The sequence below is a fragment of the Hordeum vulgare genome, chromosome 3H (assembly GCF_904849725.1).
Source record: "Hordeum vulgare subsp. vulgare chromosome 3H, MorexV3_pseudomolecules_assembly, whole genome shotgun sequence".
NCBI lineage: Eukaryota > Viridiplantae > Streptophyta > Magnoliopsida > Poales > Poaceae > Hordeum > Hordeum vulgare.
In genome coordinates, this window is record NC_058520.1 from 412,920,547 (window position 1) to 412,992,635 (window position 72,089).

The window sequence follows — 72,089 nt, forward strand, 5'->3', positions numbered from 1 at the left end:
TTCGCCCATCTTGCTGGATCAAGAACATGTAGACGTCATCAAGCCGTACATGTGCTGAACGCGATGGTGCCATCCGTTCGGCGCTAGATCAGTACGGATCACGATTGGATCGTGAAGATGTACGACTACATCAACCGCGTTATATACACTTCCGCTTAGCGATCTACAAGGGTACATAGATGCACTCCTCCTCTCGTAGATGTTAGTCTCCATAGATCGATCTTGGTGAGCATGGGAAACTTTTTGTTTACCATGCGACATTATCCAATAGTGGCATCATGAACTAGATCTATGCGTAGATGACATCATGAGTAGAACACAAAGGAGTTTGTGGGCCTTGATATTCAGATTTCTTCCCTGCTTAATCTTTCCTTGATTCAACAATATTGTGGGATGAAGGAGCCCGTACCAACTTTACTCGTCCACGTACGAGAGACCAGTTCCATCGACTGACATGTAACTTTGTTGCATAAGATGTCTTGCGGGTGTCTGTCTCTCCCACCTTAATTGAATCGGATTCGACAAAGGCAGTACTTGTAGAAGGTTAAATAGCAACTTGCGTATCATCGGTGTGGCTTTGCTTAGTTAAGAAGCATTCTTTATGGATACCCATAGCAACTTGCGTAAAAATTAGAGGACGTCTAACTTGTTTTTGGAGGGCATGTTGTGATATGATATGGCCAAATGACATGATAATATATATTTGATGTCTGAGACGATCCTGTTGTAATAGTTAATATCGATTTGCATATCGATGCTACGACAACCGACAGTAGCCATAGGGTTGTGTTTAATTATTGTGTGACATGCGTGTCAATCATTAAGCGCTATGTAATGCTTTACTTTATTGCTAAACGGTAGACATTTTAGTAGAAGCATGCTTGGCGCGACAACCTTGATGGCAACCCAATGATGAGATCATGATGATGGAGATCATGGTGTTGTGCCGATGACGATGGAGATCATGACGGTGCATTGGAGATGGAAATCAAAAACACAAGATCATGGCCATATCATGTAACTTATGATTTGCATGTGATGTTAATACTTTTATGCATCTTGTTTTGCTTAGGACGATGGTAGCATTATAAGGTGATCCCTCACTAAAATTTCAAGATAAAATTGTGTTCTCCCCGAGTGTGCACTGTTGCGAAAGTTCGTCATTTCGAAGCACCACGTGATGATCGGGTGTGATAGACTCTACGTTCACATACAACGGGTGCAAGACAGTTTTGCACATGTGGAACACTCGCCTTAAAATTGACGAGCCTAACATGTACATACATGGCCTCGGAACACAAGAGACCGAAAGATCGAACATGAGTCATATAGTAGATATGATCAACATGAAGAAGTTCACCATTGAAACCACCTCATCTCACGTGATGATCGAACTTGGGTTGGTGAATTTGGATCATGTATCACTCGAATGACTAGAGGTATGTCAATTTGAATGCAAGGTTTTTTAGTAACATGATTAACTAAACTCATTATCTTGAACAATAGTCTAAGTAATCTTTGCAAATGTATGTTGTAGATCAATAGGCACAGTAGCACCCCTCAATTTTAATGCGTTCCTAGAGAAAGCCAAGTTGAAAGATGATGGAAGTAACTTTGTAGACTGGGCCTGTAATCTGAGGATTGTCCTCACGGTTTACCAAAAAGATTATGTCCTTGATGCACCGCTTGGTGATGCACCTATTCTCGAGGCGACTGAAGATGTTATGAATGTCTGGTAGGCGCATTGTGATGACTACTCAATAGTTGAGTGTGCAATCTTGTATGGCTTAGAACCGGGACTTCAAAGGCGTTTTGAACCTCTTGGAGCATATGAGATATTCCAAGAGTTGAACTTTATCTTTGAAAAGAATGCCCAGATCAAGAGGCATGAGACTTCTGATAAGTTCTATTCTTGCAAGATGGAGGAGAACGGGTTTGTCACTCAACACATACTCAAAATGTGTGGGTATTCCAACCGTCTGGCTGAGTTGGAAATTGGTCTCGCGCCAGAGACAATCATTGACAGAGTTCTTCAGTCACTGCCACCTATCTACAAAGGCTTTGTGTTGAACTATAAAATGCAAGGGATGAACAAATCAGTTGTCGAGCTATTTGCGATGCTGAAATTTGCTGAGTGAGAAATTCAGAAGGAGCATCAAGTGTTGATGGTCACTAAAACCACTAGTTTCAATAAAAATGGCAACGACAAGAAGGGTAACTCCAAGAAGAGTGACAAAGCAGTTGCCCCACCCGTGAAGAAACCCAAAGCTGGACCCAAGCCAGAAACCGAATGCTTTCAATGCAAGAGATGCGTCACTGGAAGCGGAACCGCCCTAAGTATCTGGCCGACAAGGAGGCGGCCAACACCAAACAAGGTATATATGATATACCTTTTAATTGTGTGTACCTCACCAATCTTGTTGTAGTACCTGGGTATTTGATACCAGTTCGGTTGCTCACATTTGCAATTCAAAGCACGAACTATGGAATAGAAATTGGTTGGCGAAGGACGAAGTGACGATTCGCGTGGGAAATGGTTCCAGGGTTGATGCGATCGCAGTCGACACGCTCGCTCTTCAATTACCATCAGGATTACCGGTGAACCTGAATAATTGTTATTTTGTGCGTGCGTTGACCAAGAACATTATATTTGGATCTTGTTTATTGCGAGATGGTTACTCATTTAAATCAGAGAACAATGGTTGTTCTATTTATATGAGTAATATCTTTTATGGTCATGCACCCAATGTGAGGGGTTTATTCTTATTGAATCTCGATTGTGATAGCACACATGTTCATAACATTGATGCCAAAAGATGTAAAGTTAATAATGATAGTACCACTTTCCTATGGCACTACCACTTAGGTCATATTGGTGTAAAAGGCATGAAGAAGCTCCATGATGATGGACTTTTGGAGTCACTCCATTCTAAATCACTTGACACGTGTGAACCATGCATCATGGGCAAGATGACTAAAATCCCAATTTCCGGAATAATGGAGCGGGCGAGGGACTTGTTGGAAATCATACATACCGATGTGTGCGGTCCGATGAGCATTGAGGCACATGGTGGATATCATTATTTTCTCACCTTCACTCATGACTTAAGTAGATATGGGTATATTTACTTAATGAAACACAAGTCTGAAATGTTTGAAAAGTTCAAGCAATTTCAGAGTGAAATTGAGAATCATCGTAACAAGAAGATTAAATTCCCACAATTTGATCGAGGAGGAGAATATGTGAGTTATGAGTTTGGCACTCACCTAAGACAATGTGGAATTGTTTCACAGTTGACACCGCCTGGAACACCACACCGTAATGGTGTGTCCGAACGTTCTAATCGTACTTTATTGGATACGGTGCATTCTATGATGTCTCTTGCCAATTTGTCGTTATCATTTTGGGGGTATGCATTAGAGACAACTGCATTCACTTTAAATAGGTCACCATCTAAATCTGTTGAGATGACGTTGTATGAAGTGTGGTTTGTAAAGAAACCAAAGTTGTCGTTTCTTAAAGTTTGGGGATGCGACACTTATGTCAAAAAGCTTCAACCAGAAAAACTGGAACCCAAATCGGAGAAATGTGTCTTCATAGGATACCCAAAAGAAATAGTTGGGTATACCTTCTATCTCAGAGCCAAAGGCAAAGTGTTTGTCGCTAAGAACAGAACATTTCTTGAGAAAGAGTTTCTCTCGAAAGAATTGAGTGGGAGGAAGATAGGACTTGATGAGGTTGTTAAACCTTTACTTCAACGAGAGAGCAGCGCAATGCAGAAAGATGTTTCTGTGGAGCCTACATCAATTGAAGAGGAAGCTAATGATGATGATCATGGAGCTTCAGATCATGTTGCTATCGAACCTCGTAGGTCTACAATGGCACGCACTGCTGCTCAGTGGTACGGTAACCCTGTCTTAATATTCATGTTGTTGGACAACAATGAACCTATGAGCTATGGAGAAGCGATGGTGGGCTCGGATTCCAAGAAATAGTTAGAGTACTTAAAATCCGGGATAGGATCCATGTATGAAAACAAAGTATGGACTTTGGAAGTATTACCTGAAGGGCGAAATGCCATTCAGAATAAATGGATCTTTAAGAAGAAGACGGACGCGAACGGTAATGTCACCATCTATAAAGCTCGACTTGTGGCAAAGGGCTTTTCACAAGTTTAAGGAGTTAACTATGATGAGAATTTCTCACCTGTAGCGATGCTTAAGTCCGTTAGAATCATGTTAGCAATAGCTGCATTTTTTTATTATGAAATTTGGTAGATGTATGTCAAAACAACGTTTATGAACTGTTTCCTTGAGGAAGAGTTGTATATGATGCAATCGGAAGTTTATATCGATCCAGAAAATGCTGACAAGGTGTGCAAGCTCCAGCGAGCAATTATGGGATGGTGCAAGCATCTCGGAGTTGGAACCGACACTTTGATGAGGTGATCAAGGTGTTTGGGTTTATACAAGTTTATGGAGAAGGTTGTATTTACAAGAAAGTGAGTGGTAGCTCTATTGCATTTCTAATATTATATGTGGATGACATATTGCCGATTGGAAACAATATATAATTTTTGGGGAGTGTAAAATAATAATTGAGTAAGAGTTTTTCAATGAAGGACCTAGGAGAAGTTGCTTTCATATTAGGCATCAAGATCTATAGAGATAGATCGAGACGCTTAACAGTACTTTCACAAAGCACATACCTTGACAAAGTTTTGAAGAATTTTAAAATGGATCAGTCCAAGAAAGGGTTCTTTCCTATATTGTAAGGTGTGAAGTTGAGTAAGACTGAATGCCGGGTGAGTGCAGAAGATAGAGAAAAGATCAGTGTCGCCCCTTATGCTTCAGCCATAGGCTCTATCATGTATGCAATGATGTGCACAAGAGGTGATGTGAGCCTTGCCATAAGTATGGCGGGAAGGTTTCAAAGTGATCCAGGAATGGAACACTGTACAACAGTCAAGAATATTCAGAAGTACCTGAAAAGGACGAAGGAAATGTTTCTCGTGTACGGACGTGATCAAGAGGTCGTCGTAAAGGGTTACCCGATGCAAGTTTTGACACTCACCCGGATGACTCTAAGTCTCAAACCGGATACATATTTATTCTCAATGGGGGAGCGGTAAGCTGGTGCAGTTCCAAGCAAAGCATGGTAGCTGATTCTAGATGCGAAGCAGAGTACATAGCTGCCTCGGAGGCGGCTAACGAAGGTGTCTGGATGAAAGAGTTCATGACAGATCTTGGAGTTGTGCCTAGTGCACTGGATCCAATGACTCTGTTTTGTGACAACACTGGTGCCATTGCTCTAGCCAAGGAACCAAGGTTTCACAAGAGGACCAGACACACAAAGCGACGCTTCAATTCCATCCGCGATTACATCAAGGAGGAGGACATAAGTATTTGCAAAGTTCAAACGGAGTTGAATGTTGCAGACCCATTGACTAAGCCTCTTCCACGAGCGAAACATGATCAACACCAGAACTGTATGGGTGTTAGATTCATTATAATGTAAATCACATAGTGATGTGAGCTACATTATTGACTCTAGTGCAAGTGGGAGATTGTTGGAAATATGCCCTAGAGGCAATAATAAAGTGGTTATTATTATATTTCCTTGTTCATAATAATCGTTTATTATCCATGCTAGAATTGTATTGATTGGAAACGCAAATACACGTGTTGATACATAGACAACAAACTTTCCCTAGTGAGCCTCTAAAGGACTAGCTCGTTGATCAAAGATGGTCAAGGTTTCCTGGCTATAGACACGAGTTGTCATTTGATAACGGGATCACATCATTAGGAGAATGATGTGATGAACAATACCTAAACTATGAACGTAGCATATGATTGTGTTAGTTTCTTGCTATTGTTTTCTGCATGTCAAGTATTTGTTCCTATGACCATGAGATCGTGCAAATCACTGACACCGGAGGAGTACCTTGTGTGTATCAAACGTCACAACGTAACTAGGTGACTATAAAGGTGCTCTACAGGTATCTCCGAGGGTGTCTGTTGGGTTGGTGTGGATCGAGACTGGGATTTCTCACTCTGTATGACAAAAAGGTATCTCTGGGCCCACTCGGTAATAACAACATCACAAGAAGATTTCAAGCAATGTGACTAATGATTTATTCATGGGATTTTGTATTACGAAATGAGTAAAGAGACTTGCCACTAACGAGATTGAACTAGGTATGGAGATACCGACGATCGAATCTCGGGCAAGTTACGTACCGATGGACAAAGGGAACTGTATACGGGATTGATTGAATCCTTCACATCATGGTTTGACCAATAAAGATCTTCGTAGAATATGTAGGAACCAATATGGGCATCCAGGTCCCGCTATTGGTTATTGACCGTAGAGTTGTCTTGGTCATGTCTGCATAGTTCTTGAACCCGCACGGTCTGCACACTTAACGTCCGTTGACGATATAGTATTATATGAGTTATGTATGTTGGTGACCGAATATTGATTCAGAGTACCTCATGAGATCATGAACATAAGTTCCAGAATTCACCGGAAGAGTTTCACATGTTTCCAGAAATGTTATGGTGTGAGGATACTTTGGTTGGGCCAAGGGGTAAGGCCCATGGGGCTTTAGGTCCATGCAAAAGGAAGTTTTGCGGAGGTCGGGGACCAGACGCCAGGGACACTCGCGTCTGGCCGTGGACGCCGAAGACCGTGGCGTGTGGTGCGGGAATCCGGGAAGGACTCTTCTGAAAAGGACGTGGATGTCGCCTAGAGGGGGGGTGAATAGGCGCTTTAAAATAGTTAAGGTTTAGTCTTGAACAAATGCGGAATAAAACTAACGTTTAATATGTCAAGCACAAAACCTACAAACAACTAGGCTCACCTATGTGCACCAACAACTTATGCTAAGCAAGATAAACAACTAAGTGATAGCAAGATATATTACAATAAACAATATGTCTATCACAAAGTAAAGTGCATAAGTAAAGGGTTCGGGTAAGAGATAACCGAGGCACGGGGAGACGATGATGTATCCCGAAGTTCACACCCTTGCGGATGCTAATCTCCGTTAGAGCGGTGTGGAGGCACAATGCTCCCCAAGATGCCACTAAGGCCACCGTAATCTCCTCACGCCCTCGCACAATGCAAGATGCCGTGATTCCACTAAGGGACCCTTGAGGGCGGTCACCGAACCCGTACAAATGGCAACCCTTGGGGGCGGTCACCGAACCCGTACAAATAGCAACCCTTGGGGGCGGTCACCGAACCCGTACAAATGGCAACCCTTGGGGGCGGTCACCGAACCCGTACACGTGGCAACCCTTGGGGGCGGTTACCGGTACCCGTACAAATTGCTCGGGGCAATCTCCACAACCTTATTGGAGACCCCGACGCTTCTCGGAGCTTCACACCACAATGATTGAGCTCCGAGACACCACCAAGCTTCTAGGACGCCAAAGCATCCACGAAGAACAATATCAAGGGTACTAAGTACCGAAGGTAGTAAGCTTCTCAACTTCTCACTTCCACGTATCACCGTGGAGAACTCAAACCGATGCAACTAATGCAATGGCAAGAACACACGAAGTGGTCAAGTCCCTCACACTCAAATCCCTCCACAACAACAAAAGCTATGGAGAAATAAGAGAGGAAGAACAAGGAGCTCACAAAGAACTCCAAGATCAAGATCCAAGGGGTTCCCCTCACATAGAGGAGAAAGTGATTGGTGGAGATGTGGATCTAGATCTCCTCTCTCTTTTCCCTCAAGAACAAGCAAGAATCATTGGAGGGATTGAGAGTAATCAAGCTCTAAGAATGTCAACAATGGAGATAGAACAAGAGCTCAACAGATGGATAAGGCAAGGGGGAAGAAGACCCCCTTTATATAGTGGGGGGAAGAATCAGACCGTTACCCCCACTCTCTCCCCGAGCTCCAGCGGTACTACCGCTGGCTGCAGCGGTACTACCGCTGTCACTCCAGCGGTACTACCGCCAGCTAGCGGTACTACCGCTAGCTGCAGCGGTACTACCGCTGGCACTCCAACGGTACTACCGCTGGCCCCAGCGGTACTACCGCTGGCCCCAGCGGTACTACCGCTGGGCCCCTGGTAGTGCAAAGGCACTACCACCGCCAAGAAAGTCTTCACAAAAAGGTCCGTCCACGAACAACCGCTAGGCAGGCGGTACTAAGCTCCTGAGGCGGTACTACCGTTGACCAGGGGCGGTACTACCGCGAGCCAGCGGTACTACCGCTAGGTCCAGCGGTACTACCGCTCGCCACTGAAACAGCCATAACTTTCGCATACGAGCTCCGAATCGAGCAAACCCAAGCTTGTTGGATTCAGGACGACAAGGGCTACCGTTGGAAATCTTAAGACCATGCGGTTATGAATATGCCAAAGATATAGAGATGTGAGATCTCTATGAATGAAGAACCGGCAAAAACTCCAACATCGAAAACATCATAGTAGATGCATATGGACTCCGTTTTCGATGAACTCGAGCTTGTCATGAAGATGACCATAAGCTCTAAAACTCACAAAGAGAAACACCAACTAAGAACCAAGAAGTATGATGCAAGGATGCAAATGGTTTGAGCTCTCAACGAACGATACGATCAAGCTACTCACTTGAGAGCCCCCCTTGATAGAACAACAATCTATCCTAACCAGAAAACCTATCAAGGGCAAACCTATACCTTGCACCTCATCCTCTTGAGCTAGATGATGATGATCTTGGCTTCCTCAAGATGGACCACCTTTCTTGATTGTGTTGGCTTGATGAAGACTCGTTGATTGCTCCCCCATACTCACTATGGGTGAGCCACTCTTCAGCATATCTTCACAAGTCCATTGCCACCACAATGGACGGAAAGCTTCAAGCATGCTATCTTCGTGCTGATCCACTTGAACTTGCACATCGCAATCTTGATGACGATCACAACTTGACGTCATACTCCATGGGTTGTATGAGATCTTCCCTTTGACGCAAGCCCATGGAAACACACCTAACCCCCACATAGAACTCTCACGAAGACCATGGGTTAGTACACAAACACGTAATGGACAATGCTTACCATACCATGGGATCACTTGATCCCTCTCGGTACATCTTGTACGCTTTGTGTGTTGATCATCTTGGTTTACTCTTTGTCTGAGATCTTGATCAACCATTGATGATGATCACAACTTGATGTCATACTCCATGGGTTGTATGAGATCTTCCCTTTGACGCAAGCCCATGTAAACACACCTAACCCCCACATAGAACTCTCACGAAGACCATGGGTTAGTACACAAATACGTAATGGACAATGCTTACCATACCATGGGATCACTTGATCCCTCTCGGTACATCTTGTACGCTTTGTGTGTTGATCATCTTGATTTACTCTTTGTCTGAGATCTTGATCAACCATGTCTCTCTATGACCATTCTTTGGATAATACCTTGGATACCATCTTGGTCATCATATAAACTCCTTGAACCCAACAGATGGACTTCAAGAAGTGCCTATGGACAAATCCATACCATGGGATCACTTGATCCCTCTCGGTACATCTTGTAGGCTTTGTGTGTTGATCATCTTGATTTACTCTTTGTCTGAGATCTTGATCAACCATGCGTCTCTATGACCATTCTTTGGATAATACCTTGAATACCATCTTGGTCATCATATAAACTCCTTGAACCCAACAGATGGACTTCAAGAAGTGCCTATGGACAAATCCTATAAATGTAACTTAAGGCAACCATTAGTCCATAGGAATTGTCATCAAGTACCAAAACCACATATGGAGATATATGCTCAATATATGCTCCAACATCTTCCTTACGTTCCAAACCGACTTTGGGGAGGCCTTCTCCCCAAGTTATCACCCAGGGCTCAACATATAAATAGAGGAGGAGGGCTATCCCCTAGAACACAAGTTTAGCGCCTCCTCTAGTTGATCTAGTTCTAATTGGTCCTAGTTGACTAATTATAGCTAGCCCTAGATACCTCTAATCCTATAATTAGAAGCCAATTTGGTTCTAATCTCCTTCCTCCAGTTCAGCCTCCACTCTAATTCTGTTGTGCTTGGCGAAGCCCTGCGGAAATAGTTTCACCACCACCGACACCAGGCCGTCGTGCTGCCGGAACTCATCTACTACTTTGCCCGTCTTGCTGGATCAAGAAGGCGAAGACGTCATCAAACCGTGCGTGTGCTCAACACGGAGGTGCCGTTCGTTTGACGCTAGATCGGAACGGATCACGATTGGATCGTGAAAACGTACGACTACATCAACCATGTTATATACGCTTCCTCTTAGCGATCTACAAGGGTATGTAGATGCGCTCCCCCACTCGTAAATGCTAGTCTCCATAGATTGATCTTGATGAGCGTAGGAATTTTTTTGTTTCCCACGAGACGTCCCAATAGGAGGTAGGCGAGGATCGATGGTGCGTAGCAGCCCATGGACATCACCAAGTACCCAACATTAATTCCATAAGATTCAAGAGGACCCTTGACAAACGTTCGTGCACGTGCCATAAAAACAGAGGTGAATTATCTCCTAGTTGAGATCCTTGTACATTTGGATGATACTTGGTAGGTACCTCGAAATTGAACCATGAGTATAATTATGTACAACGACAACCACCATGATGAAGCAACGGAGGAACGTCGGATCCATGAAGAGGATCGAGAAGGAAGCATGGAAGAAGGTGTCAAGAGAATGAAAACATGCACATGCTCTCTACACACACGCTATACCCACGGGATCTAGGACCCTCGTATGCATGGGTTACCGAGGGTCGTCTTCAGTGGGACCCTGGTGCGAAATGCAACATATATATATATATATATATCTATACACGTCTATTCATCACCCAGGATGTAGAATAAGTTATTCTTCACCCGAAGTAATCTTACGATCGTTTCATAAATAAATTACATCTGAAATGCAAATAGTTACATTTATATTGATGCACTACATAAAGTTTGACATAAGAAAACAAAAATATAGGTCATAAGACTAGAAAAATGTCGTTTTATGTATATTTTACACTATGTTTTTGTGTTTGTAATTTTATGTGACATAAAATATTTTTTACGGTGACTATATATTTTTACGGTCTCTTTTTATGTAGGAAATAAGACAAAATTTACGGAACGTAAAATGATGATGCATTGATATGAAAATAGATGGGGGTGAAGAATAAATTTTGTATGTTGTGTGTAGTATCTATTATATCGGAGAATATGTACACATATTATGTAGTATATAAAAATGTTTAGAGAATGTATATACTGCTTTTTTGATAGTATGGATCATAATTTGTGTACGCTCCATTTTACGTACAAATATATACGTATTTGATAAATATAATTAAAACAATGGGCCAACTTACTATTTTTCCATGTAACTCATTTTAAAGTATCCTATATATATTGTATCAACATACTTATTATATAAAATAAAATTGACGGCACGTAAAATTAAGGTGCATTTATATTATACTATGTTTCTACGTTTGTAATTTTACATAATAAAAATATTTTTATGGTAATTATATATTTTCTTACGATATCTTTTTACTCTTTTTATGTATAAAATAAGAGCAAATTTACAAAACATAAAATTATATATTTTTACGGTGCGTCGAATTTAAAATAAAGGAAGAGGAGGGGGTTGGGGAAGAATAGTTATTCTTCACACAGGGTGACGAATAGCGTGACCCTATGTGTGTGTGTGTGTGTGTGTGTGTATATATATATATATATATATATATATATGGTCGCTCTATTCGTCACCCTGGGTGAGGAATAGTTATTTTTCAACCCCTTTGTTTTAACATCAATGCACCATAAATTTATGTTTCGTAAATTTTGTTTTATTTTATACGTGAAATAAGACTGTAAAAATATAATCAAAGTAAAAATATTTTATGTCATGTAAAATTACGAGCATACAAAAATAGTGCAAAAAATACAATAAATTCAATTTTTTCTGGTCTTGTGACCTATATTTTCGTTTTTCTTTTGTCAAATTTTACATAGTGATTCAACATAAATGTAACTATTTGTATTTTAATTGTAACTTATTTGTAAATTGATTGTAAGATTATCCCGGGTGAAGAATAAACTATTCTGCACCCTGGGTGATGAATATATATATATATATATATATATATATATATATATATATATATATATATATATATATATATATATATGTGTATATATATATAAACTATATTCATCACCCAGGGTGCAGATTAAATTATTCCTCACCCGAGGTAATTTTACGACCATTTTATAAATAAATTAAATTTAAAATGCAATTAGATACGTTTATATTGATTCATTACGAAAAATTTGACATAAGAAAACAAAAATATAGGTCATAAGACCAGAAAAATCATATTTTATGTATAATTTGCACTACGTTTTATGTTTGTAATTTTACGTGAAAAAAAATAGTTTTTACCGTGACTATGTATTTTTTACGGTCTCTTTTTACGTATGAGATAAGATTAAAATTTCAGAAACGTAAAATTACGATGTATTGATGTAAAAATAGAGGGGGTGAAGAATAACTATTCCTCACCCAGGGTGACGAATAGCGCGATCCTATATATGTGTGTGTGTGTGTGTGTGTGTGTTACAGCTTAATCAATATATATCATTTCTGAACAATCCAATTGATGAAAACTGGTGCATATGCACACAACAAACTCACTATTATAGTTAGGAATAGAACAAAATAATTGAAATTAAACTGAAATTTAGTTTGAGCAAACCAGATGGACAAATCCGTGATGCCATCACCTTGGCCTTGGCCACCCATTGCTTTTACTTGTGCATTATGATTTGTGACTTGTAAAGTCCCCAGCGGCCAACAGGACCATGGATGCAATTTTCCATGTGGGCAAAGCTGTGTGATGCATCTCTGGACGAGAAACGCAGGAATCAAGTGATGCAACCCTGTCCTAGTTAACTTTGGCCTCCCAACGACCTCACGCTCTCAGCTCGTGTCCATGAGTGTCCTTTCACGAGAATACCTAGTGGGGTTAGATCGACCGATCGATCAATCGACATGCTGTTGTGTTGATTGGGACTCGAAAAGGGCCTAGTTCGCCAGATCGAGGACCAGACTCGGTTCGTGGGAGCGTCACCGAGCTATCCGAGCTTAATTTTGTGGCGTCCCTATGTCTCGCTTTCAAGAAGAGCGGTGAAACCCTCGCTGAACAGAGACCGAGATGGGCCGGTCCAAGAGCATGGGAGGCCACAACCTCCTTTTTGTTCTTTTTACAATTTATGTTTCATTTTGTGCTTTATTTTTCAAACGTTGTTTATACTTTATATACACTCTATAAAAACAATTGGAAAATGTTGACCAAACATTTGAAAAGTGTCAAATGCCTACAGAAAAAATGTTTATTACATATACAAAAAATGTATAACAAATTTTTGGATGTTAAATGTGTATAGAAAATAAGTCGACCATGTATTAAAAAAATGATGTACTTTTTATCATGTAGATAAAAATTTTAATCAAGGATTTGAAAAAATGTTGAATAATTATTTAAAAAATTGTGATCAAGCATTTGGAAAATTTTAAATGTGTATAAAAAATTATTATACATGTATTAAAAATGATGATTTATTTTATCATATATATAAAAATGTTAATCAAGAATTTGAAAGATTGTTGAACAAGTGTCTACTATTAAAGGAGAATCTGCCGTCGTCGTGATGGTTCAACCTCATCATTCCCACGATCGATAAGCCCACTTCTTCCTCATTTCCGTTCAAAAAGAAAAAAAACCAGAAACATAAAAAACACTCTCCCCACGAACCAACCGCCCACGAACTGACGTCCCACACGCCCCCATTTCCGATCCCCCGTGTGTAGCCCTCGGCCTCGATCCCATCTCTCCCCTCGCCCGAAAAAGTTCTCCACCACTATACCCCACACGCCACCTCGCCGACCCAGATCTCGATCGACCAGCGCCGCTCCCCTCCTTGTCAGCCTCGACGTCGTGCTGGCCGACGCCCTGGCCGCCGCCGCTCACCTCCTCGTCAGCCTTGTGGTCACGGTGGCCGCAGCCACCTTCCCTGCACTCTCATCTTCACGATGCCCCTCGTGCCACCATCATGTTGGTCGCCGTCGCGCCGCCTCTGTACACCGACACCCCACTAGCAATTTCATGGGCCCTAATTGTTTGTTAAATTTCAGATGAAGATTACTGGGCATGCGAACCATCATGAGATTGTTGATCCACCTCGCTATAGCTCGTGTCCGTCGAGGTAGTTGACTCCTCCATTCGTAAATTGTTAAGCTTTGATGCGGCAGACTTCGTTAGGAGTTTCAGTTCCAATCGCATAACCCTAGGCTATAGGCAGTGTAAGTATAATGTCACGAGCTTAATGATGTGACTACTTTTTGTTGTTGTTTCTACATACATCCTTTACTATATCACAATTCTGCTCTTTTGGTATGCACTTAATTTATGGGAGAGCACCAAGCTATTATTACAAAACTTACCAGTCCTGAACCTTTAGTATTCAGACTGTTTGAGTATCTATCATTTTGACGCAATTGGTAGTGAAGACAACTTTACATATTTGACTTGTCACATATATGTCATAAACCTAGAACATATAATTGGTTGGATATGTGACAATGTAGTTGAGTCATCATTGGTAAAGTGAATAAAGTGAGAACATACTATCGGTTTTAGGCAATTGGTCGTGAACCAGCTATAATGGTTTAGTATAGAGGTGGAGCGGATAGTTGACACCGTGCAGTTCAACGATCCATATGTCGATCCATCAAACGTGAGCAGGGCAGCAGGCCACCTTTGGAGCTACTCGAAGAAAGACAAGAAGCATGGCATGCTCAAGCTCAAGGCATCATGATGCCTCGTCTACTTTAAATGGATATTGCGCTCAAGTGATGTGTTGTGCGGTCAAGTCGTCGAAGCAGATTAAGAAAGGTTGTCCATAGTGTAGTCTTGATGGTTGTAGTCTTACATACTTAGCTCAGCAAAGCAAAGAAAGTGGAGGAAGCAAAGGAAGAAATGAATGACTAATAAGTTATCAACTATGTAGTAGTGTCATCTCACAAGTGTGTATGAGTATTCCGTTGGCATGTTTCTTAGTAGTGCCAGTTAGATTTTTAATTTGGCCATTAATTAGACTAAATTATGATCACCATTGATCAATTATTGTAAGGGATTCGTTTTATGTGAAAGCATTATATTGGATATGATGTATGCAAGCATCTACCCGTGGATCTCTTTCTATGTTTTCATCTGTTGTATGTTCCATCCTAATAAGATCTTTTCATTAATAATAGCAGGCACATGATCCCACAAAAAAGATTACTTCTCTGCTTGAACTATTCCAAACGACTCCTATTTTTCAAGAGAAGAACAGGTATGTGTGCCCTGTCTAGAAAAGTTTAGACCTCAACAATGCAGAATTTATTTGCCGCATGAGGAAGGCGCCAAAAAACATGTTTCATGAACTTCTGGTTATCTGACTTGTAGCAGCTCTAGATCATCCAAAGATGATTGGTTCATCGATCAATGCTTGATAACAATGTGTTTTTTGTTCCTCCAATGGTTACTTTGAAAGTTGATTATGCAATTTAAAAACTAGTCTTGACATTTTCTGGCCTCTTCTCCATATTGTGGTTTTCACTTAGACTATGTGGCTATATATCTGAGGACAGTTTTTGGTTATGACCAATACGAAGAAGAGAACATGATCATGTGTGTTTGCAAATTTGGTGCGCTTCTAGTTCCCAATATGTGTTCGTGCTTGATCAATTGTTTGCCTCATGGTATTTTGTTGTATTTTCCCCATTACTATTCACATCTGTGTATGAATGCTTGCAGGAGTGCGAAGAGCATGACTAGGTTGTCGTCAAAGTTGCTCCACACCTTTGACATTGTTGCATCTAGACCATCGCTCGTCTCCCACATCTGTATATCTCCTCTAAGCACTTTAATTTTTTTATATGGTGCATATGCATTTGCTACAGTTTTGTTCAGGCATATCTATTTTAAGGTCAATCTATTCTTTGTACCAATAGGATTAAAGGAATGCAATAAGCAGAGCTGCTAACATACTTCCGTACATATTTTGGTCTAACTAAAATGATGTTTTATTCATACGGAAGTGCAGAAGTAATAGATGTCAATCGATGCTAAATCTTACATATAAACACACAAAAAGCACTCGGCACATGACATTTTTTAATATTGTTACCCTAATAGTTATTACAACTGTTTTCGTACATGTTTTTTATTTCACATGTCATGACAACGAAAGGCACATTGCTATTATTGTTTTGCACATGAAATGTTTTTTTTCAAGAATGACTAATAGGTAGTTTTACTAGGCTCTCTCGGATTCCTTCTTTTTAGGTCTGCTAAAATTTATTACCCTTGGTTCTTTACATTATTCGATCTTGAACCATTTTTTTCTGTGCATGTTTTAGCCGAAGTGAACTTACGTTTTTTAAAGAGATATTTCTTTTGACATGAGCAATGGTGCTTGCTTCTTATGGCCCAGTTGAGTTGTGTGCTCATGATACAAATGTAGATGATTATTTTGATTGAGACATGCCTATTAATTACAAACCAAACTTCAACTCCATTGGTGTACACATATTACTTTGACGATTGATAAATCATTTTCTCAAAATATTGGTTTTCCATTGTCCTACAAATATGGCGTATCGTCATGATCTCCCTGTACTATTTTTAAATTGCCGCAAAATATTGGAGCCAAGGGGACACGTACTCACACTCGTAGCTTCACCACCAATGCAAGTTTGTTGGAAAGACAAAGACATGCCAGATTAAGTTGAGAACTCAAGAACGCGGCAACAAAGGTGTTGTACAAGGGTTGCATTGAGGTCATTGGTGGAAACCTCATGAGTAACAAGCTTGATGCGAGGAAAAAGTGAGAGAGATCAATATTTTGCCACTATATGAATAGAAATGATATGCTTTTACAACACACATTTCCAAATTTAGAACAATTGTTTGATCAATGTTGTTATATATTTTATATTTATTTTGTGGCAATGCATGAGCATTCAGTCCTAATGGTTTTTCTCATTCACTTTGTCGTGACATTGTTCTTCATTCCTTTTTTTTTCATTTTCAAGTCTATGTTGTTGTCCTTGTATTATATGTCTCTGTTTTTCCCATAGGTTGTTTGGATAACACACATTTGATGTTGGAGTTTGTCACTTGCTGCTAGAGGCTGAGGTTGTGCGGTTTTGTGTTCAGTTCTACGTGGAAAATGAAGGGACTATGCATATGTCTTTAAAAAATAGGTCAATTAGCGCACCCTATTCCACATGCAACTTCTGTTTTAGTTATTCTTTGTATTTTTCACGGGTGGGCAGAAGAAGGTTTTCCCTGGGTCTGATTTTACATAGGTAGAATGGCCTTATCGGATTTCATTTGTGTGATAGGAGGAACCATGCTTCATGAGTATTTGATGCTTTAGATGGGATGCGTGGGAGGTGGCTTCAAAATTTATGTCCATCTATTTTTATCCAAGCCAATGTGTAGTTCTCGATATGTGATATGCAACTGTATGTTGGGTTTTCCCATGTGTATTTTCCACTTATGGGGTGAACAACATAATAATGGCTATGTATTGTACACAGGAGTCAACCTCTTCGTAATATGCCTTTTTCTATCACATGAAGAAAAAACTTGCTCCTCTTTCTCTAAGTAGCACAAGAAAACTACTAATAAAATACTTAAAAGAATGTTCAATAGACCAGTGCTAAGACATGGAACTAAAACAATATTTTGAGACAATAAAAAAGTCTGTAGAAATATGTATTTCAAAAAGAAGGCTGAAACGGTGGCGAAAATGAAGATAGATGTAAGAAGGGGTGAGGATGAACGTAAATGCAATTCAGATGCTCTCGGGGCCAAAAAAAGTTTGAAATAAGAAAATCAAGAAATTTTTTATTTGTGTACTTAGTCACATCCAAATGCTACCACTACTTGAAAACATGGCAACACACGAGTATCTGAAATAATCATCCACTCCTTGAAAGAAAATATTTAATATTTTTTCACGTTACTGTTCATCCGAGAGCATATGCTCCGGAAGTCAAAACACCGCTAGGATGAATGTTTTCTTTCAAGAGTGGATGATTATGGAGACAACTATTGCCGAGGAGAAGGGGCATGAGAGAGAATCATGCCATATGTTCGATAAACATTTCTTAATTAAAGCAATTGTTTTATAGCTCTATTTTGTTATCCCATGGAAACACACGAGCATTTAACTAGTATTTGTAAAATGTTGATCAAGCATTTGATAAATGTTAAGTCTGTATAAAAATGTTGACCATGCATTAAGAAATGATGAGATTTTTTGCTTATGTATATAAACAATGTTAATCATGCATTGAAAAATATTGAACAAGTATTCTCATTTTGAAAAATATTAAACATGTTTAGAACAAATGTTGATTATGTGTAAAAAATATGTTAGTATTGCATTTGGAAAAAAATGTAAATCAAGCATTTAAAAAATATTTAAAACGTGCATAGAATTTTTTAACCATGCATTAAAAATGTTAAATTTGTATTGATTTTTTTGAAATGTATATTAGAAAGTTGTTTTTGACATATACAAAAAATGCAGAAATGAAAAACAAAAAAAGGAAAGAAAACCAAAGAAAAAACAAAATAAAAACCGAAGAAACAAATGAAAAAGAATAAAAAAACTCTCAGAAGAAAACATATATTTTTAATAAAAAAAACAAAGAAAATTAAAAATATCCGAAGAAAACACGCTCAACTTGCTTCAAGTAGGTTGCACCCGCATTACTTACCACGAACAATTAGCGGGCACGCCGACTAGCAGTGTTGGCTGCCTTCTTGGAGATCGAGTGTTTGATCCCTTGATCTTCCCCTTTTCATCTTTTTTTTCTTAAAAACACGAACTAACCTGGCCCAACTACTGTAGTCGCTTCGAGAGACCATCTTAAGACGAGATATAATCATTGTGTTAGTTTTGTGCTGGATGTAATAAAAGAGGCCAATACGAAAAATATACAATATACATGATATTGGCTCAAAATCGAGGGCCTTCGAATTTGGGACCCCTATGCGGTCACACAGCCCGCACAGGTCCAATGATGACCCTAAGGTATCTCATAAATTATTTTGACAACCTGTATGCATGGAAACAATTGTATAGTCTCTCGATACCACGTCCCACAAGTCCCGTGCGCATGAGCCTTTTAATCCATGCAAAGTGCCCTGTCTACGAGTAGTGAGGGGAAATGTCCCTTATATCCTTACCCACATCACATACCTCCAACAACTATATAATGCACACCCTATTAAGTTTTTAGGATTAGCAAAGCATTAAAGTAGATTTTGAGAGAGCTTTGTTCGGCTTATCTCCTCCTAGAGGATCAGTAATTCCTTCTAACCGAAAAATCCCCCATCTGGATTCCGAAGACCTCCATATCCTTTGGATTGAGGGAGAATTACCTCTCAAGACTCATCTCTCCAAGAGATTTGGAAAGAACCCTACCTATTTACTTTCACCTTTGTTGTTTGTTAGATTTGAGTTGTATCTCTCCTTGCTTGTGAGTTGAGCAAACTTGTAGTGTGAAACTTGTTCTCATGAGTGTCCTCTTGTGTCCCTCGTGTTATTTGAGATTGCCCTCAACTCCACATTGAAATTTTGAAAAACGGGCAACAACCAGGACTTGGTTCTACATCAGTAAGGAAAAGCATGTGTGCAAATGTAAACATCCGAGTGTTGAACCAGCTGATAGACAAGACATGTATATGGTACCAAGCACATGTTCATAAACATTACAAATAAGTACAGGAGATTTACATTACTGATGTTTACTCCGGAACTTATTGGGGAAGACTTAAAACTACATGCTATTGTCTGCAAGAGCAACCGCACTTGATTTGCTTACAAACTTAAAACCACAACATACACACACGCACGCACGCGCGCGCGTACACACACAGACATACACACACACACATGTTTTCTTCTTTTTATTCCAGGTAAACGCTAGATTATCAACCGGTTCTCCTCATTGCAGGAACTTCAGAATTCAGATGCTTCGCTCCTGAAAAAACAAAAAGAAAGATGTGTTGTGTAAGTCAACTCATCCCAAGCTCTGAAATTAAGAACCGGCAACCGATCTTTGCATTTCAAAAGGAGAAACATGCACCCATTTCTTTGGGTAGTTTTGCGTGCAGGCTTGGCAAAACGGATTTCATTGGTTACTTATCTTTGCTCTCTAATTGGGACATGCAGAGCTGCTTGCCACTTCAAGGGGTTAACTATAGTTATGCCCCTAAGGAGTGCAAATGACAAAGAGCAGATTGGCGCATCCATGCAGGCAAAGGTTCTGTGTTCTGGGCACCTGGTTCAGGCTCAAATTATGTGTCGCATGCTCGGATCCGCTTTGCTTGTGTGATGGACTAATGGTGCAAGGAGAGGAATGTTTGCAGTGCATCCGGAGCAGAAACAACGAAAATATCGACACCACTCACAAGTGGCATGCCTTTGATGTTTCATTGTCAATTGACAACGTTATCCTAGCTAGGACATGATTTACCTTATTATGACAAGTGCTTGAGATCAGCATATAGCTTTGAGCTAGGATCTGACACTTCACACTCGTATATACTCTGTATTTGTAAACATGAGACAAGAATCAGGTTGAGTTTTGGTTACCGCGATGAATCAGTTCCTGTACTTGTACTTGGGGAACGGGACCCTGCCAGACTCGATGAGCTTGATGTCTTCCTCGAGGATCTCATAGTGGTTGCGCACCTCGTCGGCCGTCTTGGTCCCGCCCATGGCGCGCGACACCTTGTGCCAGCGGTCGGGCGTGCCCTCGCCGTAGTTGGCGAGTGCCTCCTCGAACAGCTTGTTCTCCCTGACGCTCCACACCGCGTTGGCGCCGCCACGGGATGAGCTCGTAGACCCAGAAGACATCTCGACCTGGATGGGAATGAGGAGTAGAGTAGTATGTTTCTCGCACTTCAGAGCTACGATGGTTATGGTTTTCGTTTGATGATCGTTGTGGTGCTTCGTCGCCCGCTATTTATAGGCGCTTGGGGACTCGCCGCTCGTATGGTACTACTATCAGGATTGCCATCCACTTTGAGGCTAATTAATTCTAAACTTTTTGGATGAAGGTGCTTAATTTGGAATGTAGATTTATTTAAAAGCTTTAAAAATATCAATCTTTTTGGACGAAGGTGAGCCCGGTATATTAAAATAAATAAATCAGTATATACTTAAAAGCTTTAAAAAATATCAATCTTTTTTATACAAATACATATACATGGTAGTCAAATATGTAAAAAGGTTCATCAGATAATTCGGCTGTTTGCATGCTACACGAAAAAGATAAATATTTATCCCAAACACAACAAAGATAAAACACATTTAATATATGTATTTATCTTTTTTTATACGTTACATGAGAACATAAATGCTAGAGAAAATTTATACGCATGTATTACGAATATGTATCTATATATACTAAGGCTGGTCGTAATGAGAGTATCATAAGTAGTATCATGCATGTCAACTAGGCATATTTTATGAGATGACATAAAATTAAATGAAGAAAGAGAGGGTTGAGTATCATATTATGATACCGTATCATATTAAATGTTGTGCTACTATGTGTCATGCATGACAATAAATGGACTGTTATATGATACTAGCACATGATACTATGCATTACGGATGTAGTATCATATAGCAGTATCATTTGCATGATACTAATATATGATACTCCCCATTACAACCAGCCTAATAGAAAATGGCTCATTTGTCCCGGTTCAAGAGACCCATTAGCCACGGTTCTTGAACCGAGACTAAATGGTCGGGACTAAAGCCCAAAACCTTTAGTCCCGGTTCGCTTATGAACCGGGACCGAATGGTCTCCACGTGGCCGCTGCGGCGAGCCTGGGCAGGAGGTTCTTTCGTCCCGGTTGGTCACAACAACCGGGACAACATGACCTCCACGCATCAGCATCTACCCAGAGCTGGGGTTTTTGTTATTTTTGATCGGGGGAGGGGGGTTGGAGGGTTAATTTACTGGTTTCATATTGTCTTAGCTAGCTAATAGAGAGAAATGTTCTCTCTTTATCCGTACTTGGTCGACGCTAGCTACTATATATATAAAGAGAACATGACGCTAGCTAATAAGAAAATGAAGGGAACCATTTAAAATATTGAACATCTTTTACAATATAACATATTTTACAATGCCTAACATCATCTACCTAAGATCCAATCACAAATAGCTCACATGGTATTCTCCGTCACTAGATATGACGTGGTCAAGAAGGAATCCCGCCAATTACTCTTTAATTGCTCGTATGCCATCATCCGATAGGGGTTCATCCCGCTTCTTCCAGATCTAATTTAAAGAAGGGGGTCAATACATGCATATATATGAATAAAACTCAACACAATTGATGGTAATATATAAAATAAAATTAGGAATATTATTTACGTACTTCAAATTGTTCGTCAGAGATGCCCCGCCTAGAGGGCAAGAGGCGAATGAACTCGCATACGTAGACTGCACATTTGTCAGTCCCACCTACCCGGTACAAGCACTTTACGAGAATATATAGAGTTCAATCAAACTGATAAGCAATCATGATAATGATATATTGATGAAAATTTGAATTAATTAAAGATGTGCGTAACTAGCTAACTAGTACTACTTACTGGGGGGGTGCGTAAATTGCAATTCTTTGGGTATACCGTGAACCTTATTCGTGAACTTCTTTCAAATCCTGCCAGGCAAAGAAAATGATTACTTGATATCAGGAAATTAACGAAAGCTGCATGTCGGTATGGTCCCGGTATTGAGTGAACTTGCTTCTTGAGCATTGCAGTCATGTCCGCATAATACTCGGGATCTTTACATATCGAGTCTAAGACACTTACTTTTGCCGCGTCAAGCTTAATGGATAGAAGAATCCAGTGATAACTGCGCACACATATATAACTCATCAATTACATTTACTAATTAACCTCAAGTAAGCGAAACCGAGTATACAGAGAAGACAACAATACTCACCTGAAGTTGTAAGGAAAGAGTATTTCCCTTTTGTTTTGATTTACAAGCAACGAATTTAGCAACTTAACCTTGGTCTCTTTGGTTTCATTTCGTATCGACAATACAATTACCGATTCTGGGCTAATGAACCCAATGTCGAATATTCCTGCTTTTTTTAATTCGACGATCTTCAATCTGCATAATATATATAGTGAGGATAATTATAGATACATGCAATGAACGAGATGAGCTAGAGACTTAACTATAGAAGTAATACTTACAAACAGTAGGAAGTCAGGAGTTGTTTGTCGAGGGCCAGGTCATTGTATAACTGAAATAACTACTCAAATTCAACAAGCACCACTAAAGCTCTAATGAATTCGTGATCTTTTTTCACTCTCATATACAAAGCCGTTTTCTTCATGAAGATGTTCATGTACCACTCATGCAATTCGTGCATCCTCGGTGTTAGAGTAGGATGACCAGGTTTGACGAGAGGCTTACCGAGCATGAATTTATATTTTTCTTCATTTGTTACCTCAGCCATCTTAAAAATTACTGAATCGCTGACGTAATCACCAGGATTGGTACCGGGCAGCAACCCCGAGTGCGAATTTATAGGAGCATACCACATCACCTTGGCAGGAACCATCTTCCCGGTGCGCTGGCCCTCAATATCACCAGGGTCATCTCTTCTGATCTTATACCGCATTGCGCCGCATACCGGGCATGCGTTCAAATCTTCGTACGCATCGCGGTAGAGGATGCAGTCATTAGGGCATGCATGTATCTTCTGCACCTCAAATCCTGTAGGGCATAGAACCTTCTTCGCTTCGTACGTACTGTCGGGCAATCCGTTATCCTTTGGAAGCTTCTTCTTCATTAATTTTAGTAGCGAACTAAATGCCTTGTCAGATACACCATTGTCTGCCTTCCATTGCAACAATTCCAGTGTGGTACCGAGCTTTGTGTTGTCATCTTCGCAATTTGGATACAACCATTTTTTGTGATCCTCTAACATGCGATCGAACTTCAACTTCTCCCTTTAACTTTCGCATTCTTTATGTGCATCGACAATGACCCGACGAAGATCATCATCGGGCACATCGTCTGGTTCCTCTTGATCTTCAGCTTCCCCCCATTGCAGCATCACCGTATTCGGGGGGAGGGTAGTTGTCATCATCATCTTCTTCTACGTTGTCTTCCATCATAACCCCTCTTTCTCCGTGCTTGCTCCAAACATTATAGTGTGGCATAAAATCCTTCTAAAGCAGGTGGAAGTGAAGGGTTTTATAGTCGAAGAATTCCTTCGTATTCCGACAGACACTACATGGACAATGCATAAAACCATTATGCTTGTTTGCCTTAGATGCTTCGAGAAAATTATGCAGGCCATTAATATACTCGGAGGTGCGTCGGTCACCGTACATCCATTGACGGTTCATCTGTGTGCGTTATATGATAAAGTGTATTAAAAACTACACAAATCTTGATGAAAATGGAGCTTGGACAAGGAGCTTCTAAAGGAGAAAGCTTAAGTGTGGCTCGGGCATTTCATCGAACACCTCATGTGCATAGGAGGTGAGCTAGAGCACCACAAAGCTCTCCCACGGCCGGCCGAAAAAAACAGAGCAGTGCACTGCTCTGCTCGCGGGGGTATATATAGGCCAACCGTTGGTCCCGGTTTGTGGCTAGAACCGAGACCAAATGACAACCTGAGGTCCCGGTTCCAGCCACAAACCGGGACTACTGGTTGTGGGCCAGGAGCGAGGCACATTGGTCCCGGTTCGTGTCTGGAACCGGGATCGAAGGTGACAAACGAACCGGGACAAATGGCCCACGAGGCCTGGCCGACGCCCTGGCCTCACGATTCGGGACCTATGCCCACATGGGTCCCGGTTCGTGAGTGAACCGGAACTAATGGGATTTCATCAAGTGGACCAAAGCCCTCTTTTCTACTAGTGGTATACACTTTTGTTCAGATTTTATTAGTGTGTGGAAATAGTATTTTGATAAAAAAAATAACAGCCTCATTGGAGCCCGGGTGCTGCTATGCTTTTTCGCACGATCGATCCGTGTCAACGTCTCCGGTGCATGGCACTGCAGTTTGCAGAGGGATATTGCATAAGTATTAGTGTACTGTGTGGTGTTTGTGTGCTCGGGCTACATGGAACCTTTTTTTCAAAACAATCAAAAATAACATTTCAAAGTTTTAATTTTTTTGAAAAGAATTCCACATTGACATGTGGATGTATACTACACGAGTGTAAAATTCCAGGAGAAAATACATTGATTTGTTAGCTACACAAAAAAGTGAAAATTGTTGGTTTTTTATAGTGAACAATGCATATATTGTCACTGTTTCCCATGTGAGCGATTGTCTTTTTTGTGTAGTTCTCATGTCAATGTATTTCGTCATGAAAATTTATGAGTATGAAGTATACATCCATGTGATACTGTGATTTTTTTTCTAAGAATTTTGAAGCCTTGAAACTTTTGTTTGGATTTTGTTTTATAAAAACGAGCTCCAAAAGGAATTTCTAAATACTACGTTCTCAGTCGGGTATTTTAGTGGGCCGAACCAACTCGCTGCGACCAAAATGCACATTAACAATGGCAAGCGTCGCTAACGTTCGGCATGCAACAAATAATTAGCGAATAATAAGTGGCTATAATGGCTACGCAAAACTTAACATGATATCCGTGGTTGGTCAGATGAAGATGGAAGTTTTTTTTGAGAGAGATGAAGATGGAAGTTGAGGCCCCCTTTGTGCTGGTTGTGCTAGCGCTGTTATTCTTCATTCTTTTCTCTTCGCCTGCCCTTTGGGTGACATCCGTGCTTGCTCAAGACGCTACCATGGTTGTCATTGTGATGCGTGAGCTTTGGGCTCTTGGTGTGGTCTTGGTTCACCTTTGCTCAATGACGAAGCAATGATGCCTCCCAAACCTGTTAATCGTTTCGACCGCCCATGGCGGATCTACCAGTCAAGAATCATGTTTAGTTTGGCAGTCGTTGGTTATGGTTGATCCTGTGTTGTGCCATAGGGCTCCATACACATGTCGGTGGAGTGCGTTAGGTTGTTTGCACAGTCTTGGTATTGTGATTCTTCGACAATACCCCACATCTACTTGTGTCTCTCGTAGTGTTGGTCTTTCTGCATGCTAGCTAGGTCATGGCTTCTCCTGGGTGGCAATTGTTTTTCTCATCTTTTGTAACCTTGTTACCTGTATGGTTTTCGGCCCGGTTTCCCTCATAAACGAGGTCAACTTGTTTAGATTTTTGATCTGGTTTTCCTTATAAACTGGATCAACCAAAGCTCAAGCTATTACTCTTAGCTTTGGAAGCTTTTGAGAAATATATTCAGGTCGGGATCCTCCCCCCCGGTGATTGTTCAAACAAATAAATTAACATGATATGTCGGCTCAACCTTTCGAAGATGTCCATAAGGGTAAAGTATGCATGTATGTTTTCATAGGGATGAATGTATACATGTGTATACAAGCGTCTACGTTTGTATTATGTTTAAAAAAATGCCTATGGGTACATTGCTGCATGTAAGCGTCCATCGCTAGCCATGTCCAAAACACGACAATCAATATGAGTATGCATTTTTTTGAAGGGAAAAACCTCTTGGCACTTTATTGCAAAACCGACATAGTTACATCATTCAGTACATGGTTAATCAAGAACGTAGGTGGATCATTATCCCACAAATACATTGTATTATTGTCATACGCATGTCTGGCTAAAAAGTGTGCCAAACCATCGGCTTCCTTCGGACAGTACTGAAATTGAATCGATGATAGTCCATGAGCAATTTGGAAGCCATCTGCCATGATACTTGAGTATGGTGCCACTAAAATCACTGACTCCATTGCATGCATTGATGATCTCCAAACCGTCAGCTTCCACGATAACTCTGGAGCACACAATTTCCTGTAATAATTGGAGGCCCCGCTGAGTCGCCATAGCCTCCGCCGCTACAAGGTTAAATGTGTAATCAAACACTTTGGCTACCCCTGCCAAAGCTTCTCCCTTGATGTTCCGAACAACAGTCGTAATAGCCCCGGTGCCATCTTCAAAGAACGCTACATGTGTGTTCATCTTGTAAGTGTCTACATGAGGTTTCTCCCAATGGAATTTGCACTCCTGATGGTGAGTGGTCTTCATAGCGGAATTTACCGTTATCGCACTGATTGCAAAAGTTGTGCTTGATGGAGGTTGGACCCTAACTCCCTTCTTTATCTCTTCTCTCTCACCAAATATACCATACAACGACTGCCACAGTTTCTTGTAGCCCCAACTGCCCCAGCACCAGCAATTTCTGTCTAGGCCATCATAGGATCTCTTCTTGGACAACTGACCCTCACCGATCAACTACCAAGGCTTTCTCTATTTCATGTTCTAGTCCTAGTGCTTTCCAAACACTTCTTGCTCTGTCACATGTAAACAATAAGTGACACATATCTTCAGGCCCAGAATTATAGACCAGACAGTTTGAAGACACCTTGATGTGTCTATTACCTAGTACACACATACCACGAACAACCCCCCGTAGTGCACGCCACACACATATCTTGATCTTACTTGTCACCTCGAGCTTCCATAGTGCAGACCAAACAGGGTTTATATTAGATGTTCGTTCCTCTGCAATAATCCTCGAACCAAATTCATGTTCCTATTCAGAAAAAATAAGTTGACCAGACTAAGGACGCATATGTTTTTTTATGCCACGCCACGAAATCCTCAGTAAGATGTTTAGAGAGGGGTACTGCCAGAATCCTTTACACATCGATAGGAAGGAAGATACTGCGCGGGAGCTCCTCATCCCAAGAACTAGTCAATGGGTCAATTAACTCATCAAAAATGCGTAACAAAGTATTTCCTTTCCTTGTCAAAATCATTCTGTTTTGGCTTAAAGGGATCCATTGGTCCTCCCATATATTAATTTTCTATCATGTGTCCTGTCCCAACTCTCCAAATATGCCCCCTTCCGAATGACTGGATGCCAGCGACTATACTTTGCCAAGAATATGAAGATCCTTCCTTGAGTCCAGCTGTCAACAAATTACCATCCAGAGAATATTTTTCACAGAGTACTCTCGCACAAAGGGTCTCCGGGTGTGTCAAAAACCTCCAACTTTGCTTAGCTAACATGGCAAGGTTGAAAGCATGAAGGTCTCTAAACCCTATTCCCCCTCTATCCTTAGGAAGGCATAATTTCCACCATGCGAGCCAATGCATTTTTTGATCATCTTCACTATCGCCCCACCAATACCCTGCAAAGGCATCTGTAATTTCCTTACAAATCTTTTTTGGGATTTAAAAACAGCCATTGAAAATAGAGGGATAGATTTAATAATTGCCTTTAGTAAGATCTCTTTGCCCCCAAGAGACAATAATTTTACCTTCCAACCCTTCAGTCTATTCACGTTTATTTGCACAAGATGTGAGGAACTGACACTCCTGTCTAGACCCACCATAGATAGTAGTCCGAGATAAGTATTTGAAATAGCTTCAGTCATGATGTTTAATTGTGCACACACTTGGGCTTTGACTTGCACTTCTACATTAGGGCTGAAAAAGATACTGCATTTAGCTTCACTCACTAGTTGGCCAAAACTAGCACATTATTCATCCAATACTTGTTTAAGTGAGGTTGCATTAATCATATCTGCCTTCATAAGGATTAGCGAATCATCAACAGAAAGTAAATGAGAAACTGATGGCGCATTTCTGCACACCCGCACACCTTCAATGTCACGAACCTCCACTTTTTGAGCCAAAGCACTGGATAAACCCTCTGCACAAATGAGAAATAAGTATGGTGACAAGGGATCCCCTTGTGGGAGCCCCATTTAGGTATAAAACCCTATGTTTCCTGATCATTATATCTCACTTGTACTTGAACGAAGTAACACATTCCATAAGTGAAGTAGCTTTATTACTGCCTTCGTGCTGGTTACTTGTGAGTGGAACTTGAGAAGCTACTAGAGTTTGAAGAGATCCATTAAGCTCTATGGAGTAGAGTAGACTGACTCAAGTTCGGTGATCGAAACACAAATTATTTTCGTAATGTCGCGTATGTCCGTCAAAAGAGAAATGAAGCAAACGGAAACTCGAACAAGGGGTCAGCGTATTTAAACCCAGTCATGTCTGACTGTTTTGCTCGATTGTTCTCAACTGAGTTTGATGAGCCTAACCCAGATTTCTTGTAAAAGTGGTCTCAATGGTGACAAACAATATGAATGATGATCTACTTAAGGCCTATATGGCCTAGGAGGTGAAAAACGCCATGTTTTCTATTGGTGATACTCACCATGTATGGATGGTTTGCATGCTATATTCTTTAAAAATGTTGGCATATAATTTGAGAGGAACTCACGAATGAAGTTTTAATGCTTTGCATAATAAGAATGTCCTAGAAGGATGCAATGATACTACTATAGTGTTAGAGTGTGTTTGGTTGCTGTCCTCGCACAAAGGTGCCTGACGTGGAGGGTTCCCTGAAGTATGCGTGGACCTTGTTTGGTTGCTCGCCTCGTATTTTCTCTGCTAGCCTGGCCTGGACTAATGTACAAGAGTGATTAGCCTGACCAACATGTAGATACACAATTAGCCTGATCCAAGCGACCATGAAGGAAAGTATGGACACAAAAAATCGAGGTGCCTGGAGAGTACAAACAAGGGGTTGGAGTAATTAAAGAACTCTGACGTCTCAGTTTACAAGTCCAGCACATGTATTTATGTCGTCAATTTAACCAACTTAATGAGAGGTATATATTACAAAAAATATATCATTAGAAACTTTAGATGTTCTATTTTCTAATGATATAATTTTTATGTTAAACAATATATTTTATATAAGTTACATTGACGACCTAGGTACACGTGCATGCCTTTTAAACAGTGACAAAGGGAGTACTAGTTTAATAATCCTGCATGTTCGGGGAGCGAACCAAACACCTTATATCTCACACAACTTGGTTAGGCAAAATTTTCTCACTTTTCAGGTGTAGGTCAGGCATTTATTTTTGCCTCGGGTAGAGACCAGGTCACGAACAAAACACACACTTAATTCCTAAGGTTGAGAATCCAGTAAATATCTCCTAGTATAGGCCTATTAGTCTTTGCAATGTATTATATCAGGTCATTTCGAAAATGATAGATCTAATACTAAAGGTTATATTGGAAGGAGTGATATCCTTAGTGCAGAGTGCTTTCATGCCAGGAAGGCTAATAAATGACAATGTGCTCATAGCTTATGAGAGCATACATACTACTCAAAATAAAAAAACTGGAAAAGTCAGATATTATGCAGTCAAGCTCGACATGCATGAAGCATATGGCCATGTAGAGTGGATCTTTCTCGAGAGAATAATGAGGATATTTGGTTCGTGATGATTTCATCTCTCCGGTGATGACCTGCATCAATTGTGTAAATTATAAAGTCAGGTTCAATGGACATGAAACATATATGTTCACCCATACTAGGGGCCTTCGTCAAGGTGACCCTATACCCCCTTATCTATTTTTATGCGTAGAGGGTTTACCTAGTGCTTTGGGTCACAAGGAGGAGGTTCATGGAATTGAAGGTGTGAGGGTGTGCAAGAATGCACATTTGTATCCCATTTACTTTTTGTTGATGATTTCCTGATACTTATGGAAGAAAATATGATTAAAGCAACCTCATTGAGACAAGTACTTGGTGAATACTATGCAAACTTTGGAAAGTTTTTGAGTGAGGCAAAATGCAGTATCTTCTTTAGCCCTAATGTTAATGTTGATGTGAAGGAAAAAGTTTGTGCTGAGCTTAATATAATGAATGAAGCTATCCCTCATAAATACCTTGGACTTCCATATGGCCTAGATAGAAGTGATAGTTTTCTTCATCTTTCAGAGAGAGTCATCCAAGGAATGAAAGGGTGGAAGGAAAAACTTTTGTCTCTAGGTGCAAATTAAGGAAATATTACTTAAGGCAGTGATTCAATCAATTCCAGTGTATGTCATGGTTGTATTGAAAATACCAAAGAAGCTATGTAAAGAGATAAATGATGCAATGCAGGCTTTCTCCTCGGGGGATTTGGAAGATCAAAGAAGGAGACATTGGTTCACATGGTGGAGAATGTGCCTACCCAAGAAGTTGGGTGGAATGAGTTTTCGAGATCTTTAGTCTTTCGATCTTGCCATGCCCGCGAAACATTCATGGAGAATCCTAAATAACCTAAAATCCCTTTGTATACAAGTGTTGAGGGCCAAATATTTTCCCGACGGGAATATTTTGAATGCGGCACCGAAGAGAGGGTTATCTTATATTTAGCAAAGTATTGTGACGGGCCTACACATATTTCAGTGTGGACATGTTTGGGGGTAGGTTCGGGAACTCGCATCATTATATGGGAGGATCATTGGTTGCCAAGTTTTCACAATAGAAAGATTTAGACCTGTAAAGAAAATATAATTCTCCAAACGTTGGATGAGCTAATCAACTCAAATACTGGATCTTGTAATAAGGAACTGATAAGAAGTGTGTTTCTGCTAGTAGACATTGAAAATATTTTGAAAATTCCTTTGAGCGAGCATTTAACGGAAGAATTTGTAGCTGTGAAGAAAACAAAGACGTGCATTGTTTTTGTGTGATCTGCATATTATATATAGTGTGAGCATTAATTTACAGCTCGGGTGAAAAGAGAGGATGGGCATGGATCATCCACAATGAATCCAATATGGGAGATTGTTGGGAAGCTAAAAGTGCCGAATAAAATCAAGATATTCATTTGGAAATGGTAGATATTGGAGGACATACGATATCTTCTCTTTACATGCAGCTGACCGCGTTAGGTATGGCCAGCGTTAGGGCTCGACGAGATTATCAAGCGGGTAGTGCCTCTAATTTGTCAGGATCCGCGATTCTGGAATGCTTGTTGTGCAGTCAAATGAAAAATTATCGGTTCTTGGAGGGCTTGGTCTTCAAGAATCAATTTAATTGGCTTGCTGGAACATTTCATATCAAAGTAGGGAGTTAGTCAAAGGAATGCAAGTGGTTGCCTCCGCTTGTAGTACTTTCGCCATCCGGGCTCTTACATCTGAGTATGGCGTGTCCCCGACAACAAGTGTACTACATGAAATAATATGGACAAAACCTAATCCGCCCCCTACAAACTCAAGATGGACGCGAAATTTCATGAAGATGGGACGGTTGACGTGGGTGTTGTCCTACACAACTGCTCGAGTGAAGCAATCGATGTGCCGCAGAGCCAATTTATCATGTGTTGGTTGTGACTGTGGTGGAGTCACTCACAATGGTTAAAGCAATTGAACAATTAGAAAGATTGGGATGCTTTGGTGCTACGTTGGAATCAGACTGTTTGGAGTTGATCAGTGCCTACACCAGTGAAACTGAATTATTTGTCCTTGCTTAGCTACTTTTATGGAAAGGCATCTCCTTCGAGCACTATAAATGGGATGCAAATTTGGTCACACCTACTTTAGCAAAACACTCTTATGAGTCAAAGTCTTCTATTTTTTTTGGGACGATGCTCCCCCTAGTTTCTTTCCCCTCCTCTATAATTAAATATGTAACTCTCTTGGCTTCAAAATAAAGTGCGTCGAATAGGAGTTCCCCTAAAAAGATTGTTTCCCTCGTAAATTGAGTCATATTTTGACCATAATTTTAACTAATAAAATGAATTTTAACCATGGTTTACTAGTATCCCTTAAATGTTTTATCATATTTTGACCTTGATTTGACAAATGAAATATAAGGTAGAAATGGCAAAAATAAATCATTCGAAGATACATTTGAATACGAACCGAACAATATAATTTCTGATAGCCTTAGGGCCATTGTAATGCGATGGATCTCGACCCTTCCCAAGGAGAGGGCTCCATTTTTCTATGTTTATTTAAGTTTTGCTAGGGTTTCTTGTTCTGCTCAAGAAGGCAAGATGACGATGACTCCTTGAAGATAAAATAATGTCCTCCCCGCCTAGCCTCTATCTCGGTGGTGCATCTAGCATCATCGGAGGGCATGTGGACGTGTGACTCCGGCGGATCATGAAGGATTGATTCAGTGATTTTATATGTTGGATCTACTCAAATTCGATCTTCGTTCGTCTATGTTCTTGTGTCTTCATGCTACTGGATCCTTATGATCTATAATGTTCCACCAAGTAAACCAACTAGCATCAACCAAAAGATTTAATCGACACTACTAGAACCTCCGGGTACCAATATGAGATTTGATACAAAGGTTAAAAGCAAAGGAATAACTAGGGTTTAGAGATGAGGCGGTGCTGGTGAAGATGTTTATGGAGATTAGTCCTCCCGCGATTAGAGGAATGTTGGTGATGACAATTTCTTTGATTTCCCCCTCGTTGACGGAAGTATCCCCAACTGAATCGCTTCGCCGGAGAGCAAATCTTCTCCACCTAGTTTCGCATTGAGACGACAGTGGTTGCTCTAAAATTCTTATTCTTAGTTTTTTCTAGGGTAAATGGTTTCATATAGGACAAGATGGACATTGATGGACCTTCATGGGCCCCACAAGCTCAATCGACACACCCTGGGGGTTGGGGGTAGGCGCGCCCTCGGCTTGTTGGCCCATGGAGGGTCTGCGCTGGTATCTTTTTGTTCCCTTATTTTTATATTCCAAGAAAAATGTCCTTAAATTTTTAATACATTTGGAGCTGAGGAGAGTAACTATCTCTGCTATAGCTTTTTTGGCTCAAAATTGCAGTTGTCGACAATCTCCCTTTTGTGGTATAACTTGCAACTTCACAGAGAAAAGGCATTAACATCGCATCATAAAGTGAAAGATAACTCCAAAACATTATAAATAACAATAGGAATATGATGCAAAATGGACGTAACAGATTCCATGTCATAATAAACAATGTGTTATTATACCCATGCATGACAGTAAACGAGATCAATTTAAATACACCTATGACATTATAATACAAAGGTTGTATGCGAGGCATGATACTAGTTTATGGTACCCCCACTACGAGTAGCATAAGACGTCCATATTTGATTGGCTCTAGAGTTCTTGATTTCTTGAGCTGATCCCAATCCATTTCCATCATTCTCATAATAGAAATAAAATAGTTGAAGATATCCAAATAAATGAGATGTGAATAGGAGAAAGAGTGAGTTATGCACCCACGGAAAACCCCATCGCGCGTTCCTGCAAACGAAACATGCACAATGGAGCAAAACCCTATTAGGCCTAAGATAGAACCTACACAATGCATGCAGTTCAACAACACCCAACTCAACATATTACATATCTAGATCTAAAAGCCGATCATAGAATAATGCGGCAGCGACCTAATGACTCCAAAACTACATGGAAGAAAGACTTTAGTAGGACTTGCAGATTAATGCCCACATGACTCATGAGCATCATGCATCGTTGAATAAATCTTCTTTAATCACCACAATGTTGATCTTGAGCAATCCTATAATTTCCTTCGATGTGTCCATATACTTGAATTTTTTAATACACATCCAAGCAAACAAACAAGCACACGTACCAAATACAACCTCAAAAGGGCTTCTCATGATCTTATTCTCAAAGTTACTTTTGCTAAGTCGGTTCCAAATGACCTAGATAACTCCAGCCAAACCAGCAGTAAACAAACATTCACCATTAGGACGGAAACACATAACACCACGAGTAATATTGTCTAGTATCATCAAGTCTAGATCAGTACCAAGAATCAGGCCTACATTACGTCAAATAAACCTAGCCACTGGACACCCCAAAAAGTTATTTATACGACTCATATTAATCAGAGAATGAACATTCAGGATTACGAACATATTTTATAATTTTCGTAACATCTTTAATCAGCACAAAATTCTGGAATAATTATTATAAGAAGATGCAAATTTTCATATTCAACTATATATAATGCTTCCTTCCCATCTAAGTCCACTTCCAACATATCATCCATTGATGTATTTGTAAAACATGGTTCTTTCCTAGACTCCAATAAACCTCATCACCATCACCAGGCGTGAGTAGGGTGATCACCTCATTCTTAGCACCTTCCCGTCGTCCAATAGTATAGAATCGGGCTTTGGAGGCGGTTTTCGTACATGGGAAGGTGGCGGTTTCCCATTCCACCTCAAATTCTTTGTTGCTAATATTCAGTATAGTTGTGGACGTTATAGAAACCACTTCCAATATTGTGGATAGTGCAGTCAGTTTCGTATGTATAACCGCGTCCAATGCTCTACATGACACAAACAGTTCCATACAAATACATGCCTCCGTTATGTACACTAGGGATGTATTTTTTTCCTTATTTGGTACCCACAACTGCTAATGACACTAGGTAAATGCTTACGCGTTGGTACAAAGCAACAAAATAATTAAACGCATTATCCAAATGATTGTTTTTGGTAAAAAAAATCATGCTCTTCCCTTTAAGCTTGGAGTTGGCTTCTTAGCACCACGGTGGATAACTAAAATAAAACTAGAAAATATTTGATTGCATTAGTAATAACCATTGTTCACATGTAGTGAGTATATGAAACCATATTGCATTTGAGGTGACCCATATGAATTGTTTCTTCTTGTAACATGTGCCCCTCCTGCTCATGACTCCCATTATAAATGCCCTGTCTAGTGTACACACACACAACGAATATGTTTCCATTTCCTTTTCTCCCTGCTAGCTTCTCACATCCACTCTCATCGTCACTTCTCTACCTCATCCTCCCGTTACAATATTCTGATAGTTTTGCAAAGAAAATAGATATAGTTGTAAGTACATTATGCGAGTAACTCAAAATGGTTAATATGAAATAAAATAGAAATATATCAATGGTTATGTCCCCTCTTATAAGTCCTTCAAATCTCATTTACAAGTGCATATCAAGGAAACAATGTTGTTGTTCCTGTACCATGCACCAAGTAACCCCCCATCAAAGTATTTTATCGGACACCTATTAGAGAGCAACAAATAAAATGAGAAAGATGATACTTGCATATTCATGATGGTACCCAGGTGCCAGATCCGTGCAACATGTTGATGAACATGCGAAAATTGTTGTGTGTGACTACTATATGGTAGTGTTCACCTAATCATATGAACTACTAGAACAAGACATCAGTTTACCCAAAGGTTCTTACAGTTGACTCATGATGATGAAGATGTCCTTGTGACTATCCCATCCATGCATAATGCTTTTCGCATGGGCATACGTTTACTAAAATTCAAGGAGGACAAACATGAGTGGACTCTCATGTGTGTGAAGCGCTCGATAGTTCTCATGGAGCATATAGTTTTTTTCAAGTATATCAGTGCTACATAGGAAAATATATAATAAGCAACCTATTTATGCTCCAACGAAATTATCAAGAAAAAATATGTCGCTACTACTACTTTTGAAGGTAGTTACATGCCCATGTCACCACATCAATGCAAGGGATCATGTGAACATCTCAAACATAAGAGCTACACCTATTACACGTTAGTAGTCATGCATGGAAAAAGGGCATGTTAGATTGAATTGGAAGTTACTAAAATATGGTTTGTATTCTATTTGTTTCCATACAAGGAGATGTGTATAGCAAATTGTTTCCTATAAAACTGAAGTTACCTGATCATCTTGCACCAACATTTTCTTATGGAAAGGAAAATCGACAACAAGGAAATTCTTCAATATGATAATTTATTATGGGAAAATGTTAAGTGTAAGGATTGTATGGAGTGTATTTTTTGGTAATCGTGCTTATTGTTTTAGTAGGTGCAAAGATGACATACCATTTAATATTTTATGCTCTTATAATAAGTTTGTTTAACTATTTTGGATAGTTTGAGGAGGCGACGACATATCAAATGATGGACAACATACCATCGTAGTGGGAGGTGGGTGATGGACCATCATTCACCAACTACCCTTTAATAGTAGAGATGCTGATAAGTGCGCCTAATTATTTTTGCAAGTTTGACGAGGCAACAACATACCACATCATGGACAACGTACCATCGTACCAAGGGGGTGAGGGACCATCATTCCCCAACACCCCTTTAATAGTAGAGATCCAAATGAAAAATTGGAATGCAAAGGTTCAAAGATAGGATCTCATTCGTTAAAGTACCCATAGTACATGAATTTTACAAGTTTGCATGATACAAAGACATTAGAACGGTATAAAAGTTTTAAAGTCCATTTTCATTCTATGTTCTATCTATACGTTGTCTTATGAGGAGCTCAGGGATGCTTCATGGCCTACGTCGGGCTTTATCAGTTGTGCCTTGCCTTCTAATGTCATTAGCTAGTGCCATTTATATCTATAAAGCACACACCTCACCCTATATATATGTGCAATGCAACTAAAGTCAAACTACATGTAGAAAAGATTGGTAAGTCATTGAAAATGTAATGCAAGCTAAATTAAAGTGGAAGGTATACAGTTGTACTCCACAAAGAAGATAAATCTAAGAAGTCTTAGCAATTTCCATTATAATAGAGAAGTCAAAGTGGTTTGCATTTTATAGAGAAGAAAAGTAGAGAAATTGTAGCAATTTCTATTATAATATATTAGTGGTACCATTTTGCGTTTTACAGAGATGAAACAATAGATAAGTTGTACGCTTTCCACTATAACTAAGAATTGCAATATGTTTGCATTTACCACACAACTAAATCATAGTTGTTTTTCTTTTAACTGAGAAGTTGAAGCAATACGTGTTTTACTAAAAATATGAAGCATTGTAGTGTCAACAACACTTAAAAAGTCAGAGCACCATCGACAGTATTGTCCTCGTAGGCCACACCACCAAATCCCCATATAGTTGGTCGGCTATAAATGGAAGCCAGATCCATAAAGCTAAACCTAGCCACCGGAGCAGCTGTTTTTTTGATCTAGAATAGGAACCACAAGCTTCAAATCTCTGATCCATCGTCGCTACCTCTAGAACCATGGTCCGGAGGCACCCCACGTACTATGCGTAGTTCACTCCCGCCGGCGGAGCCCAAATCACAATGGAGGTAGCTATGGTGGTCGTGCTCGTGAGGCGACTGCCGACCTGAGCTCCTCTTCTGTGTCGGATGAAGAGGTTCAGGAGGAGGGAATAAGAAGAAGGAGGAGGAGATCGAGGTGGAGTTGAAGGGCAACAACAAATTCTATATGGAGACGCATTGGAGGAGCACATTACTGCCGGATGTTGTTGTCATTACCACAATCCTCACGGATCCTGAGCTCGTGGTGGAAGACCATACCATCACCAAATTAATTGCTGATCGATGTGCGGTTGCCACCAACCTTTGTATTGATGGCCAACGCATGCCGTTTGTCAGAGTAAATATTTACCTACCTCAATGACAACAAGCCAGTAGGAGACGTGAGTTGACACTGCCGATGATGAGGCCTCTGCCATCGACATCATCTACATATCCTCGTCCGACGAGTACAACTCGATTGTAGTTTATCTAGGTAATATAGTACTAAGTCTAATAGTTATAGTACTAATTAAGCAGCAGATGTAGTACCAAGGATTGTCATCTACCTATTGTATAATTAAGTATTGCAAGTCTGCAATCTAGGTAAGTTGAAATTTATATGTTGTGGTTTTTGGAGATATAGAGTCTAGGAAATATGGGGGATTCTATGATCTAACCTTACACCTTTAAAGCTCAGTGATGGCAAGGCCAAACAACACGATGATGAGCAGCACCACACAACATGGGAATAGGTACCACGATGAGCACTCGAGGTTTGGAGGAAACAAATCTGAGATGTGTGGATGGAAAAGGTGTGATTAACGGGGAAGGTGAAAGTATAATGGATAGGTTCTCGATCCACACATGCGTCTCTAGCTAAAAAGACACATTGAATAAATAGTAACCAGAGGCAATTATGTCTATCTAAATGGACCCATATGTTAATATAGACGGTTTCAAATTCGTACCGACTCCACCATACAAATTACTGCATGCCACTGGCTCATTATAGACAAGTGTGTAATGTGGGGACATAACCATTTCCAAGACCCGTTACTAAGTTCCATGTTTATAGTAGCGGTATGTGTAAATCATGTGACGATCTGTTCCTAAAATAAGTACATTATCAAGACAATCTCTAACTATGAAATCAAGATGGTTACCTATTTTGAATAACACATCAAATTTGTCGTGTAAATGGGATATATCATTCAGGGATCCTTCCACATTTTACCAATATCATTAGAGCCAATTTTCACTTTCATTCCTAACATATGTACATATTTTACTTTAAGTAGGTCTTTCTAGCTATGGTAGTCAAAAACCTTGGTTTTCAAAGAAGCAACATAGCAATTTTTTAGGTATTTGGCTTTCATCACATATTGCTAGAGGCCATCGCATTTCTCTATATTCGACCCATATTGAACAAAAGACTAATGCATAGTTTCCAAAGATATTTGACCACCAACCCCCCTTTGTTTTTAGATCTACAAACTCTGGATCATTTAACTAGATGCCACTCTTTTTATTACCCTAACACTACTAGTTAAAATCACCTTTTTTATTAATCCAACCTCTAATCAAAGGTTTTATTCATAAGAACCATCTACATATGGTAGTAAGAGATGCTGAATAAGGGAGCTTAAAAAATGTTTGTACCTCCCATGTAGGGAGGGATTCTTGTGATCTGCGTTGGGGTTTCTGTGAAGAGGAACGGGTGATGCAACACAATATAGGTAAGCATTTCTCCTAGTAGATAACCAAGGTTTATTGAACCAGTAGGAGTAACAACCAACCTCGGTATTCAGCAACTGCACACATAAGAAACAAACACTAGCACCCAACACGGGCAAGAGGGTTGTCAATCCCCTTGTCTCTTATTTACAAGCAAGTAAGTAGTGTGGTTGAAAGTTGCAAAGTTGCAAAGTAAATAACAAGTAAAAGTAGGAAGCGAGGAAATTGTAGCCTTTGTTAATTTAGAAGTGAATAAACCCGGGGGCCATAGTTGTCCCTAGTGGGATATCTCATGAAAGCAAGCATACGGTGGGTAGACAAATTACTATTGGAAATTCATAGAAAAGAGGATATTTATGTGATATTCATGGCAATGATCATGTGTATATAGGCATCATGTCCATAAGAGAATAGGTCGACTCCTACCTGCACCTATTAGTATTACTCCACCCATCGATCGCTATCCAACATGCATCTAGAGTATTAAGAAAAACAGAGTAATGCTTGGAGAATGATGACATGCTGTAGACAAAGAGAACTCAAATAATATGAATTAACCCCATCATTTTATCCTTAGTGGCAACAATACAAAGTCGTATCTTGTCCCCGTGTGTCACCGGGATATACAAACCCGTCGGATTGAACCCACTACAACACACCTCTCTCAGTGAAGAAAGATCAATCTACTTGGCCAAAGAAAATCAATAGATCACAGAGATTTACGAAGCTATGATGATCATGCACATAAGAATCATATTCAGAATTCAGAGAAGAGTCAAATATTTATCATGAACAATCTTAACATAAACTCACTATTCATCGAATCCCAACAAACCCGCCACACAAAAGAGTTATATGGGATAGATCAAAGCGAAGATGCGACGATCATTGTCTTGAAGATCAAGAGAGAGATAGACATATAGGTACTAACTACAGACCCGTAAGTGTGTGGTGAACTACTCACACATCACCATGGGAGCAGCGAGGTTGATGTAGAGGATCTCCGTGATCGATCCCCCCTATGATAAGGCACTGGAAAAAGGCTCCAGATGGCCTCACGACAGAACAGAGACTCGCGGTGATCGAAAAAGTGTTTCAGGGTGATCCTTAGAGTTTTTTGGATTAATGTGAACTTATAGGACAAAGAGGTACGCCTTGAGGCAAACGAGGGGGCACGAGGCAACTGGGCGCGACCACCCCCTAGATGCGCCCTATTATGTGGTGCTCCTCTCATGAGGCCTCTGGCCTCCTCCCGAAGCTTCAAGGTCTTCTTTTAGTCTAGAAAATATCACAAAGAAGTTTCATGGAAATTGGACTTCATTTGGTACTGTAAACCAGAAAAGCTAAAAACACGCAGAAAACAACAACTCGCACTGGGCATTGTTTCAATAGGTTAGTGCTAAAAATTAATATAAATTGGTGTATAATATACAAAAATTATCCTAGAATGATAATATAATAGCATGAAACAATATAAAATTGTAGATACATTGGAGACATATCAGGGAGTATTTCCACTCTAGGCATCGAACCTTATTAAGTATTTTTTCTCTCCATAAAATCTCAGTCCCTAATCTCAAAGAGGAACAACTAACATCCATCCCCAAATACATCATGGTGAAGTGTGTAAATTGAAAACTAAATAGTTCAGCTTTTAGAAAACTATACAATCATCTCCATTTATGCAAAAGTTCTCACTAGTTTGAAAAATAATTTCCAAGCTAGCTACAATGTAAAATGGTACATGATGGATTTAAGGTTTAAATTTTTTTTTCTTGATCATGGTCAACACAAATTGAGTATTATTTACATATTGAAGAACAACAACACTTTTATCTATGAAAAGAGGTGCTAATGCCACAATCATATCATTGTTTGACGAGTTGCACTCATTTTAGTTAAACAATCTACAACTATATTACACAAAAAGGCGAAAGGGAATTCGCATGTATAACCCCCCTTTATCACTTCGAACGTAGGTTCCAGTTGTGTTCTGAAGCTTAAATTTTCATTATGTAGCACACTCTTAATCAATTGCAACAAATAGGATACATCATCTCACTATGTGGCACTCCAAAAGAAAATCACAATTGATCTTGTGGTAGGCCTTTACAGAGTCTAATTTAGAACAATACCCTTTTTTCTTACCATGTGTATGATGCACAATCACACGGCCTAAGAATTTTGAAAAACTCTTCCCCACTAAAATAACGAAAGTCCACATTCCAACAATAGACAACTAGCTCCATGAACAATTTATCATGTGCAACCCCATAAATAATTAGTGGCCACATCCATCTTTTCAGAAATAATACAACCACAAATAATATAACCCCAAAGAATCCCAAATAATTAATTGTTGCATATATTTGCTGCACTCACACCATCACCTAGGACCCCCCAACTTTATCGAAAGAAGGGGTCAACTTCCAACAAAACTACCCATAAGGATTAAATTTTCCAAAGAAACAAGGAGAATAATTATTTTTCATTATTTTTGAGCTATTTAATTTACGCATGTAGTGATTCAAATTTTCACTCCGTTAAATGTTGTCCTGTTTAGAAAGTTTGATTATCTAATGGATCAATACGATGGAGGATCAACAAAATGATCTACCTTATCAGCTAACCTTACCTCTTAGAGACATGATAAAATCACATTGTGGGGGCCTTTCCATGTCCACTGAACACATACCTAAATGCTACCTAGTAGCGAGATCCCTCTTGTTTGCATATATAAAGAATTTCCGAGTATAACATGATTGATATGGCAATCACACCAATAGGTTTTAGCACCAATGGCAATTTGACCCAAAAAGGTATGTTATGGGTTGCCAACTTGTCCCATGGGTCTTACCCGTTGGTATCTCAACTAATCTATGGCATATGCACAATTTTATGTGAGTGGGAGATCCGGTGGGTTTTCTGCTTAGTACTATTAATCATACCTTCTACAATGGGACTTTTATATGAATGCACTACATATACCATATAATCTCACACCTAAAACCAACAAATTTTATTATAATTATATTTATTAATTTACGTGAGATGGTTTTGATGCTCGAACAAGGATGCCCCCAGCAAAACCTGTGGATTCGAAATATCCAGACCAGTGATCTTGCGTGAATTTCCACCCCAAAGCTCCGGCTCTTCGTCTGCATGATCATAATAACGACAAACCCAACATCAACCTCTCCCTCACCAAACCTTCTCATCTCCTTGTCCTCCTCATCATGGATCAACGGTGGTTACTGCACATTTTCTAGCACAAGTACCAAAAAACCGTATTTGTTGCCGGCCAACATAGATCATGGTTGGAGGTTAAGCATCACTTTCTCGTCGATGTAGCACTAAAACAAAATCATAAGTTTCCTATTGTCCGGAGGTAAGCGAGTGTCTTTTTATTGGCACTTAGCATATACGCATGTAAGTCAAGTACCAAACCCTACACAACTTTTATTTTGACTTATACCAATATTATTGAGTATTATGAAAAAACACTCGATGTATGTATCCACCGCAACATATTCAACATAAACTACTTGGCCTACATTTGGATGTTGGCAAATGGACTTCACGTGGTCGCCATCGCCGAGCTTAACATCTACTGTGATGACGGTTGATATAGTTCAAGTACGCTCCAACGACACCTGACTTTTATTTTCACTTTTTTCATTCTAAAACATGAAATTCTTCACCACCTATATAAGTCGTGTACCATAGAGAAAGCACTTGTCTTATTTATGGATTGTATCCCGGCCAACCGCGCCTTCGCCTTCCTTTTATGCGAAGCACATGCTGGTGACATCGTACAACCGTTCAACACCACCGTCGACCTCCCCCACCTTAGCCCTAGCATGTCGCCACGGCCCAAGCTCGCCGCCGCCAATCTCGTTGATCCCACCGGTTGTGGGCACATGAGCAACTGCCAACTCTCCTTTATCATGCAAGCTCACGACATCACATGCTCTAGCAAATTCGACGCATCGACCATCGCCACCATCCTTGACGTTGGTCGACCTCCACACCCCCCGAGGTGAGCAGGTTCCACTAGTTTTTTTTTATGTTTTCCATATTTTTGGATGAATAATATTCATGTGGATGCAAATAGCTAGTTATACTTGTTAAAAATTGTTATATATGCATGGTATGCATGGATCTATATGCTAGATATGTTAACAATTACTAGAAAAAGAGCTCATGCCTTACAACACGAGAATAGACTACCACGATCCTCTAACCCAATAACCATGACTCAAGAACCCAATATATCGATGTGCTTTATTTTAAAAATGGCACCCCATATGTGTTGCCACTCATCCTCCTTCCCATCCACACCAACGGTGGCCTTAGTACTTTCACAATCACAACCCATTGGAATGTTGTTAGTCCTAATGTGTCTCTCTCTCCGTCATCAGATGATAACTATGTATTTTTTCTTATGAGATTTTTGTGAGGCATGCATGCATGATTGTAGATGGTTTCTTTTGTCTCCAATTATGATTTGATGAGGTGTTCATTTCCAGTCCGGTTTGGTACCGATATGAAAGAAAGATGAATCATGCACCATTCATTAAGGTTGCACCCTAAATAATTTCTTTAATCTATTAACATGTAAACTAACATCATATTCAGATTTTACATATTTTTGTAATCAAATGATGTATATAACATGGTAAATTTGGAGTTAGGGTTTAAAAGATATAGTTATTTTAAAAAAGCATTTGATATTTATTGCATGGTGATTAACCCAAATATCACGAGGTTCCCTGCAAAAAGACTAACTTAAAACTGGCCTACGAGTTGATAAAAAAAACTTCAATGGGTTTTCTAAAAAATAAATTTTTTTGATTAAACCAAACTACGAGTTGATTATGAGAAACACCGTTTGTTTTGCTAAGTAGAACGATGGACCAAGAATATCACCTCCATTTATTAGTAGGTATAGATTGTTAGGGTCTAGATCGATGCGGATATATAGATTATGATATTATTTTCATATATGCATGGATGCAAATACGATATATAAATTATCTTATACGTATAAGCTTCTGAGGATAGATTATGATTATAGATAATAGATATAGATACAGATATAAATATAGATACACACACACACACACACACACACATATATATATAGGCATGTATTTGCTATCAACACTAGCTGGGGTGGTTGCTATCTGAACCGTTTGTTTGCATCGAGATTCACACTTTCTTGTAGATAAGGTTCTCTCTCTCACATACACACACACATGCGCGTATCCCAACATATATCGTGCGACACAGATTGCTTACGCTCCAGCGTAACTTTATATCTTTAAATAGAGATATAGATATAGATATAGATATATCTTTATACACATATAAATATAGAGATATAGATATAGATATAGATATCTCTATATCTATATCTATATCTCTATCTCTATCTCTATATCTATATATATATATATCTATATGTATCTATATCTATATCTATATCTCTCTCTATATATATATCTATATATATATATATATCTATATGTATCTCTCTCTCTCTCTCTATATATATATATCGATATATATTTGTATCTATATCTCTATATGTATCTATATCTATATCTATATCCGTACCTATATCTATTATCTATAATCATAATCTATCCTCATAAACTTATCCATATAAGCTATATATGAAAATAACATATCATTGATCCATTTATCTATCCATATCCATAACATATCATTGATCCATTTATCTATCCATATCTTTGATCTCTCTCTCTCTATATATATATATATATATTCATCACCTAGGGTGCAGAATAAATTATTCCTCACTCTAGGTAATTTTATGACCATTTCATAAATAAATTAAATTTGAAATGAAAATAGATATATTTACATTGATTAACTACGGAAAATTTGCCATAATAAAACAAAAATATAGATCATAAGACCAGAAAATCGCATTTTATAAATAATTTACACTATGTTTTTATGTTTGTAATTTTACGTGACATAAAATATTTTTTACGATGACTATGTATTTTTTTACGGTCTCTTTTTACGTATGAGATAATCTTAAAATTTAAGAAACGTAAAATTACGGTGTATTAATGTGAAAATAGAGGGGGTGAAGAATAACTATTTATCACCCAGGATGACGAATAGCGCGACCCTATATATATATATTTATATGTGTGTGTGTGTGTGTTTGTGCGTGTGTAAAATGTTTGGGGCACTTAGGTGCATGGGCATCTAGCATTTAATTGCTTGCATGTTAGCTCGTTTGTAGTTATTGATTTGAAAGTAATTAAAACGCATTAAATCATGGAAAGAGAATAACAGAATAAAAATAAATAAATAAATATTTAAGTCTTATAAGTTATGGTCATTGCATGTTATCTTTTTCAAACACGTTGATAAGGTTGCATTATAAATTGTTATGTACATACGCAGGTATACACATACCTACTAACAAGATTATGTACATACATAGATAAGCAAATATGTGGGTATGCATATACGCAGGTATGTATATACCTATTAACAAAATCATGTATATTAAATGGTATGTATATACCTAGTCCAAAATCATGTACATAAGTGGGTATGTATATATGCAATGATTTATTCAAGCTTTTATCTCATGATCAAATTATGTACATGCATGGATATGTATATACCTATTAACAAAATTATGTATATAAACGGATATATGCATACCCATGAAATTATTTACACACATGAATGCATATATATGCCTAATTGTGTACACACGGGTATTTGAAATAATATACATGCACACGTATGTATATACTCAATTAGTTATTCTAAAAACCAATGAATGGTATATAAGGAAGTAATAAATGTTGATTAGTCTCCTACCTTTCTATCACGTGTCATGCATGAATGCACTCGTCAACTAATTTAAGCCTGCCAAATTAACTGGTAATTGACACATTTATATTGGTTTTCAAATCAACCGTTAAACACGATCCAACGACAGATAGGCAAGGTGCCCATGCACCTAGGTGCCCCAAACGGTCAAAATGGATCAATGATATGTTATGGATGTAGCAAGATAGATTTAGTTTTATATGGATGATGAATTATATGGACAAGATGACCAATTGCGCCAATTGGCATAGAGGCGAACTACATCAAGGAAGTTACAGAAACAACGTGAAACATAAAATGGAAGTCAAATGAGGTATTTGATGAACTCGCACAAAGACCAACTGCATGCTAATTAAGTTAAGTGATCTATTTGAAGGATTTTATCTTTAAATCTCTACAAATTATTAGTGCTCATAGTTTTCCTTATCGGGCACAAAACCTGAGTCGTGAACACACGTGCAACCTTGCCGCGCCTCATGACACACGACTTTCCTCGTGTGAGGTCGTTACGCACACAGCTCGGTGTGTGCAGGTTAGTTGAGCCCACTCTGGTTGGGTATCATGATGCATTGGCATTTGAGTCGTCATGATCTAAGTATGTATCATTACTTTGCTCGCGCGAGCCCGGTACCACTACATAAAGCACTTACTTAATGATACACGTTTGTCATGATAGGTCACATTTTTTGTCACACATATACATCCATAACGATTTTATGACAAAACCAAGATAGGCATACATGTCGTGTCGCGGAAGTGTTCCATGGCAACAATGCATTTATCATCACAAAAGTGTTCACTTCCGTGATGATAAATGGCATGCCATGGAACTATTTTCGTCAAGGGTAAACCACGTGGCATCCACCGTAATGGGTCGCCGTTAAGCTAGGCACGGTTTTCGGATTCGATATCCGTTAACAACCACGACCAATGGCAGTTTTCCACGTTTCAAATTCTCATTTACCAAAGTAGCGAGACGCTAGCTATGCCTCATGACAGGTGTCACCCATCCTATGAACGATATGCGCCAATGATACAGTGACACATGGCATGGCCTAAGACTGGCTCGCCTGTTAAAAAAGGCTGGTCTAGTTGGAGGCCCATAAGATTTAGAAACCACTTAGCGGGCTAACCCACTAAAATATTGCTTGCACACGGCATATTTATGACCCACGCTAGTCCATCATGTTAAATGTTCACTATGTCCGTGGGCCCAATTACGGCCCAATGCGTATTTGGTTCTAACAATGTCCAATCATAGAAATGGGCCCAATTCCAGCTCGATGTGTCTATCGGCCTACTAACGGCCCATGCTTTAGATGGCCCATTTATGGTACAATGTTACTTTTGGACTATTGACGACCTATGGTCTAGGTGGCAACATTCCATCCCAACCTCACTTTGGGCTTGTTAAAGGCATGTGGTATACTTTGAACCATTGGTGCCGTGACTAAGATTTTGACACATTATGTGCTTAGGCCAACCAAGGCCCGAGTTATATTTCAACTTATTAATGACATGTCATGTAATTGGGACAATCATGTCCTGACATATATTTAAGCCCATTAATGGACCGTGCTAAATGCCCATGGTCTTCTCGGCCAATTCAGGCTAGCAAGATATTCAGCCTGTTAATGGCCCGATGGTACATGGGATGAATAAACGGTTGGGCTGCAAATGGCCCGTGAAAGTTATGGGCCAAAGAAATGATGGTTGGTCTATCAGGAACATGAGGGGCCCAAACCGTAGTTACCTGCTTAGGATCAACTATAGCGTGTTGTGGGACGGCCCAGTTATGGCTCCTCACCTACATGGCCTTTAGCGTCGCATGTTTTGGGCCATTCACCTTAAACAGAGCTTTCAACCTTTCTGGATATAAAATTATAGCATATACGGTAACTAGCAATTAACCTATAGTACACAATGAAAAATTATGGCATAGCAACCTAAGAAACCTACACTACATGATAAATAAATTATGACATATGACATCCATTAGGCATCAAACTTCACCACAAATGATCATAAAACACCACCAAGTACTAGATTACATACACTCGACATCAAACCTCGCCACGAGTGCAAATAAATGTGCAACAAAATAATATAGAACTGAGACCACTTCAACACAATTAAAGAAATGTTAGCCTTGCCTTGGAGCTAATGTACAAGTGATGAGTGATATTTTTACACACATTTCAACAATATTTAAACTGGAATATTTCATTAAAATATAGATATTCACTCTGATATTTCCAGTAATGACTAATCAATGGAAATGATTCCACAAATCCTCTCTTTGATATTTTACCATAGGAGATGGGCTAAAAGGGAAGAAATCACTTGGGAGAAAAGAAAGGAAGGAGATTGGAGAACAAAGAAGTCACCAGGAGGCGCCAGGAAGCAACCAAAGCCAAAGATGATGTTCCATGCGAGCGCACGTGGCATGGGAACCGAGGTAGGTGGTCCACGTGAACAACATCTGTAAAGGGGACCCGTCGAAATGTTAACAGAAGAGTGTCGAGCACAGCAAGAACCTCATCATCATCATCTCCATCCTCAAAACCTAGCTGCACCCATCTTCATCTCCATAGCCATCTCCAGCACCATAGTGCTCTCTCATCTAATTCATACTTGTAATCATGCATCACACAAGGCATGTGCTGTAAGACATATTGCAATCAATCAATCCCAAGATGTGTTCTTTAATGATTTCTTCTCGCGATATGATTTGCATGTGTGTGTAGTCCGGTAAGGTATGGGGTGAGGCATGATGTATTTGGTGAATGGACTAATGGGAGTCTTTGATATAACGTCTCGTATGTGTAAAATAAAAGTGTTTTGTGAAGTGTCTCTTGTCTTATCCGCGATCTTCATCCCTGCAGGTACCCAAGATCATGGAGGTTGAGCACCAATGAGGCTAGGAGTAAGGGGACCGTGAAGTGTTACATCAATCACCGGTGACAGTAAGTTTATTATGGCAACATGGATCATAACCTTAGGCATTAATGACGTGTAGTAATTAAACAATCAATGCTTTTGTTTGATATTACTATCTTAATCAGGGCAACCGCGTGAGACAGATAGGGACTTCGGTAGGACAAGTGATTCTTGATGCAGGACTCGAGCCGATCAAGATATAATTTGGATACATCATCCACGCCGATATGTAGCAAGCACCTCTTGATGGGTGACTTCCTGAGCACAAAGTAATATCATTTTTATTCCAAAACCAATACATGCTTGTAAGCATTAAGACCTCATCCCCATACCTTATTTTTATTTGTAAGTGTTGAGTCACAATTTGCTTGTTGATCTGGTCAAAAGCTGGATTGAGACTTTTGCAAAAAGCTTGCTAGAGACTATTGGTTCAAGGGAGTCTTCCTCTTATGGTTCGATACCTAGGGTCACCTATGGGAAAATAGGTGCGGGATACCCTTTCTTGTTCTAATTTTGGATCAATAAAAAGGAGATATCAAGCCCTTTTTTTGGCGACATTCCCGGAGAGGAGTTTAGTATTCCTAGTCTTTGTGTTTAGAGTTTTTTGTTCAAGTTAATTTTCAGTTTTATTTTAGTTTCTAGTTTTTAGTTTAAGATTTATTTTGTTGCAACTCTTTTTAGTTGAGAAACCAAAAAGTTACCATGGCTCATAATCTTGGGAGTTTTAATACTCCTAGCAAATATTTCATGCGTGAATCAATAACACAACGTGATGTTTGATAACCCACACGTATAGGGGATCACAACGGTTTTCACACATAGTGTTACACCCTAATTTATTGACTTGACACAAGGGTAGCCAAAAAATATTTATTTTTGTCGGGGTACACAAATAGGGGTGTTTATTTCCCCCTAACTTGTGCAAGGATGATAAGCCACCGACCCGATGACCTAAGGTTGTCGGGGAATGCTACCACTCCATCAAGGCCCGTCCAGGATAGAAAAGCTGCTCTACGAGAGGTTGATACGTCTCTGTCGTATCTAATTTTCCAAACTCTTTAGCCCTTGTTTTGGACTCTAATTTGCATGATTTGAACGAAACTAACCCAGACTAATGCTTTTTTCAGCAGAATTGCCATGGTGTTGTTTTTGCGCAGAAATAAAAGTTCTCGGAATGACCTAGAAATTTACGATGATATTTGTGGAATATATAAAAAATACTAGCGCAACAATCAACCGGAGGAGTGGAGCCAGGAGCCCACAAGCCCACCAGGCGCGGGCCCCCCTGGCCGCGCCTAGCAGGATTGTGGGGCCCTCGGGGCTCCGCCGCCTCCAACTCCAGCTCTATTTAGTCCCTTTTGTCCGGAATAAAATTCAAGGAGAAGAGTTCATCGTGTTTTACGATACGGAGGCGCCACCACCACCTGTTCTTCCTCTGGAGGGCAGATCTCGAGTCCGTTCTGGGCTCCGGAGAGGGGAGATCATCGCCATCGTCATCACCAACCTTCCTTCATCGCCAATTCCATGATGCGCTTCACCGTTCGTGAGTAATCTCATCGTAGGCTTGCTGGACGGTGATGGGTTGGATGTGATCTATCATGTAATCGAGTTAGTTTTGATGGGGATTGATCCCTAGTATCCACTATGTTCTGAGATTGATGTTGCTACTACTTTGCCATGCTTAATGCTTGTCACTAGGGCCCGAGTGCCATGATTTTAGATCTGAACCTATTATGTTCTCATCAATATATGTGTGTTCTTGATCCTATCTTGCAAGTTGTAGTCACCTACTATGTGTTATGACCCGGCAACCCCGGGGTGACACTAGCCGGAACCACTCCCGGAGATGACCATAGTATGAGGACTTCATGTATTCACTAAGTGATAATGCTTTGTTCCGGTTCTCTATTAAAAGGAGATCCTTAATATCCCATAGTTTCCATTAGGACCCCGCTGCCGTGGGAGGGAGGGACAATAGATGTCATGCAAGTTCTTTTCCCTAAGCATGTATGACTACATACGGAATACATGCCTACATTACGTTTTCGAACTGGAGCTAGTTACATATCTCTCCGTGTTATAACTGTTGCATGATGAATATCATCCGGCATAATTATCCATCACCGATCCAATGCCTACGAGTTTTTCCTACTGGTCCTTGCTACGTTACTTTGCCGCTACTGCTGTCACCGTTGCTACTGTTGCTATCACACTACTTTGCTACTGATACTTTGCTGCAGATACTAAGTCTTTCAGGTGTGGTTCAATTGACAACTCAACTACTAATACTCAAGAATCAACAAATTTGGGTTGAATACTCTACCCTCGAAAACTGTTGCGATCCCCTATACTTGTGGGTTATCAAGACTATTTTCTCGCGCCGTTGCCGGGGAGGCATAGCCCTATTCTCTAAGTCACCTGGGATTTACGTCTGCTAATCACTATGAGGAATCCAAGAGATCCAAAAAATAAAGCCTTGCCCTCAACTACGAGGACATGTAAGGAACTACCATCTAGCTCTGCACTTGATTCACCTTCAGTTATGAGTAAGTTTGCGACACCACCTCCTGCTAGAAATCTTGATATGTCGCCTGTGCTTGATGATGCTACTTCTGATGTCCCTGATGCTTGTGATGATGCTTTGCTGGATACTGCTTTGCCACTAGGTTCATTCCTTGATGCACAAATTGCTAGAGTTGCTGCTATATGTGATGATACTTCTGAAAATGTTGAGATTATTGAAGTAGAACCTGCTATTTCACGTGTTAGAACTGGCTCTCCTAGATATGAATTTCCTGATATGCCTGAGGGTTATGTTATGGAGGGAGAGATAGCTGAGGACTTTCTTACTTGTAAGGATAGCTACGATGTTGAGAATTTACTGTGCAAGTGGAAAGAAAAATCTCTGAATGCTAGGATGAAATACGACCCGAAATTTGCTACTTCGCCTATCTTTGTGACCGATAAGGATTATGAATTCTCTGTCGACCCTGAGTTAATCACTCTGGTCGAATCTGATCCTTTTCACGGTTATGAGTCTCAAACGGTTGTAGCACATCTTACCAAACTGCACGATATAGCCACCCTATTCACGAATGAGGAAAAGATCCGCCACTACTATATCCTTAAGTTGTTTCCTTTCTCGCTAAAGGATGATACTAATACTTGGTTCACTTCTCTTGCTCCTGGTTGTGTGTGTAGTCCCAAGGATATGATCTACTAGTTCTCTGAAAAATGTTTCCCTTCCCATAAGAAGCAAGGTGCCTTGCAGGAAATATATAACTTTGCGCAAGTTAAAGAAGAGAGTCTCCCACAAGCTTGGGGGAGGCTCGTCCAGCTACTGAATGCTTTGCCCGATCACCCTCTTGAGAAGAATGAAATACTTGATATCTTCTATAATGGACTAACAGATGCTTCTAAGGACCACCTAGATAGTTGTGCCGGTTGTGTTTTTAGGGAACGAACTGTGGAACAAGAGAATAATATCTTGTGCAATGAGAATGCTTGGAATATTCCCGAACCACCTCTGAAGCCAACTCCTAAGAAAAGAGGTATCCTATTCCTCAGTCCTAAAGATATAATAGAAGCTAAGAAATCTATGAAAGAGAAAGGCATTAAATCTAAAGATGTCAAAAATCTACCACCTGTCGAAGAGATCCATGGTCTTGATAACCCGATACAGGTAGTAGAGGTAAATTCTGTTCGTAGATTCAATGAGAGTGATATTCCTTTTGATAAACCTGCTAGCTTATGCGTGGATGAATTTGATAACTTTGTTTCCAAAAAACAAAGTTTCAATGATTATATTAGCAGATAATTGGAACATAATGCTTGTATGCTTAGTCATTTAAGTGCTTGTGTGGACAGAAATGTCAATGATCTTAAGCTCTTAAGTAAACATGCCTCTATGGTTACTACGCAAGTAGAACAAGTACTTAAGCCTCAAAATGACTTGCTCAATGAGTTGAATGACAATTCTGTCAGAGTCGTCACTAGAGGCGGTAGAATGACCCAGGAACCTTTGTATCCTGAGGGTCATCCTAATAGAATTGAACAAGATTCTCAGGGAGTTAGCATTGACGCACCTAGTCATCCTAGGAAGAAGAAGAAAGATGATAGGAACTTGCATGCTAGCAACCCCGTTGCTGTTACACCCGAGAGTCCAAACGTTGTCTCTGTTTCTGATGCTGAAACGCAATCTGATGATGAACATGAGCCTAGTGATAATATCGGTAGTGGTGTTCATGATGATGCTCATGTTGGGGAACGTCGCATGGGAAATAAAAATTTTCCTACGCGCACGAAGACCTATCATGGTGATGTCCATCTACGAGAGGGGATGAGTGATCTACGTACCCTTGTAGACCGTACAACATAAGCTATAGTGAACGCGGTTGATGTAGTGGACCGTCCTCACGTCCCTTGATCCGCCCCGCGAACAATCCCGCAATCAGTCCCACGATCTAGTACCGAACGGACGGCACCTCCGCGTTCAGCACATGTACAGCTCGACGATGATCTCGGCCTTCTTGATCTAGCAAGAGAGACGGAGAGGTAGAAGAGTTCTCCGGCAGCGTGACGGCGCTCCGGAGGTTGGTGGTGATCTTATCTCAGCAGGGCTCCGCCCGAGCTCCGCGGAAACGCGATCTAGAGGAAAAACCATGGAGGTATGTGGTTGGGCTGCCGTGGAAAAGTCGTCTCAAATCAGCCCTAAAACCTCCGTATATATAGGTGGGAGAGGGGGGGCCTTGCCTTGGGGCTCAAGGAGCCCCAAGGGGGTCGGCCGAGCCAAGGGTGGAAGGTCTCTCCCCCCAAACCGAGTCCTACTTGGTTTGGTGGGTGGAGTTCTTCTTTCCTTTCCCACCTCCTCCTTTTTTTCTTTTCTCTTTGATTTTTCTTCCAATGCGCATAGGGCTCTTTTGGGCTGTCCCACCAGCCCACTAAGGGCTGGTGTGCCACCCCAAGGCCTATGGGCTTCCCCGGGGTGGGTTGCCCCCCCGGTGAACTCCCGGAACCCATTCATCATTCCCGGTACATTCCCGGTAACTCCGAAAACCTTCCGGTAATCAAATGAGGTCATCCTATATATCAATCTTCCTTTCCGGACCATTCCAGAAACCCTCGTGACGTCCGATCTCATCCGGGACTCTGAACAACATTCGGTAACCAACCATATAACTCAAATACGCATAAAACAACGTCGAACCTTAAGTGTGCAGACCCTGCGGGTTCGAGAACTATGTAGGCATGACCCGAGAGACTCCTCGGTCAATATCCAATAGCGGGACCTGGATGCCCATATTGGATCCTACATATTCTACGAAGATCTTATCGTCTGAACCTTAGTGCCAAGGATTCATATAATCCCGTATGTCATTCCCTTTGTCCTTCGGTATGTTACTTGCCCGAGATTCGATCGTCAGTATCCGCATACCTATTTCAATCTCGTTTACCGGCAAGTCTCTTTACTCGTTCCGTAATACAAGATCCCGCAACTTACACTAAGTCACATTGCTTGCAAGGCTTGTGTGTGATGTTGTATTACCGAGTGGGCCTCGAGATACCTCTCCGTCACACGGAGTGACAAATCCCAGTCTTGATCCATACTAACTCAGCGAACACCTTTGGAGATACCTGTAGAGCATCTTTATAGTCACCCAGTTACGTTGCGACGTTTGATACACACAAAGTATTCCTCCGGTGTTAGTGAGTTATATGATCTCATGGTCATAGGAACACATACTTGACATGCAGAAAACAGTAGCAACAAAATGACACGATCAACATGCTACGTCTATTAGTTTGGGTCTAGTCCATCACGTGATTCCCCTAATGACGTGATCCAGTTATCAAGCAACAACACCTTGTTCATAATCAGAAGACACTGACTATCTTTGATCAACTGGCTAGCCAACTAGAGGCTTGATAGGGACATTGTTTTGTCTATGTATCCACACATGTAAATGAGTCTTCATTCAATACAATTATAGCATGGCTAATAAACGATTATCTTGATACAGGAATTATAATAATAACTATATTTATTATTGCCTCTAGGGCATAAGTCCAACAGCTCAACCTAGCAATGATAAGGATGTGGAGATTGAACCTATTGATCTTGATAACCCACATCCTAAGAATAGGAGATATGATAAGAATGACTTTATTGCTAGGAAGCATGGTAAAGAAAGGGAACCAAGGGTTCCGAAACCCATGCCCTTTCCTCTCAAACCATCCAAGAAAAAGGATGATGAGGATTTTGAGCGATTTGTTGAACTGATTAGACCCGTCTTTCCGCAAATGCATTTGACAGATATGCTCAAAATGTCTCTGTATGCTAAGTACATGAAGGATATTGTGACTAATAAGAGGAGGATACCTGAGCTTGAGATTTCCACCATGCTCGCTAATTACACATTCAAGGGTGGAACTCCTAACAAACTAGGTGATCCCAGAGTACCCACTATACCTTGCTCCATTAAAGGAAACTACGTTAGAACTGCTTTATGCGACCTTGGAGCCGGTGTTAGTGTTATGCCTCTCTCTCTTTATCGTAGACTTGAACTGGATAAGTTGACACCCACTGAAATCTCTTTCCAAATGGCTGACAAATCAACTGCTTTCCCTATCAGAATTTGCGAGGACGTTCCTGCTGTGGTTGCTAATGTTACTATCTTAACAGACTTTGTTATCCTGGATATTCCCGAGGATGATGCCATGGCGGTCATCCTTGGAAGACCCTTTTTAAACACTGCAGGGATCGTTCTTGATTGTAACAAAGGCAATGTCACTTTCCATGTCAATGGAAATGAGCAACGGTGCACTTTCCGAAGAAATAATATCGAGTACATTGCATCAATGCTATTGAAAAAACGTCATCGATTCTTATTGGGAGATTTCAATGCCCTATACCTACTGTTAAGATGAAGTATGATTTGCTTGTTGGGGATATGCACATCCCCATTGAGGTAACCTAGTGACTATTCGAAAATTCTCCATTTTTTATGCGATTCAAATTTTTTTGTCAAGAAGACTTGATCAACCTCATTGACGGATTTCTTTTGATGACCATGATGGATGAATCTGAGAGTCACAACCCTTTGTTCCAAACCTTTACCTTTGGTTAATTAGAAGAAAAATGATAGATTTAGCTTTAGTGTCTCCTGTTTTCTGCTTCTTGTGCCCCGTAGAAAAGTGTCCCGAAAATAAAAGTTCTTCGAATGCCGTGAAAGTCAAGTATGATTTTTTCTGGAATTTTTAAAAAATTCTGAGATGGAGAGCTAGTCAGGGGGATGCACCAGTGGGCCAGAAGCCCTGGAGGTGCGGGAACCCCCCTGGCCGCGCCTACCAGGCTTGTGGGGCCCACATGTCCCCCCTCCACTTATTCCAGCTCCCATCTCCTTCTCCTACCTCCAAAAAAATTCATTCTACAGCTCAAACCCGTGTTCTTGCTCTTCTTGCTGCGATTTTCGATCTCCTTGTGCAAAGCCCCATTCACCAAACTATTTTGTGGAAATTGCTCCTTGGTATGAGACTCCTCCATTGGTCCAATTAGTTTTTGCTCTAGTGCCTTATTCGTTGCGTATTTTGCTGCCTTGGTGACCCTGTTCTTGAGCTGTGCATGCTAATTTTAGCTGGTCCCAAGTAGTTTTGATGCGTGATATGGCCTCTAGGCACTTGAAGGAGTAGTTGCTACGAGTTTCGTTGGCCTTGTTCACATTTCCTTAGAGTCACTAAAATTTTTAGAAATTTTCAGAGATAGAAAAAGGAAAAGATGAGGAGGTTCTTAAGAGGCTCTTCAAGCCGTGACCCTAAGGATGATGAAAATGAGAAGAAGAAACCCAAGTATCCGGTCCCCCGAGTTGCAGAAGTTCGAGCGTGCGAGTGGCCAAGCGATGTGTTCTTACGCGCCGCCGGACTTTATGAGGACTTTTACTACTTGGTGGAGAACACATGCCTTACCCCTTCCTTGAAGATAAGTGTCCACAGTACCTCCCCCTCACTAATATTTTCGCGCAAAGCTTTAACTTCTATCCAAGGCAGAGTCCTCCTATGGTTGAGTTCAAATTATATGATACCCCCCAACGCATGTCTCTTCAGGATTTTGCAATGTTTTCAAATTACCTTATGTTGGGGATATTCATGAACCTCGTCCACGGGACTTGGAGGCTTTCATAGATACTATTGCTGTAGGAGAGGAGAGAGGAGTGTCTTGCGCTAGAGCTGCTAGCATACATTTTCCCGTGCTTCAGTACTTCTCATTATTTGTGGAAAAATGTTTGATTGGCCGTGGGAAAGCTGGAGCCCTTAGCTCCCCAGATCTTGCGGTTTTGCGCGAAGCCCTTTAGAATGATAAAACTTATAGCTTGGGCGCTATAGCAGCTCAACGGTTGAACATGAACCATTCTAAAGGCGTTGTTTATGGAGGTATCTGTGCTACCCGTCTTGCTAGACATTTTGAGATACATATTAGACTGGACGAGGAAGAAGAGATTCTTCTTCCTGAGAGATATCTAGATTATGATAACATGGTTCGCCATGGCTTTCTTGATAAAGATATAAATAAGAGGATGATTTATAACCTGGTATTTTGTCAAGGTACTCGTGAGACTATTACTTTGCCTGCTCCTTCTTTGTTCAATTTTCATCTAGGCAGGTACATTATTATGCCCTCGGACATCTACGCATATTGGGGAATACCACCACCACAGGCGCCCGTGCCCGAGCTACCAGTCGAGTACCAGACGCCAGTTTATCAGTGGGAGCCAGAGGAGCTCACACAGCAGTGGCACCCTCAGTACACTCCGAAGTACCCCGGAGGCGGTTATTTCCCTCCATGGGAGTAGACCAACTTAGACCAAAAGCCTAATCTTGGGGGAGTACGTGTTTCTCACCGACTTTATATTCATGCTCACACTTTCACTTTATTAGTCGGTGTTCACACTTTGCCACTGTATCATCCATGCTAGTTTATTTCTTTTTCTGGTTTTCTTCTCGTGTGTTTGTCTAGTTTGAGAAAACCCGAAAATATATCTCGTTCTTCTTTTGCTTGTTGGGAGCTTTCCCGTGTAAATAATTTTCTTTTTCTTTGGGTCAAGGAAGAAGACCATGGTTACAACGTTTAGTGGCTCTTGCATGCATACCTATTTTCTGTCAAAGAGCCATATTACTTTGTCTTCTCCTTTGTGTTTGCTTGTAGATTCCAGCTTAGTCCAATGCACGAGCACTCTTATTATTGTTCACATCATTCGGTCATGCAAGTGAAAGGCAATAATGACGATATATGATGAAGTGAGTGAGCCTGGAAAAGCTGGTATGAACTCGATCTATTTTGTTTTTGTAAATATGACTAGCTCATCGTTCCAGATTCAGCTTTGTTGTGAGAGAAACATGTTTGCAATGACAACTTACAGATCGTAGTTTATGATGCCATGCTTAATTAGCTAGGAGCTTATAATGGTTTGTCTTGGATGCCAACATGAATTTCGACATGATTATGATGTAGTATGATAGGATGGTATCCTCCTTCAAATGATTCAAGTGGCTTGACTTGGCACATGTTTATGCATGTAGTTGAAACAAAATCAACATAGCCTCTATGATATTCATGGTCGTGGTGATTTATGTCCTACTCATGCTTGCACTCAATGTTGGTTAATATCAATGCATATTGTTGACTGTTGTCGCTCTCTAGTTGGCCGCTTCCCAGTCTTTTGCTAGCCTTCACTTGTACTAAGCGGGAATACTGCTTGTGCATCCACTTCCATAAACCCAAAGTTGTTCCATATGAGTCCACCATACCTACCTATATGCGGTATCTACCTGCCGTTCCAAGTAAATTTGCATGTGCCACTCTCTAAACCTTCAAGAAATAATCTATTTTGCATGCCCGAACCGCTCATGTGGTGACAAGGGGCGATCATTATCTTCCATGCTAGGCGTGTTATCCTCGATATGTGTTTATTCACTATCACTCACGAGAAAGGGGCCGGTAATTGGAATGCCCAGTTCCATGATCAAATCGAAAAGATAATTGCAAACAAAACTCCCCCTAGATTGTTGTTGGTATGGACGGCACCCGAGTATTCCGCTAGTCATGGAGTGTGATTGATCGGTGGTGGGGGAGTCAAAACTTTACTTTTCTGTTTGGGAACCGCCTATAGTATGTGTAGCATGGAAGATGGTGAAAACTCTTGGTCATTGCCTTGACAATGAAAGCATGCCACCCAAAATTATTATATCTGTTTTAAAAGCTTGAGCTCTGGCACCTCTGCAAATCAATGCTTCCCTCTGCGAAGGACCTATCCATTTGTGTTTCTGTTGAGTCATCCTCTCCTTATAAAAGCACCAATTAGAGAGCACCGCCGTCATTTTTATGCTTTGATTTTAATTGATATTGAGTATGAGTGTGACTGGATCTTCTTTGCCATGAATTACAATGTTCAGTCAGCCCTTGGTCTTTGAAAGTGCCCTGCATTTATGTTTTGCGGTCTCAGAAAGAGCTAGCGAGATACCATCTGTTCATATTGCTTCATGATTGTCTTGATTGAAGTGTTGACGTTTGAAACTTATTATTATTGCTCGTTATTGATTATGCCATTGATATGAGTTCCTCTTGAGACCTTAATGTCATTGCTTATGTGGTTAGCTTATGATCTTGCTAAAAATCTAAATATGAGTTAGACAAAATTACAGCAACAAGATCAAACAGAGTTCGTAAAAGTTTTTCTTTTGTCTCTTTCAGTTTGTCAACTAAATTTCTTGAGGACAAGAAAGGCTTTAAGCTTGGGGGAGTTGATACGTCTCCGTCGTATCTACTTTTCCAAACTCTTTTGCCCTTGTTTTGGACTCTAATTTGCATGATTTGAATGGAACTAACCCGAACTAACGCTGTTTTCAGAAGAATTGCCATGGTGTTGTTGTTGCGCAGAAATAAAAGTTCTCGAAATGACCTGGAAATTTACGAGGATTTTATTTTGGAATATATAAAAAATACTAGCGCAAGAATCAACCGGAGGGGTGGAGCGAGGAGCCCACAAGCCCACCAGGCACGACCCCCCTGGCCACGCCTAGCAGGCTTGTGGGGCCGTTGGGGCTTCGCTGCCTCCAACTCCATCTCTATTTAGTCCCTTTTGTCCAGAAAAAAATCAAGGAGAAGTGTTCATCGCGTTTTACGATACGGAGGCGCCGCCACCACCTGTTCTACTTCTAGAGGGCAGATCTGGAGTCCGTTCTGGGCTCCGGAGAGGGGAGATCGTCGGCATCGTCATCACCAACCTTCCTTCATCGCCAATTCCATGATGCTATTCATCGTTCGTGAGTAATCTCATTGTTGGCTTGCTGGACGGTGATGGGTTGGATGAGATCTATCATGTAATCGAGTTAGTTTTGATGGGGATTGATCCCTAGTATCCACTATGTTCTGAGATTGATGTTGCTACTACTTTGCCATGCTTAATGCTTGTCACTAGGGCCCGACTGCAATGATTTCAGATCTGAACCTATTATGTTCTCGTCAATATATGTGTGTTCTTGATCCTATCTTGCAAGTTGTAGTCACCTACTATGTGTTATGACCCGGCAACCCCGGAGTGACAATAGCGGGAACCACTCCCGGAGATGACCATAGTATGAGGAGTTCATGTATTCACTAAGTGCTAATGCTTTTTTCCGGTTCTGTATTAAAAGGAGAACCTTAATATCCCATAGTTTCTATTAGGACCCCGCGGCCATGGGAGGGATGGACAATAGATGCCATGCAAGTTCTTTTCCCTAAGCACGTATGACTACATATGGAATACATGCCTACATTACATTGACGAACCGGAGCTAGTTACATATCTCTCCGTGTTATAACTGTTGCATGATGAATATCATCTGGCATAATTATCCATCACCAATCCAATGCCTATGAGTTCTTCCTACTGGTCCTTGCTACGTTACTTTGCCGCTACTGCTGTCACCGTTGCTACTGTTGCTATCACACTACTTTGCTACTGATACTTTGCTGCAGATACTAAGTCTTTCAGGTGTGGTTGAATTGACAACTCAACTGCTAATACTCGAGAATATTCTTTGGCTTCCCCTTGTGTCGAATCAACAAATTTGGGTTGAATACTCTACCCTCGAAAACTGTTGCGATCCCCTATACTCGTGGGTTATCAGAGGTCAAGCAGCGCATCAAGTAGATCAAGACTCCGGCAGATGCGGCCCCCAATGGCCAACAAATCCGGCAAGACCTACACAAATAGCCCAAAGACACGCCAAGAACCGCGGGCACCTGCCAGGGGGGAAGGCACAAGCATCCTCGATGAGACCCGGCAAGACGCCTCCCCGGCAAGCGTGGGCCAATCTGCCACCGCTCCACCTCATCGCTACACCGCTCCCAAATGGCTAAGTGGCTCTCGCTAGATACGTGGCGGCACATCGGAAGGCAGATTACGACCAATTGACACCCATTTAGAGGCGTGTCAAGACACCAAGCCACGAACAGCTAATAGGTGGCTGGAGCTTGCCGGGAACGCACACCCGGTCGCCACCTAAGGCCGCATTTATGGCGCTTTGTCTTAAGTGCCAGAGTTAGGTATGATAGCATTATTAGCTATCTAATCATGACTTTTTGCCATCGTGGATGCCCCTTGAGCTATAAAAGGAGGCCCAAGGCAACCTAGCAAAGGATTCGACACTTGGTAGATTCGGACCCCTAGGGGATTAGAACCAAGAACATTTGTACGTGCATGATAGCTTGCTACTTATTGAGCTTGCGTTGGTTTTCACTTGAAGAGGAAAGGGTGATGCAGCAAAGTAGATAAGTATTTCCATCAGTTTGTTGAGAACCAAGGTATCAATCCAGTAGTAGGAACAAGCAAGGCCCCAATCTTCGCACCTACACAAATAATCAAACACTTCCACCCAACGCTAAAAATGGGTTGTCAATCCCTTCACGGTTATTTGCAAGGATGAGATATGATAGAGATATATATAAAAAATGCTAGAATGAAAAGTAAATAAATGGAAGCAATATACATTTGGTATTTTTGGTTTATAGATCTGAAAGTATAATATGGAAAATAGACCCGGGGGCCATAGGTTTCACTAGAGGCTTCTCTCATGAAGGAAAATAATACGGTGGGTAAACAAATTACTGTCGAGCAATTGATAGAAAAGCGAATAATTATGAAGCTATCCAAGGCAATTATTATGCATATAGGAAGAACGTCTGTGTCAAGTAGACCGAAACGATTGTGCATCTACTACTATTACTCCACACATCGACCGACTCCTGCCTGCATCTAGAGTATTAAGTTGATGAAGAACAGAGTAACACATTAGGTAAGATGGCATGATGTAGAGGGATAAACTCAAGCAATATGATGAAAACCCCATCTTTTTTATCCTTGATGGCAACAATGTGATACATGCCTCACTACCCCTACTTTGTCACCGGTTGAGGACACCGCAAGATTGAACCCAAAACTAAGCACTTCTCCCATAGCAAGAATTACCAATCTAGTTGGCCAAACCAACTAATAACTCGAAGAGACTTGTTAAGCTATGAAATCTTGCATATACAAATTCATAGAATATTCAAATAATATTCTCTAACACCGTGTGTTTTAACTCTCATCACTAATTAACTTTTCCCAAAAATTAGGACCAATTAAATTTTTGACGAATGCTTGTGATGCTTGATGTGATTGTTGCTTGCTTGCGTGTTGCTTGTATTTGAATTAATGTTCCTGCTACTCTCCACACTCACCTACTTGACCCAAATCTTTGCCTAATGATCATGCCATGTGTATAGGACCAGAAACTATTTTACCAAATATGACTTTCACCAAAAAGCATTTCCTTGATTCAATCTTTCAAAACCCGTGAGTTGGGATTTGTACTACAAGTGCTCAAATTAGGGAAGTAATTTTGAACCAAATATTTTATTTAAATCCCATTATCAAAATTACTTCCCAAAATCACTATATTATTATTTTAAAAGTTATTTTACTATTTTACTTAAATACATTTCTGTGAGGCCAGAAATGGTCCCTTGTGAAGGAAAGTTATTTTTATTGCTTTCAAACTATTCGAGAAAATTTAGGGAAACTTAGTGGACCTATATGTTCCACATATATGAGTTTCAGCACATGGTCATGTTCAAATATTATGCAAAACCCTTCAAAACCCTTCCTGCCTATTTCAAGCTTTTGGAATATTTAAATTCCTGTAAAATTCTCGAATGCCACATCTGATATATGGGATGATCTTGCCAAGTTTCATCTCAATCCAAGTTGATTTGATTCCCCTAATTATTCTAAAACCCTATCTGTCCAGATCCAAGTTTGAGCAACTCTACATTGCCAAGTGACTCCAACTGTGCTCATATTTGGTGGACATGTTCTCATGGTCTAGTAATTCATCCACACCAAGTGGTGCATCAAGGAGAATAGAAGAACTTGTCCCAACCCCCTCAAAACCCTCTTTGTTGATTTCTCACTTTGGGAAACTTTACATTATAAAGATTCCCCAGTTGACCCAAAACTTTTTGGGCATGCTTTAATGCTCAAATAATGCCCCCACACCAAATATTGGATTTGTGGCAATTGATTTGAATAGTTTTGAAAGCAGAAGGCCATTTCTGCCCATTTCATGGGTTTTCCAAGTCCACATTGGAAACCTTCTCCACCAAATCCCAAATTTGTTTGCCTAGCTTATTTTCATATATTATGTGATCCTGTTAATTTCATATCAATTGGATTCCAACTGGTAGACCTAACACCCATCAAACACCTTGTGTGCACTCACAAAAGTTGCTACTTTGGCCCCTTCCACTACTCTCATTGAGCTTAACCTTTTACCACAACTCTATATAGTTACAGTTTACCTCCAGTAGCTTTGTCATGGCCTCTCGTCACTTATTTGGAGGGAGACTCCATGTAGCTACCTCTCCTTTTTACCTTGGCAGCACCATTTTAACCCCCTCTTGCTATACTTATGCTTAATTCAAAGCCCTCAATTTATTCCAGGGAATCTCTAGCATGCTAATGCATCATTTCAAAGCAAGATATGGTATGCTCATGTGGGAAAAATGAGCAGCACATCTGAACTTGATTTCTGGCTGAAATATAGCTTTGAACTGCAATTGCTAGCTAAACTCCTTCCCCTGAGTTGAAAATTGGCAGGACTGTAGTCCTTCCATGCTGAAATATAGCTTTGAACTGCAACTACTATACATGGTTTCACCCCATCATCTCTCGAGTATCTAACCTCATTTCCAACCTTTATTTTGCTGCTGCAAACTTAATTGTAGTCAAACCCTAGTCTAAACTCATCCACTTGGGTTCAAATCCAGCAGTGCTTCGTGGCACGCATGCCATGCATGCTTGACACCTTTGTCTGGCCAAGGGGTGGCTGAGGGCATAGATGGCCATGGTGACCACCACCGTGGCATGAAATAAGGGTGCGCTGCACTTTGTTTTCTTCCTCCAGGCCATATCCGGCCGTTGCAGCTTGTATAGGCATGCCACGGGACCCCCCTTGACCAGTCCAACCCCTCCCCGACGCTAAGATGCAGCCAAGGTGGTTCAGGCATGCGTGGCCACCCTACGCAGAGTGCACCAAGAGCTCCGGATGCTACCTTCGGCCGCCCCCTCCATTTGAATCTTCCCCCCGAGCCCCTCTTAGCCATATTTCCCCTATCCACCTCCAGCAAGCCCAGGGAACCATCAACTCCTCCTGTGGGTCTCTCCACAACGGCAATGGGCGGAGCCCTCCCGCTGGTCATCTCCTAAATTCGCGCATTCCCGCGGTTTTCCCACGCCATTGGGCTCCCCAGCAAGTTCCCCTAGGCACCACCGACGCCTCCTCTCACCTCCAGGTCCCCTGTATGCCCCATGTGCCCGAACCCCAAGAGGGCCGAAGGCCTCTCCGCGACCATCATCGCCGGTGCCCTTGTGGCCTCCACCGCAAGCGCGAAGCAGGGGTATAGGCACGATGTGGCTCCCCGAGCCCGCCGGTGGCCACAGGGTCACCGTGCGTGGCCTGTACCACCGACGCAACGCCATAAGTGCTCGGCCTCACCTCCCCTGTGCTCGAGCGGGAGTAAGAGGAAGGACCTGAAAGGCGGGGCCCCCTCGCCAGCCTCCCACCAGCCGGGCCCCCTGTTTTAAGTGGCCGCGCCCTGGCTGGTTGGCGTCTCCCTCGTGCGGAGGCGCATATTGAAGAATACGCTTTCGACGTAGCCAGTTGCTCGGGGCTGGAGCCATTGGGCCGGGCCATCTGCCTATATGACGCTCTGAGCGTAGGGTAAACCCCTCCTATTTTACCTTTTCCTTTTTAGTAAACTTCAAAACCCCATAGAAAAATCATTTGAAGTCCAAATCTGATGATTCAAATTTCTACAGGTTCCTAAATTGAAGGTCTATCCAAATATGTGCATGCCACATTTTTAAGAGAAACTCTCTGTGGTATTAATATTCAAATGGAGATTTGAATATATTTAGCCCCACCTTGCAAAAATCCTATGGGGTTCAAATCAACTCCAAATGGAGTGATTCCAATTTTAAGAGTCTCCTAAGATCATGCACTATTTTTGAAGCATTAGTCAACATTTTTATATGGCATGCTTCTATTGCCTTGAATAAGTAGCTCCCTTTTTCTATTTACTTAATGTTATAAAATACCTAGGATATTCATGCCAACTCCAAATCCAGTGAAACAACTCCCTAAATGTTTCTAAATTCATGCTTTGTCAAATGAGTGCCTCTACTCATTTTTATCAGAACATTTTATCTAGGCTTCATAATGGATCACCTATTCCTCCTTTCATTCATTCACAAATCCCTGATGGTCCAAATATCCTGTAGCAAGCTTCAGGTATTTTTCTTATGACCAATTAGGTCCAAGAAAAATAAAACTCCTATTTACGTAGCACTTTTTTTCTTCTTGCTGTGTGGCTTACTGTGTTTGTTTCCGACGATAGTTGACGGAGTAGACGGAGTACTCGGAGTTGGACCAGAAGACCTCGGAGACCCCGATGACTTACGTGAGCACACGCAAGCAGCCGTTTGACCATGTCTGAGAAAACATTTTCATGCATGCCAAGTTGAATACTTTATTTCGATGCATACAACTAAGGTTATTCGGTGCACCCCAGCATGGTGTTACCGATGGCTCCTCCGGAGCACTTGCATTGAGCATGACCCAACCACCTATATATGAGGGTCACACTGATAAAAGTTGACAAGTAGTAGTAGTAGTGCTACACATAGGATGAGCTTATGCATGATGATGGTAACACGGAGTTGATATCAAAGGTTTTACGAAAACCCCGTCGGGTGCCACTAATGCCCAAGGGTGATGGTGTTGAGCTGGATGACCACTTGAGAAAGAAATGGTGTGCCGAAATGGTTTTGTGTGAGTGGTTTCGAAAATGGGATTAGATTTCTGATGTGTCGACCGTCCCAACCTTACATGTGCGACCACGATACCCCTTTATGGGACATGGATTTGTTGATTACTTTGGTCATTGCTAGCAAAGAGCCATATTCCTAGTGGCGGGAGTGATATGTGGTCACTCTCGTGATGGGGTCGTACCAGGTAGGTCGACTATGCCATTTTATGTGTTCCGGGCACACCGTTGGTCCCCTCATGGATGATACGGTCTAGAGTTGGTGATTGTAAGACGTACATCATGTGGGCTGGGTACCAATCGAGCGGACTCTTTGTCTAGTGTCGCCAGGGGAAAGGCAATGATCTAGAACTTACCTCAGGTATGTTATATACCGCGAGTCGTGGATGACACAGAAGTGTCCCGGATCTCGTGGGTACAACGTACAACCTCTGCAGAGCATAAACCTATTCGAATAGCCGTGTCCACGGTCAAGGACACTTGGTGTGTGTTTAAAGGTGTTATCTAAGAAAGATGATATGACAAGTTCGGTGACTTGGCATATAGGGTGAACCGGTGGTGTTCAACCCCCAGCAGATATGTTGATATCTGTGACATGTTATTATGAATACCATCTAGTTATGATGCATGTCCATACAAGAATTTGATCATGCTTATTTACAATCAAAACTTGCTTTCCATAAAGGATGCATTCTTATGCTAGTTCATGTTCCTTTAATACCTTGATCCACATCATGGGCTGTTTGCGAGTACAATCGAAGTACTCATTGGCTTGCCACTGATTATTTCATTGACCAGGTATGATAGAATAGGAAATGGTGAAGAGCACCTTGGTGACGTTCCTGCGAGCTAGGATGCTTCCCGGTCAGAATGCCTGCAGGTTAAGGCTGATGGCATGGGTTCACGCTTTCGACCAATATTTCTGATATTGGTCAAGTTTTGTGTGTTGGCCTTCAAGGCCCTATATATGTAAGACTTGACCGCAATGGTCATTTATTGTATCAAACGGTATGTATGTATGTAAGACTCTTGTTATTCAGTTTCTGTGTGTTCGGTGAACATTGAGCTGTGGGATCACTCAGCATGTTCATTCGGCGATCTTGACTCGTAAGTAGGGGTCCCCATAGATCTGGTATCAGAGCCATCCTGACTGTAGGAAGCCCATAGTTAGCACGGACGTTAGTTAGGACAAAGCTGACTTCCAGACCTTCAAAAGTACTTACAAACCTATATCTTTCTCACCTCTCCTAAATTTTCAAACGAAGCAAGGTTTTGGCTTAGCACTTCCAGTCTTATTATCTTAACACTCCTCGTCTGCTTCTTCAAAACATGCAAATGGCCGCTGACACCCTTATGCCTTACCACGGGATTACTGAAATCCTCGTGGGTAACTCGGAAAGAAGCAACCTTTCCAAGCGACCACCCATGTACTTGAAAGACAAGGATGACAACGGTACGACCAGACGACATCAACAGAAGTACCTTCACGAGGAATGAGGACATCAAGACCGAGAAGATGGCGACACCCTCGACACTGTTCCGGGGTGATGCCACCTTCACCTACAATGTCAGGACGTAATATATGCAAGACCATGATATGCACTACTGATAGAGCAACATTGTCATTATCAATGATTGAGTCGACCAACAGCGGTGGATGAGAACCTCGCCATTGGTCCGCCTCACCTTAGTGAGCCGGAAAACGCTTCTCTTCATCCCCCACCCTAGGTGTCGATATTGTGATCAACAATTTTGGCGGGTCGTAACTCTATCATGCCTTGCTAATGTCGTTGCATAAAACTAGTCCACTTGGAATACTCAACGCCTTGGAAGGAAAGGAGACAATGACAAGATTATGAAGACAACATAATACCCTGTCAACGATAGTCATGAAGAACCACCCTCGTTGGCAGCTCACCAGGTGAGAAGTCGTCGAGAATTCTTTTTAGCTCAACCGGCTTCGTTTCGGCAAACGGCAACAACAAGAGACATGGCAGCACCATGAGAAGATCCAGAAGACTGAGTGGACTCCTCTCCGAAGCACGAAGCAAGCACGACTGATGAGTCCGAGAACCCCTAGGGTAGGATGAGTCGTGAATCCCTTTTACGAAGTCGATTCCATGAATTGGTTCAGATGGAACCATGTCGTGTGTTGCTTGTTTTTGTTTGTTTGTGCTTTGTAATTAGTCGCGCTTATTCCTCAGGCAGCGAGTACGCGATTATATCACATGTCTTATCTTGATGTTTAAATTGAATTTTCAACACTTGTTGATTGCACTTGCACCGTACCACCCTCTTATGCACTTCCCTCTATGTTACTTACTCTCCCCCACCTTTCTCGACAACAAGAGGCCAGCAAGACAAGATGCACCAAAGATCCACTTCGACAGGCGACTGACACTGAAGACGCTGGCTACACCATGCTCAACCAGGCGCGACCTGTAGAAGTTATGTCTCCCTCGAGATTGGTAACCCTCTCTAGACCAACCTAACCCTCACAAGCTTCCCATTTCAAATTTTTGGTCACGTGTCTAATACAGGATTTTCCCAGAACACCCGTTGAGCTACGATGAACCCTCGCTTAGCACCGGGTTCTTTATGGAACAAGCGATCATGGTGAACAAGTATCCTTCAATCTTAAGCAAGCACCAAAACCCCGATGCCGTAAGAAGGACCGTTCTCGGATATAAGAATATTAGACTATGGTTTGTTGTGATGATGATAGGTGTCTTGAGGATATAGCTAGACTATCTTGGTGGATCGTAAGACCCTTATAATGGTAGGTGAACTTGGTGGAACAAGTTGATAAGTAGCAGAACCTACATGTTCCTGGAGTAAGTTTTGATTCAGTAGGACGATTATGATCACGGGCAACAATTCTTGGTGGTATAATTGACTTTTCAAGTAGATGACATGGTTTGATGATTTTACCATAAGGACTTAGAGTAGCAAGTAAGAGTTCTTATTGGACTTGATTTTGGATTTAAATAGGTAACCTTAATGGAGTATCAATAATGTATAAGGCCGCATGGTCCGGAGTAATTGGATTTAGCCCGATGATCTCGATCATGATACCATGTTTCTCGGTGGATGACGAGTAGAAGTAATTGGAGTAGTCATAATGATTTACGAACCTATGTAAGCTTAGCCTCAGAGATTAGTTGACCATGATATTGAAAGTTGGTGGATACACTATGACGTAGTCCTGGCGATAACATGTGGACCATGAGGACTCTAAGTGATCATGTAGAACCCCATCGGTATTGGAGTAGTAGGAGTGATGGGTCCAATGATGATCGACCGGATTGATGGACCACTTGATCGGATTCGTAGAAAGGAAACAAGACTTGGATTGGTATACTACGTGTTTCCTCAATATAGAAATGTAGTACCCTGTCCATTGGATGATCTAGCTGGACATTTGGATTTGGGGTGTCTTAATTGAAGCTTAGGAGCTTGTATGCCTCCCTGAGGTTCTTGCATAGGAATGCATGTGCAACGTATGCTAAATCATACTTGTTGTGTTGGGTTTAGTCCCTCCCTGAACCCTGGAGTCGACTAGCATGAGTGGTGTGTTGTTGACTTATGTGAGATGGTATCTTTGATGAAATAGGGTGATTTTTGTCCAGAATAAGAGGTCAGACTACTGGCATATAAGGAATGTGCTTAGGATAAGATGATAGATGCTCACTCACGTCCTAAGTTCCTTGAAACCTCAAAGCTTCACCGAGCCATATGGTGATCAGATTATGACCATAGGAAACGGCTCTAAGTCATTGGAATATGGACAATACTCCGCCCGACCACCACCCATCATTTCTATGACGAACATGGGCATGAAGGACTAGATCATGTTGGACCACGAACCTCTCGGCCAGCGACCACCCATAGCAAGTTCCCATTCTCCTCACCTATCTCATTAGCACTATGCTTATGTGATGCTTGGGAAGTATGTTGTTATCCTCATGGATGACATACTTATCCACCCAATAAGAGTCAAAACACCGCAGTCCTGCTTGGACGAGCCCCAGGAACACCAATCGCTATTCCTCTCAGGAATAAGGTTTTATCTCCAGAGGATGGGCTTCTCAAAGCAACCTCAAGGCAGCAGAAGTCTATCCTACCCAAGACAAGACGAAGAACCGCCATGGTTGGGACACCATGAAGAAGAAGAAGAAGAAGCAGTAGAAGTCAACCACCGCTCCCACGCCGGCTACACCAACAATGTTAAGTAGCCTCGACGATTCAAGCCGATGAAGCCCTGGACAGCGAGAGAAATCAGAAGGCCTCTTCTTGGTCCAAATCAAGGACGAGTGTCCTAAGTGGATCATGGTGAAAACTTTCGAAAGGTGATTCACCCGCCTGCCGAGCCCCAACACCCCCTCTCAAACCTTCCTAGGTGGAGGAACCTATTCTGAACACTGAGTTTCCGAGCTTAGACTCATGGGCGAGACCTGATAACCCACAAGTATAGGGGATCAATTGTAGCCTTTCTCGATAAGTCACTACTGGAAAACAGTTTTTTGCCATCTGCCTAGTCTTTGCCGTCTGCTAGCTCATGGCAAAGAGTGTCTTTGTCGTCAGCTTCAGCAAAATAGACGGCACAGTACTGGCTGATGGCATACAGTCTTTTTGCCATCTGTCACCTCTTTGCCGTTTGCTAGCGGACGACAAATAGTCCAGAGGCAGACAGCAAAGATATAGATAGGCCCACCTGACCGCAGGGTGGCTAGGTCAAACAGGAGTCGGACCTTTGCCGTCTGCTAGCGGACGGCAAAGAGTCCGGAGGCAGACGACAAAGAGTCTAGACTCTTTGCCGTCCGCCGGCAGACGGCAAAGCGCTAACTCCGTAAACGGCTCCTCCCCCCCACCCCGCCCGTCTCTCTCTCTCTAACGGCTCACCCCGCGCGCCCCTCGCTTTCTCTCCCCACCCCGCGCGCTCCTCTCTCTGTAACGGCCGCCAGGACCACCGTCGCACCGCCGCCACCATCGCGTCACCGCCCCTATCGCCCCTGCCGCCGCCCCTGTCGTGCCCCACTGCCGCCCCTGTCGCCCCCGCCGCCGCCCCTCTCT

The 72,089-nt window shown here is 41.0% G+C and overlaps 1 protein-coding gene and 1 long non-coding RNA gene across 2 annotated transcripts; one reads left to right on the forward strand and one right to left on the reverse strand.

Moving 5' to 3' along the window:
* Window positions 1–19,820: 19,820 nt before the first annotated feature.
* LOC123440068 (protein RADIALIS-like 3) lies at window positions 19,821–21,088 on the reverse strand. The gene is made up of 2 exons (XM_045116658.1): window positions 20,733–21,088; window positions 19,821–20,118 (listed from the first exon to the last, which is right to left on the reverse strand). The coding sequence occupies exon 1, from the start codon at window positions 20,994–20,996 to the stop codon at window positions 20,742–20,744; it is 255 nt and encodes an 84-aa protein (XP_044972593.1). The 5' UTR covers window positions 20,997–21,088; the 3' UTR covers window positions 19,821–20,118; window positions 20,733–20,741.
* A 22,459-nt stretch (window positions 21,089–43,547) lies between these two features.
* LOC123440070 lies at window positions 43,548–50,706 on the forward strand. Its single transcript, XR_006630271.1, has 3 exons — window positions 43,548–43,823; window positions 48,989–49,638; window positions 49,738–50,706. It is a non-coding gene; the product is annotated as an uncharacterized LOC123440070 (long non-coding RNA).
* The last annotated feature ends 21,383 nt before the right edge of the window (window positions 50,707–72,089 follow it).

Coding starts and splice junctions, on each gene's coding strand:
- LOC123440068 (XM_045116658.1), bottom strand. CDS start 20,996: ATGTCTTCTGGGTCTACGAGCTCATCCCGTGGCGGCGCCAACGCGGTG.